This window comes from Coregonus clupeaformis, chromosome 33 (assembly GCF_020615455.1).
Source record: "Coregonus clupeaformis isolate EN_2021a chromosome 33, ASM2061545v1, whole genome shotgun sequence".
In the NCBI taxonomy this organism is placed as follows: domain Eukaryota; kingdom Metazoa; phylum Chordata; class Actinopteri; order Salmoniformes; family Salmonidae; genus Coregonus; species Coregonus clupeaformis.
Window position 1 is genome coordinate 37,361,798 of NC_059224.1, and position 72,089 is coordinate 37,433,886.

Genomic DNA, 72,089 nt, shown 5'->3' on the forward strand with positions numbered 1-72,089 from the left:
ACAAGGACATTTCTAAGTGACCCCAAACTTTTGAACGGTAGTGTATGTGTGCGTGCATGCATGTGTGTGCATGCTTGTGTGCGTGTGTGCACGTGTAAGTATTTGTGCAGGTGTGCCCTTTCATGTGTGTGTGAGGCCCCTCGTCCCTGAGATATTGTTAGGGCTGGTTGTCACGGCGGTGCCCTGCTCGTTAGCCTGGAAATAGGGGCGAGCGCTTTGGTGGGATGCCCAGCGATCTCATTACTACAGGAAGCCTGTCCGAGCGTAGAGATGGGGGGGGGGGGGGGACGGACTGTGAGTCCAGCAGGCCAATGTCAAGCAGAACCCCTGTTTCCTCCTTTGTCTGGTGGTCCTCCATTGTTCTAAACCCTCATTAGCGCCAGCTGAAAAATAAAGTCAGGAGGACCCTGTGCCCATCCTGTGTACTGTAGAGCCCCACTAGTCTACTCTCACAAGTCCCTCCACTGTTCCCCTGCACTCCGCTCCACATACTGACTGGACAGGAACACGGACAGGGATACATGGACACAGACATGGAAGTTCCAAGAACACGGACTTTGGACGATCTTGGGATCGCAGTGATGAGGAGGGGAAGCTATGACGAAGCTGGGGCTTTAGGACTACATCCTGTGAGTACTTACCAACTTTAGTAAGAGTCTTTGTAGCCTTCATGGTAAAATGTTTGAGTGGTGCAGATTGAGGGTATTGACATGGCAACGGTCAAATCACAATGGTTTCATTGATGTTGCCATGTAATGGCTATATGCATGGTTTTCAATAGCTACATTTATGTAAAAAGATATATTTGGCTTGAGATTCAATTAGAAGACATAGACATCACGGACACTTTATTATTTGACCATATTTTCAAACAACAGCCTTTTGCATCATTATCAACAGAATAATGGACTAACGGCTACACAGACAAAACTCATAAACAACTTACCTACGACTCATGTTTGTCATGGATGCATGAACATGCACAAACGCACACTGCAACACCTTAAACATAATTCCTGAAGCTTTGAATAAACCTTGCCAAAGCCTTTGGAGAGGGTGACCTCTCCACCCTAACCTGTGTGTGACAGTAGGGCCTTATGTACCTCTCCACGTACACCATGCTGTGGCTGGGCTCAGTCGAGAGGAAGAGAGCTCACACTCCTCAGCTCAGCCCCAGAGCTGAGGTGTGTGAATCAGTTCTCCTTTCTGAATCAGGATCATATGCTACACTATATGTACAAAAGTATGTGGACACCCCTTCAAATTAGGGGATTCGGCTATTTTAGCCATACCCGTTGCTGACAGGTGTATATAATTGAGCACACAGCCATGCAATCTCCATAGACAGATCACCATGCGCAATGCCAAGTGTCAGCTGGAGTGGTGTAAAGCTCGCCGCCATTGGACTCTGGAGCAGTGGAAATGCGTTCTCTGGAGTGATGAATCACTCTTCTCCATCTGGCAGTCCGACGGACGAATCTGGGTTTGGCGGATGCCAGGAGAATGCTTCCTGCCCGACTGCATAGTGCCAACTGTAAAGTTTGGTGGAGGAGGAATAATGGTTTGGGGCTGTTTTTCATGGTTCTGGCTAGGCCCCATAGTTTCAGTGAAGGGAAATCTTAACGCTACAGCATACAATTACATTCTGGAGGATTCTGTGCTTCTGACTTTGTGGCAACAGTTTGGGGAAGGCCCTTTCCTGTTTCAGCATGACAATGCCCCTGTGCACAAAGCGAGGTCCATACAGAAATGGTTTGTCGAGATCATTGTGGAAGAACTTGACTGGCCTGCACAGAGCCCTGACCTCATCCCCATCGAACACCTTTGGGATTAATTGGAACGCCAATTGTGAGCCAGGCCTAATCGCCCAACATCAGTGCCTGACATCACTAATGCTCTTGTGGCTGAATGGAAGCAAGTCCCTGCAGCAATGTTCCAACATGTAGTGAAAGCCTTCCCAGAAGAGTGGAGGCTGTTATAGCAGCAAAGGGGGGACCAACTCCATATTAATGCTCATGATTTTGGAATGAGATGTTCGACGAGCAGGTGTCCACATACTTTTGGGAAAACATTTCAAAGTTTTGTTTCTCACAAATTGAAAGTAGTCATTCCCATCTGCTATTGATGTGCTTTGAATGTTTCATGAAAAAGTATACTTGGCATTGACATTTAGTATTTAAGATGTCTCTCCACCCCGTAGCAAAATGAGTATAATTCCAGGAAATTAACTTTAAAACTTCAATTTTTCTCTTCATGGTCAAGAGGGGGGCCACTAAAATGTTTTGTCCGTGAGGTGGGGTACCCCCCACAACCAAATCTCGCTTAGGACTCCCAAAAGGGGGTATGTTTTCATGAGCTTGGGTCCCAGGAAAACACAAATTTTTCAATTGGGTCCCAGGCTGAAAAAGTTTAAATGTTCTTCTGAAATATGAACACAGAAATACTGGACATTTTGAACTGTTATTATGGTGGCAATTTGACACAATTACAATCATGGTCTTGAATTGGACTTGCATTTTCTGTCTCGGTCTTGACTCGTTCTCAGATCCCTCTCCCCCCTCCTGGTCTCGGTCTTGACTCGGTCTCGACCCCCCTCCGGTCTTGGTCTTGACTGACTCGATTTGCTCCGGTCTTGGTCTTGAATCGGTCTCACTTGAGGTGGTCTCAACCACAACACTAGCTCTAACAGCACCTTCTGAACTGTTATGATGGGCATGGCAATGTTTTGTGCATACCTGCAATACATCAGGCAAGAAAAACCTGGGTTTTGGTCACGAAAAAACAAACAAATTCAAAAAGTTCAGGTAGCACCACGCACATTTCCAAACAGAATTTACCCCAGTGTTTTACCCAAAAGGCTCAGACTTTTCTGTTTCCATCTACGTGGGTCGACACCCATGTTTGGGCCATGGCTCCGGCAGACCTGCTTTCACTTGGGGCCAAAGCCACTGGTACTTTTCAGTTGACATTTACATAACAATGGTTAACTGTGAACTTTAACACCTTCTCACAAAGCAACTGTTTTGATTATGCAGAGGTTGTTGATTCTGCTCTTCAGAAGTCCTCACTGTCAGCCATAGCTATGGAAACACAATTTCCCTAGTATAACATAAGGTTGTATACACTAGTATAAGGCATTTTCAAAACACAAGGCACAAGAACAGCCATTCAAGAGAGCAGAATCACAAGATGACCTGAGGCCTTTGACCTTTGATCCAATCAATATAGGTGCAGGGCCTGTGGACTGAACGATGCAGTAACCTAGAGCTCATCAATGGGCTGGATGAATGGGTCTTCTTGTTCAGTGTTCAGTGACCTACACTCAAGTGAGCAGGATTCACGTTTGTGATTGTGAATGTGGGTGCTGGTTCTCTGACGAAGGTGGGTCATGCGAGGTAGCTCTATATGGGCCAATGTGGGTTTGTCAGTGGGTACATTTGCCAGCTAGTCTGCTGCTCCGACGTGGCCTTGCTGGAAAAGAGGGCACCTCTCTAGGGCAGGGTGCCAGAGGGTGAGAGGGCGAGAGGGCGAGGGGTGCTTTGTTGTATATCCTTGTCTTGGGGTTCGACGTTAACTTCCAGCCCATAACTCCTCATAGGGGAGTGTCTATCCAGCGTTTTTCTTTCTTTCTCCTTGGTCGGCCCGTAACCCAGTTTCTGTGAGGTCTGTTTGTGGGGAGAGGCAATCAGAGCAGGACAGTGCGTCAAAAACAAGATGGCTGCCAGATTATCACGATGCCACACTTTTGTTTTCTTTGATTTGTTTTCTTTTTAATAGACAGAGAAAGATTTTGTTTCCCTGTGATTATGTCTAACCTGGATAAAGTTGGTCCACTAAAGCCTTTGTTGTGTTATTGAATTATAGTAGTAGTCCTGGTTATCGTTTAACTCGCTTTAATAACAACTAATAATCATACAGGTTTCACGGTTCAAAGCCATTCTAGCTCGAACGCTGTAGTCATGTCTTAATCTCGTGATATAGTCTATTCAACTATACTACAACCTTTTTGTCATTGTTCTTGTTTTCTATGGTGGGGTAGATGATAATAACGCGTGAACAGATATGTAGCTCAGTTGGTAGAGCATGGCGCTTGCAACACCAGGGTTGTGGGTTCGATTCCCACAGGGGGCCAGTATGAAAAATGTATGCACTCACTAACTGTCACGCCCTGACTCAGGGTACTCGTATATGTTGAGTCAGGGTGTGGTGTTCTATGTTTCAGTCTAGGTGTTGTAGTTCTGCGTTTGGCCGGGTGTGATTCCCAATCAGAGACAGCTGTCGCTCGTTGTCTCTGATTGGGGATCATACTTAGGCAGCCTGTTGGCATGCATTAGTTGTGGGATCTTGTTCCGTGAGTAGGTTTGTTTTGTGTTTAGCCTTAGGACTTCGCGTTTCGTTGGTTCGTTGTTTTGTTAGTGTGTTTATCGGTGAAATAAACATGTACGCATTTCACGCTGCGCCTTGGTCTGACCCGTCCTTCAACGAACGTGACAGAAGATCCCACCAAACACGGACCAAGCAGCGTGCCCAGGAGGACCGTACACCCTGGACACAGGTGGGGAAGATGTGGTCGTGGGAGGAGATATTTGCGGGGAAAGGACCATGGGCGAAGGTAGATGCCCAGGCAGGAGAGGAGAAACGGCAACACATAGGGCGCCGGTCGAGGAGGAAGCCCGAGAAGCAGCCCCAAGAAAAATGTTTGGGGGGGCACACGGGGTGGTTGGTGGAGCCTAGTTTTAGAGCAGAGCCAACTCCCCGTACTCACGCGAGGAAGCGAGTGACTGGGCAGGCTCCGTGTTATGCGGAGCTACGTACTGTGTTGCCAGTGCACCGGCACAGTCCTGTACGTCCTGTGCTAGCACAAGCCAGTGGTGCGTGTCGCCAGTCCGGCCCGGCCCGTTCCTGCTTCTCGCACCAGACTAGTGGTGCGTGTTCCCAGTCCGGCCCGGCCCGTTCCTGTTCCTCGCACCAGGCCAGTGGTGCGTGTCGCCAGTCCGGCCCGTTCCTGCTCCTCGCACCAAGCCAGTGGTGCGTGTTCCCAGTCCGGCCCGGCCTGTTCCTGCTCCTCGCCCCAAGCCAGTGGTGCGTGTTCCCAGTCCGGCCCGGCCTGTTCCTGCTCCTCGCACCAAGCCAGTGGCCAGTCCGGTCCCTCCTGCTCTTCGCACCAAGCTAGTGGTGCGTGTTCCTAGTCTGGTCCGGCCCGTGCCTGTTCCTCGCACCAGACCAGTGGTGCGTGTGTCCAGTCCGGCATGGCCCGTGCCTGTTCCACCGGTGCCCAGTCCAGCTCCGGTTAGCGGCTCCAGTCCAGACCCAGACGTCAGCCCCTCTCCAGGTTCGGGGTCTCCCACACCAGGGTCCAGACAGGGCTTGGAGTATCGTGGGAGGAAGGAGAGGGGAAGCAGCGCGCTGAGGTCCAGACCAGACCAGGGGCGCAATAGGGAGCCTTAGGACTTCACGTTTCGTTGGTTTGTTGTTTTGTTAGTGTGTTTATCGGTGAAATAAACATGTACGCATTTCACGCTGCGCCTTGGTCTGACCCGTCCTTCAACGAACGTGACTGTAAGTCGCTCTGGATAAGAGCGTCTGCTAAAATGTAAATGTATTAAATGTATGTTCACTGTCTTAAAAGATATCAGGGACGTTATTATGTTCTGTTTGTTGACAAGACTTTGGAGAGTATTCTTTTCATTTTGTCCTTATTTTTTCAATTGCTTTGTACTTATTATTTTTCACTTTGGTTTGTCCTTCACAAGATGTCATTAGAAAAGACTCTTCTTTTACAAGCATCCTTATTGCATTTATTGTAGGCCTAGAATGACTGACCTTCACGTCCAAATCCTCCTGGTTTTATAAAGGAACATTGTGCCTGTATTTTTCCAACAAATATAGCAATCACAATTTACAATTCTACATTCAGTAATGCTTTCTGAGGACTTGTGCTCGCCTTTATCTAATATGCACAGTGCATTCATAAAGTATTCATATCCCTTGACTTATTCCACATTTTTGTGTTATAGCCCGAATTCAAAATGGATTAAATAGATGTTTTCTCACCCATCTACACACAATAGCCCATAATGACAAAGTGAAAACATGTTTTTAGACATTTTTGCAAATGTATTGAAAATGAAATACAGAAATTCACACACATGAGTCAATTCATGTTAGAATCACGTTTGGCAGCAATTACAGCTGTGAGTCTTTCTGGGTAAGTTTCTAAGAGCTTTGCACAGCTGGATTGTACAAGCTCTGTCAAGTTCGTTGTTGATCATTGCTAGACAGCCATTTTCAAGTCTTGCCATAGTTTTTCAAGACGATTTAAGTCAAAACTGTAACTAGGCCTCTCATGAACATTCAATGTCATCTTGGTAAGCAACTCCAGTGTATATTTGGCCTTGTGTTTTAGGTTATTGTCCTGCTGAAATGTGTATTTTGTCACCCAGTCTCTGTTGGAAAGCAGACTGAACCAGGTTTTCCTCTAGGATTTTGCTTGTGCTTAGTTCTATGACAAACATACCCATAACATGATGCAGCCACCACCATGCTTGAAAATATGAAGAGTGGTACTCAGTGATGTGTTGTGTTGGATTTGCCCTAAACATAACATTTTGTATTCAGGACATAAAGATAATTTCTTTGTCACATTGTTTGCAGTTTTACTTGAATGCCTTATTACGAACAGGATGCAGTGATATTCTGTACAGGCTTCCTTCTTTTCACTTTGTCATTTAGTTTAGTATTGTGGAGTAACTACAATGTTGTTGATCCATCCTCAGTTTTTCTCCCATCACAGCCATTAAACTCTGTAACTGTTTTAAAGTCACTATTGGCTTAAACATTTTTTTACCCATTTAGCAATAATTGCTTTTCTTTGCGAGGCATTGAAAAACCTCCCTGCTCTTTGTGGTTAAATCTGTGTTTGAAATTCAGTGCTCGACTGAGGGACCTTACAGATAATTGGATGTGTGGGGTACACTGATTAGGTAGTAATTCAAAAATCATGTTAAACACTATTATTGCACACAGAGTCCATGCAATTTATTATGTGACTTGTTAAGCACATTTTTACTCCTGAACTTATTTAGGCTTGCCATAACAAAGGGGTTGAACACTTATTGACTCAAGATATTTCAGATTTTAATTTTTAATGAATCAGTAAACATTTCTAAAAACATAATTCCACTTTAACATTATGGGGTATTGTGTGTAGGCCAGTGACACATAATCACAATTTAATCAATTTTAAATTCAGGCTGTAACACAATAAAATGTGGAAAAAGTCAAGGGGTGTGAATACTTTCTGAAGGCATCTGCAACATTGTGACCACATTCAAAGACCGGGCCGCCACACCCTCAGCCTGGTACACTTTGTCCAGCTGATCTGCCGAGAACCGGCACTGTTTATTTGGAAGCACTGTGCTAGGATTAGCCCTGGTTAGCCTTTTTGAAATTGCTCTTACCACTGGCCATCTTACTCAAGCAAGGAAGCACTGGCTACACAAGCAGAGCAGAAAGTAGTGGGTTTTTAGCAAACACAAAAACGTATACCAAGACCAAAAACTCGCAACATCTAGGGGACGATTACTCTCTCCCCACTAACAGACACCTAAGTTGGAGCCGAATCTCTTAGTGTAAATTGCATTTCACTTTCTTCCTTCAGGCGAGCTGATGAGGGAAGACTTGAGGAAATGAATGTCAGCCAGGAAGGCAGGGCTTCCGAGGGCGGGCTCGGCCTCCATTGGCCCATTGGGCGTGATTTTAGTTTGATAGGTCGTTGACTCTCCAAAGTTATACAGAGTGACCGACTGAAAGGGAACTCGCGTCTATAGCTGCATAATGCCTGTATTCTGAGAAGAAATCTTTGACCTTTCTGATTGGAACATATCTTTCAGTCAGAGATGGCTTTGGTATGCAGATAAGGCTTTTTCTAGTGCCTGAGGAGTCAAATGTCTCCCAGAAAAAGGAGATGGGTTGTGTTCCAGGAAAAGAGACAGCCTTTTTCAAGATGGAATGAGGAAATCCATATGTGGTTGTTTGACTGGGGGGGTGAGGAGGAAGGAGTAGGACAACAGGAGAATGACTATCCAAACCAATTGGACCTTTCTTGACCATTCCTTTATTCTGTTTGTAGAGTATGATAGGCCAAAGAATACAAACCCATCATGCCTACAACACATTTACTGTATATTTATAGCATTTGTAAATTCAGATACATTTTACCTCATGTAAATTTGCACACAGCTTTCACCCTATGTGACTCCTCCAAAGCTCTGTGTGTGGTGCCTTTACAGGTTTGCTGCAAAATTGAATGGTGCACAGGGCATTCATGTTGCGAGATTGTCGTCGCACATTGTCAACATGAACACTCATTCGTTTCTAACAGAGAGTACAGAGCGGCAGATGGGGGTGGTGAATTATGGGGGCTGTGTTGTTGTTGTTTTAGTTTTCCCATGCCTGAACAAGCTGTCATTGTTTTGGCCCGAGCCAGTTTGCTCTAGAATTTTGTGGGCCAGACAATGGGACTGTAGCCCTGGTTCTGCAGTGATGGGGGTGGGGGCTGGGGAAACGGGCTGGACAGAGCCTGTGTCCCAAATGGCATCCTATTGCCTATATGGGCCCTGGTCATAAGTAGTGCACTATATAGGGAATAGGGTGGCATTTGGGACACAGACAGAATGTTCTACATGAGTGCATGAGGGAAATGGACTGACAATCTGGAAGAGAACGGTCTAAATCAGGGTTTCCCCCCACACCCCCCTAGGTGCACATTTTGGTTTTTGCCCTAGCACTACACAGCTGATTCAAATAACCATCTCATCATCAAGCTGATTATTTTAGTCAGCTGTGTAGTGCCAGGGCAAATACCAAAACATGCACCCAGGGGGGCCCCAGGACCAAGTTGGGGAAACCCTGGTCTGAATGCTGGCTGTACAAATTAGCTCCAAATTAGGTCAATTAGGAGGACCATTATAGGTGCGGCTTTGTTGAAATGAGCCTGTACAGACAAAGAAATAGCTATAACGGATTTCTGAAATCCAATTGAAAATGTCACAGCAATTCAGTTTGCCGTTACTGTATCTATGAATCCAAGCCGTTTGCCATTATTCTATCCCTATGCCGTTTACCCTGAAGTGATTTATTTGATCCACTTAATCAGAAAAAGTGTGAAATGGCAGATATATGTGTGTGTGTGCGTGCGTGTGTGAGTGCGTGCATGTGTGACAATGTATGTGTGACAATGTACAGTATATGCTAATATTATGCTCAAACCTTCTGTTCTCTCACAGCACCTTCGCAGTTTGGCCCAGAGGCGTCGTTCCGCCCCGTCCCTGGCTTTTGAGAAGGCTCTGGGCAGCATGCCATGGTCCTCCATTAGGTGAGTTTGCCATACTCCTCTCCACTCTGTTATCACAGTAGTATCTACTACCACCACCCATCCCAGGGGGCAGTAGAGAGCCCCTCCACTCACAGCCAGCTGCCACTTTATGAGATTCAATAGATATAAATTGGATAAAGGGGTTTCAATGCACAGAAATAGGATAGAAAGGTGTTTCAAACGTTCAATGTATAGACATAAAATGTTTTGGTTACAGTTCTTTATCTTTTTGTTTAAGTTTTATCTCTAGGGCGGCAGGTAGCTTAGTGGGTAAGAGCATTGTGCCAGTAACCGAAAGGTCGCTGGTTCTAATCCCCGAGCCGACTAGGTGAAAAATCTGTCGATGTGCCCTTGAGCAAGGCACTTAACCCTAATTGCTCCTGTAAGTCGCTCTGGATAAGAGCGTCTGCTAAATGACTAAAAATGTAAATATGCATTTCTGAACTAGACTTCTAAATCACCCTCATTTACATGTGGAATTACTTGTTGCTTATTTAATATTCAATACCGTCTAACTATTTCTTCAGAAGCAAAAAAGCCCAAAGCATAATTCAAAGAGACATGTAATTTACACAAGAACACATTATTTTTGTTGTTGTAATTATATTGCAATTTCTCATCTGCAACTCTTCACAACATTTCACAGCCTTTCATACATACAGTACATGACATACAAACAAATGTAAGATCAGCCTTCCCCCCCTGCTGTGACCACTAGTTGAATGGTGTCACTATGACTCACAATGACACCTCAGTCGGCGTAAAGGGGGCTGCAATGCCCACTCTCTATGGTAACTGTGGACCAGATGTCATGAAAGGGGGTTTTCTACAAGACCGGGCAACCGTTGTCTAAACCCACTCAGAACTCCCTCATCACCCCCAATGTTCAAGACTAGGGTGACTCCGAGGACACATAGACAGAGGAGTGGGGATGGAAATTGAAACCAGAAAACAAACAAACAAGTGTGGGGTTGAGGACTGGCGAAGATAAAAATGTGATATTTACTTTATTTGTTTTATGTGTTTTAATGAACCATATGAAATACCAGAAGGACAGAGAGGAAGAATCTAATAACCCCAGCAATAACTGACTGTCCATCACACTACATATTCAAGTTCAGTCTTCAAACATAAAGTGATCTTCCCAGCCTGTGTTTCAAGGGATTACTAGTAAAAGCCATCCAAATAAGGTTGATCTAATGTGGCTCACATTAATAAGGTACTAGTGACAACTGATTGCTGAGAACTCTACCCATCTATTTCTTCTCATATATAATACACTACCAAGTGGTGGAAAAAGTACCCAATTGTCATACTTGAGTAAAAGTAAAGATAACTTAACAGAAAATGACTCAAGTAAAAGTAAAAGTCACCCAGTAAACTGTTACTTGAGTAAAAGTCTAAAAGTATTTGGTTTAAAATATACTTAAGTGTTTTATTTTATTTACAGATAGCCAGAAGAAACACTCCAACAACCAGACATCTTTTACAAACGAAGCATGTGTGTTAAGTGATTCAGCCTGAACAGCGGCAGTAGGGATGATCAGGGATGTTCTCTTGATAAGTGTATGAATTGGCCTATTTTCCTGTCCTGCTAAGCATTCAAAAATTTAACAAGTACTTTTGGGTGTAAGGGAAAATGTATGGGGTAAAAAGTAAATTATTTTCTTTAGGAATGTAGTGAAGTAAAATAAAAAGTTGTTAAAAATATAAAAAGTAAAGTACAGATACCCCAAACAACGACTTAGGTAGTACTTCAAACTATTTTTACTTAAGTACTTTACACCACTGACACTACCCATCTATACCATCTCAAGTGATACTGCATCAGGAACCCATCAAAATTGCAAATCAACCAATGTACTATTACAAGTGTTTTTAAAAACTATTTATAAACTAAAAATGAACAGTTTATAAAATACTTATAAACCCTTTCATAAAGTATAGTGTTATGAAGATTTATATGTGTCACACCCTGACATTGAGATCTCTAGTTGGGTTGGTCAGGATGTGAAATCAAATGTACATATTTCTATGTTGGCCGGGTGTGGTTCCCAATCAGAGGCAGCTGTCGGTCGTTGTCTCTGATTGGGGATCATACTTAGGCAGCCATGTTGCCTACCTTAGTTGTGGGATCTTGTTTCTGTTTGGCTTGTTTGATGTTTAGCCTCTTGAACTTCACATTCTGTTAGATTTTGTTATTTTGTCGGTGTTTATTAAAATAAATGACTATGTACACATACCACGCTGCACCTTGGTCTGATCCTTTACACAACGAACATGACAGAAGATCCCACCACCAACGGACCAAGCAGCGTGGCCAGGAGGAGCAGACATGCTGGACACAGGTGGGGAAAACATTTTGGACATGGGAGGAGATATTGGCCGGTAAGGGACCCTGGGCGAAGGAAGAAGCCCAGGCAGGAGAGAAAAAAACGGAGAATCGAAAGGTCCCGATCACGAAGGAAGCCCGAGAGGCACGGGGTGGTTGGCGGAGCAGCAGGAGGCCCTGGAAGGGCTGATTGTGGAGAGGGAGATAGCGATAGAAGAAGCCGCTATGATAGATGCCCTCCAAGACCTGCAGCTCAGTACTCTGAGAGAGGAGACCACCGCCTTACGGGAGCTGTTAGTTAAGAGGGAGCAGGAGCTCTCCCTTCAGAAGGAGGCACTGCAGGAGGCCCACAAGGGGAAGGAGTCAGTGGATGCACGGAGAGAGGAGCTGGCCAGGCAACAGGATGAGCTGAGAGAGGAGTTAACCCTCCAGCAGCAGAGAGCTCGGTCCTTAGAGCAGAGGCTGGCGGAGCCAGGTTTAGCAGAGCCATCTCCCCGCACTCGCTTTGAGGAGCGTGTGACCGTGCAGGCACCAGGCTATGCGCCGGCTTTACGCACTGTGCCGCCAGTGCGCCTTCACAGACCGGTACGGCCTGTGCTTGCGCCTCGCACCAAACCAGTGGTGTGTGTCTCCAGCCCGGTGCGCCCCGTACCTGCTCCTTGCACCAAACCAGTGGTGCGTGTCTCCAGTCCGGTATGGCCCGTACCTGCTCCTCGCACCAAACCAGTGGTGCGTGTCCCCAGCCTGGTACGGCCCGTGCCTGCTCCTCGCACCAAACCAGTGGTGCGTGTCCCCAGCCTGGTACGCCCCGTACCTGCTCCTCGCACCAAACCAGTGGTGCATGTCTCCAGTCCGGTACGGCCCGTACCTGCTCCTCGCACCAAACCAGTGGTGCGTGTCCCCATCCTGGTACGGTCCGTGCCTGCTCCTCGCACCAAACCAGTGGTGCGTGTCCACAACCCAGTGCGTCCTGTGCCAGCGCCCCGCACTGGCACGAAGCAGAGGCTGGCGGAGCCAGGTTTAGCAGAGCCATCTCCCCGCACTCGCTTTGAGGAGCGTGTGACCGTGCAGGCACCAGGCTATGCGCCGGCTTTACGCACTGTGCCGCCAGTGCGCCTTCACAGACCGGTACGGCCTGTGCTTGCGCCTCGCACCAAACCAGTGGTGTGTGTCTCCAGCCCGGTGCGCCCCGTACCTGCTCCTTGCACCAAACCAGTGGTGCGTGTCTCCAGTCCGGTATGGCCCGTACCTGCTCCTCGCACCAAACCAGTGGTGCGTGTCCCCAGCCTGGTACGGCCCGTGCCTGCTCCTCGCACCAAACCAGTGGTGCGTGTCCCCAGCCTGGTACGCCCCGTACCTGCTCCTCGCACCAAACCAGTGGTGCATGTCTCCAGTCCGGTACGGCCCGTACCTGCTCCTCGCACCAAACCAGTGGTGCGTGTCCCCATCCTGGTACGGTCCGTGCCTGCTCCTCGCACCAAACCAGTGGTGCGTGTCCACAACCCAGTGCGTCCTGTGCCAGCGCCCCGCACTGGCACGAAGCCTCCTGTGATGATCCATGGCACGAAGCCTCCAGTGATGATCCATGGCACGAAGCCTCCAGTGATGAGCCATGGCACGAAGCCTCCAGTGATGATCTATGGCACGAAGCCTCCAGTGATGGTCCATGGCCCGGAGCCTCCTGCGACGGTCTACAGTCCAGAGCCTCCAGCAACGGTCTGCAGTCCAGAGTCTCCAGCTCCGGTCAGCTGCTCCACTCCTGTGCCAGAGCAGCCCGCTCCACCGGAGCCTAGTCCAGCTCCGGTCAGCTGCTCCACTCCAGTGCCAGAGTAGTCCACTCCACCGGTTTCTAGTCCAGCTCTGGTCAGCTGCTCCACTCCAGTGCCAGAGCAGTCCGCTCCACCGGTGCCTAGTCCAGCTCCGGTTATATGCTCCCTACCAGAGCCGGGGCAGTCCGCTTCACCGGTGCCCAGTCCGGGTCCGGTCGTCTACTCTTCCCCCATGCCGGAGCCATCTGCTCCACCGGGGTCCGAGCCGGAGCCAGACGTCAACCCCTCTCCAGGGTCGGGGTCTCCCACACCAGGGTCCAGACAGGACTTGGTGCATCGCGGGAGGACTGCTGGGCCGGGACCAGACGTCAGCCCCTCTCCAGGGTCGAGGGCTCCCACACCAGGGTCCAGACAGGGCTTGGTGCATTGTGGGAAGACTGAGAGGGGGAGCATCGCACCGGGGTCCAGACCGGACCGGGCGTGCAAAGGGGAGGCAGGATGGGAGAAGAGTTTACTGCCTACGTCACGTCCGAAGCCGGAGCCGCCACCGAGGCTAGATGCTCACCCGGACCCTCCCCTAATGAGTCAGGTTTTTGCGGCCGGAGTCCGCACCTTTGAGGGGGGGGGGGGTACTGTCACGCCCTGACATTGAGATCGCTAGTTGGGTTGGTCAGGGTGTGAAATCTAATTTATATATTTCTATGTTGGCCGGGTGTGGTTCCCAATCAGAGGCAGCTGTCGGTCGTTGTCTCTGATTGGGGATCATACTTAGGCAGCCATGTTGCCTACCTTAGTTGTGGGATCTTGTTTCTGTTTGGCTTGTTTGATGTTTAGCCTCTTCAACTTCATGTTCTGTTGGATTTTGTTATTTTGTCGGTGTTTATTAAAATAAACGACTATGTACGCATACCACGCTGCACCTTGGTCCGATCCTTTACACAACGAACGTGACAATATGGTTTCATCACGTGGATTCATTTATGGAATTTTCCATACGAGTGAATGATGTGTCAGATTTTTATTCCAGTCTTTGATCAGCCCCAACAGTAGTTCACACCCAGACCACCACAGTTACAAACAAACAGGTGGGGGAGTCCACTCCAACCAGACAACCTAACTTCCATCAGAGACGTCACACCCTCACACTCACACCCGTTCAACACACAACAAGCAAGTGAACCCTGAGCTGCAGTGAGGGGGCGGATGATGCTAGTTTCACTACAGTGGGTGGGCCAAGCGTCTTTGACGTAGAACATCTTAGAGATGGTCGTATGATCTTTAAGCCTATACTCTACTGATAATGTTGAAGTATGCTAAGTAGTGAAGTTGTGTAGGCACTGTGTTTAGTGGTAAGGCCAAGTAGGTCAAAGAGTGTAACGTAGGAGTCCCTCTGTGATATCGATTTGAATATCTGTCCAAAACACACACATTGAAAGAGGGACATATGTCAAATGAAGACAGATAAGTTCCACATAGAATACAATGTGAATTCTCAAAACCATTTCTCTAATGCTATTTAATTAATGTTTATAAAAGATAAATAATAGAAGTTAGGGCTTGAACAGCCCTAACTTATAGGTTTGACTCCACAAATGCACAAAGCGTGGGAATGACACTGTGACATGACGCTGAATGTTTCTGTTTATAGTGTGAAACATGATGTATTGAGTGAGACATTTTTTGGGGTCTCTTAAGAAGATTAGCAACATTGTAAAATATGTTCATTGCTGCTTGCTTTCCGTGAGATACAAACAAGCAAGCAACATCATCTGTATTGTTAATCACGATTGTGGGAGGCAAGATAAAGGCCTAAAAAAAGGTCAGAGGGAAACTGAGGAGAGTGAGGGTGTTTGAGTATGAGGGAGGTGAGAGAGAGAGAGAGCGAAAGAGAGAGAGTGGGGGGGGGAGAGAGAGAGAGAGAGAAAGAGTTCTAACCTCATCTGATGTGTAGTATGAAATAAAAGAACAAACTTTCATGTGAAAACTGTCATTCAAAGCCACACGGCATACCATTTCACCTTAAATTCACTTTATATCCTTTTTATAGATACATCATGCCCTTGTGAGAGTCATAGCAACTGGCTGGAAGCCAATTTGAAGATAATTGCATTTGCTCAATATGTATTTGCTCTACGTTTTGCATACAGGCTCCTCTCATTCTGTTTCTATAAGTTCAAGAAAAAATCTATGTCTGCAACTCTGGTATGCTCCCGTGGTGATTGAATAAGACACACAAGAAAGACAACGTTTCGATCCAAGTTGGATCTTTGTCAGGTTAGCCCGAAACATTGTATTTTTTGTGTGTCTAATTAAATCACTATAGGAGCATGCCAGATTTGCAGACATTTTATTTGATAAGTTCTTCTGTCCTGTTGGATGCGGATGTGCATATTTTTACATTTGTTCTCTCTATAAGTTACCATACATGAGAATTTCATCTGTTGCTGCCCCTAAAACAACCAAATGGACAAAATTGGGCAAATCTGGTTGAAATTGTCATAATAACCAGTTTTGTCCACTGGAAAAATATGTGATACAAGTCCGGTATACATCACAACAACCTCTCAATAATGAAAAGCTGTGCAAAGCCCATGGTCTAGAAGTGGTCACACACCCAGTGCTGTCACATTCATGCCTCCCCACCGGAGATCGGGGTTCAATCCCTGCATCCTCCTTTCCTCCCCATCTACTAGTCTAAAGAAAGCATAGAAATACTGTTAGTCTAAATAAATACAAAATAATAATAGAAAGCTTGTGTAGCATTGATCTGCTGGTAGAGTAGGCCCTGTGTGTTGAAATAACTGACCTTCTTATTCAAAATGAAGGCTTCACTGAAATAACCCCATTCTTTGATGAAAAGATTATGAAGTTCTGATGACAAACAAATGATTCGATGTGGTCATCTGGCAAAAATGAAAACCGACCCTCAGTTAAGTCCACCCACACATGCACCCAAGCAGGCACACAAACATAGTTCCTCCTTAGTTCTGACCCCCACTCTCTCTGCCCTCTCTACCCTAGGGAGGAGGCTCCATGCTGGGTGTCGGTGGAGCAGTGCCCTTTCGTCCTGGGTCTTAGCAGTGAGAATGCAGAGCTGGTCCTGGACACCTGTGTTCAGGTCACAGAAGGCATGAAGACCAGAAGGAGACAACTCTTCCTCTTCAGCGACGTGATCGTTATCGCCAAGCTCAAGTAAGATATGGAACATAATAAGCACACACACCAACACATATACATACAGCCTGCATAGCAACTCACAAAAACACACACACACACACCACATACAGTGGGGAAAAAAAGTATTTAGTCAGCCACCAATTGTGCAAGTTCTCCCACTTAAAAAGATGAGAGAGGCCTGTAATTTTCATCATAGGTACACGTCAACTATGACAGACAAATTGAGATTTTTTTTCTCCAGAAAATCACATTGTAAGATTTTTTATGAATTTATTTGCAAATTATGGTGGAAAATAAGTATTTGGTCACCTACAAACAAGCAAGATTTCTGGCTCTCACAGACCTGTAACTTCTTCTTTAAGAGGCTCCTCTGTCCTCCACTCGTTACCTGTATTAATGGCACCTGTTTGAACTTGTTATCAGTATAAAAGACACCTGTCCACAACCTCAAACAGTCACACTCCAAACTCCACTATGGCCAAGACCAAAGAGCTGTCAAAGGACACCAGAAACAAAATTGTAGACCTGCACCAGGCTGGGAAGACTGAATCTGCAATAGGTAAGCAGCTTGGTTTGAAGAAATCAACTGTGGGAGCAATTATTAGGAAATGGAAGACATACAAGACCACTGATAATCTCCCTCGATCTGGGGCTCCACGCAAGATCTCATCCCGTGGGGTCAAAATGATCACAAGAACGGTGAGCAAAAATCCCAGAACCACACGGGGGGACCTAGTGAATGACCTGCAGAGAGCTGGGACCAAAGTAACAAAGCCTACCATCAGTAACACACTACGCCGCCAGGGACTCAAATCCTGCAGTGCCAGACGTGTCCCCCTGCTTAAGCCAGTACATGTCCAGGCCCGTCTGAAGTTTGCTAGAGTGCATTTGGATGATCCAGAAGAGGATTGGGAGAATGTCATATGGTCAGATGAAACCAAAATATAACTTTTTGGTAAAACTCAACTCGTCCTGTTTGGAGGACAAAGAATGCTGAGTTGCATCCAAAGAACACCATACCTACTGTGAAGCATGGGGGTGGAAACATCATGCTTTGGGGCTGTTTTTCTGCAAAGGGACCAGGACGACTGATCCGTGTAAAGGAAAGAATGAATGGGGCCATGTATTGTGAGATTTTGAGTGAAAACCTCCTTCCATCAGCAAGGGCATTGAAGATGAAACGTGGCTGGGTCTTTCAGCATGACAACGATCCCAAACACACCGCCCGGGCAACGAAGGAGTGGCCTAGCCAGTCTCCAGATCTCGACCCCATAGAAAATCTTTGGAGGGAGTTGAAAGTCTGTGTTGCCCAACGACAGCCCCAAAACATCACTGCTCTAGAGGAGATCTGCATGGAGGAATGGGCCAAAATATCAGCAACAGTGTGTGAAAACCTTGTGAAGACTTACAGAAAACGTTTGACCTGTGTCATTGCCAACAAAGGGTATATAACAAAGTGTTGAGAAACTTTTGTTATTGACCAAATACTTATTTTCCACCATAATTTGCAAATAAATTCATAAAAAACCGTACAATGTGATTTTCTGGATTTTTTTTCTCATTTTGTCTGTCATAGTTGACGTGTACCAATGATGAAAATTACAGGCCTCTCTCATCTTTTTAAGTGGGAGAACATGCACAATTGTTGGCTGACTAAATACTTTTTTTCCCCACTGTAGATTGTCTGAGTTTCCGAGTTTTGCCTTCATAGAACGGAACTGATTAACTCCCCAATGACAACCTATCATTATAGAAATGTACACTCACATGGAAAGACACACCGATATACCTATAGATTGAAATCTTTACCACTGACGTTTTATCCCACTGCAGTTCTTTTTTAAATAGATAGTGCACATTTAAGTCAGAGAGTTTTTTGTTTTCTTATTATAAGATACTGACAGCAGGAAGCTTGTAGGTTAAACAGTACAGTATGAAAGTAGATTAGTCTGATCTAAATGTAGATTCAGCTAATGTAAAACGTGACGCTAACTAAGATAACATATTCTGAATCGTCTCTGTTTCAAAGAAGACAGTGGAAGCAATCTTCTGGTCTTAAGTGGGAGTTTAATCAATCGCTCTGGTCTATTGAGTGTAGGCAGGTTTTTTTCCTGTACTTTTGCTCACACTTTTCCAGCAGAGGCGCCACGAGTGGCTAAATACATTTGTGACTAATGCAGTTCTCTTGTTCTGAATAACACCTTAGGCCGATTGTGTAAACACTTGTTCATGGATTGCCGATTGTGTAAACACTAGTTCATGGACTGCCGTGCCTTTCCTCATTAACCTAATACCCATGATCATTCACTCACCGGTACACTTACGCAAGCTCCATTTCCTCTCCCCAAAGTCCTTCACTCTCTCTTTCCATCCCATCACTCTCTCCCTCCTTCCCACCCTCCATTGATTCTGCGTTCCAAATGGTATTCTATATAGCCCAGCTCATATGAAGGGAATAGGGTGCCAGGTGCACTGGTTTGTGTCAATAACTGCAACGCTGCCGGGTTTTTCACGCTCAACAGTTTCCCGTGTGTATCAAGAATGGTCCAACACCCAAAGAACATCCAGCCAACTTGATACAACTGTGGAAAGCATTGGAGTCAACATGGGCCAGCATCCCTGTGGAGCGCGTTCGACACCTTATAGAGTCCATGCCCGACAAATTGAGGCTGTTCTGACAGCACACTTGTGACTCAAGACAGATCCTCAATACAGTTGATTCTTTACACAATCACGTTCCCATGACAAGGCCTACAGTAAGTGCATGGGTCTGTGGATCCACGCGCGACAAGGCGACATTTTCAATGTTGTAGCAAACCAAAAGTTGTGAACTAGGCCTTGAGAGAGTGCCTTCCTCCTCACAAGCTGACAGACAGGCAGACAGACACACGAAGCTGACCATGGAACACAATGCATCATAAAGAGATAGAAATCAGATCACTTCCTGTTTCTGAGTGATAAGCAATTAATCACTGATTTAGAAATAGATGACAATAATGAGGAATACATTAGCACCTTTAGCAACCATTGGGATAGAGAAGTGGATCATGCAGTATTCTAGGCCTGATGAGCTGAGATACAGTCCTAGCCAGTCCTGATGAAAACATAAACTGACTCTCTAAATCCTCAACCTGCTAGCCCTCATATACCATCCATGACCACATAATCATCTCTCTCTCTCTCTCTCTCTCTCTCTCTCTCTCTCTCTCTCTCTCTCTCTCTCTCTCTCTCTCTCTCTCTCTCTCTCTCTCTCTCTCTCTCCCTCTCCCTCTCCCTTCTCTCTCTCTCTCTCTCTCTCTCTCATTTAGGTCCAGTGCTAGCTACCGTCTGAAGCACAGGGTGAGTCTGGAAGATCTGTGGCTTTATGGCTTTGAGGATGAGCCCGAGGAGGAAGAGGGAGGAGGGGGAGAGATTGACCTCAGGACGTCCCTCGTCTTGGCCTGGCCCCTTGCCTTCTGTGTGGTGTCCTTCCAGTGAGCAACAGCCATCCTCTGTGTGCATACATGAGTGCAAACCCATACATGTGCACACACACACAGACGCGCAGGCAGGCAGGCAGACACTCAGGCAGGCAGGTGTACACCTGGCCACACACACACGCAGGCACACACTCACACAGATGGACCTCTGTAGCTGGTCCTCTGTAGCTCAGCTGGTAGAGCACGGCGCTTGTAACGCCAAGGTAGTGGGTTCGATCCCCGGGACCACCCATACACAAAAAAAATTTATGCACGCATGACTGTAAGTCGCTTTGGATAAAAGCGTCTGCTAAATGGCATATTATATTATATTATATTATTATTATATTATGGAAACAAGTTTATTTTAACTCAATGAGAAACATCTCTCACTCATCATTCTCGACGTAGACAACAAATAACAAGTCAAGTTTCTCTTTGTTTTCTCACTACTGACATTACGAGTGGCGCAGTGGTCTAAGGCACTGCATTGCAGTGCTAGCTGTGCCACTAGAGATCCTGGTTAGAATCCAGGCTCTGCCGTAACCGGCCGCGACCGGGAGACCCATGGGGCGGCGCACAATTGGCCCAGCGTCGTCCAGGGTAGGGGAGGGAATGGCCGGCAGGGGTGTAGCTCAGTTGGTAGAGCATGGCGTTTGCAACGCCAGGGTTGTGGGTTCGTTTCCCACGGGGGGCCAGTATAAAAAAATACAAAAAATAATGTATGCACTCACTAACTGTAAGTCGCTCTGGATAAGAGCGTCTGCTAAATGACGTAAATGTAAATGTTATTCTCTGAACATCCAAAGGTTAAAGGTTAGAAAACTACACGGTTAGCCACTACTGAGCAGGAAGTCCAGCTTACTGGCATTTCAGGAGGATAATGGTGTCAACCTAACTCTAACATTCATAATTCATATGAACAGTTCCTTCAAGTAAAGTTTGACCCATTTGGTTGTCCTGAGAGATATACTGTGTGCACAAACTAAAGACAGTAGTATCCTAGGATTGACCTAAAAATATATTGAGTTTCTTAAAGGCCCAGTGTAGACAAAAACGTGATTTTCCTGTGTTTTATATATATTGACACACTATGAGGTTGGAATATTATTGTGAATTTGTGAAAATCATGATAATGCCCTTTTAGTGTAAGAGCTGTTTGAAAGGACCGCCTGAAATTTCAGCCTGTTTTGGTGGGATGGAGTTTTGGCCTTCAATGGTGACATCACCATGCGGTAAATTAGTTAATAGACCAATAAGAAAGAGAGTTCCAAACCTCTCTGCCAATAACAGCAAATCTTCATTTTTCCCCTCCCCATTCAGACCACTCCCAGACAGTCCTAGCAAAATTGCCCTTTGCCAAGAAGCTATTGTTGTTTCTTTTTGACCATTTTAAGGTACTTTACTGTTACCCAGAAATGATTTAATATTGAGATAAAATGGCTGCATTGGACCTTTAAGAGATGGTTTCCATAAGGCCATGAATGAAATAGGGAAATGAGAACAGTCTACACCATCACAAGACAATGGCTGGTGAAATAGGAAGTGTTGAAGCTGACCATCAGACCTCAGATCACATGTCAGGGCCTTTACAGCACTAGCCTTTATCAGGACGACTGGATCTTTGAAATATAGAGGGAGTGTTGAAATTGCATGGTCACAAATAGACACAACATTGAATAAAACATTTGAAAGGGGATTGTCTGTTTTGATCAGTAATAATAGCTATCCCTCATTTGGTGTGGATATGGATTATTTAGTCATGTTATTGGGGTCTGAGTCATGGACTCATGGACTTTAGAGTCATTCTTAGAGTCTGTGGCTCACCAGTTTATTGGCCTACAGTTTACCAGTAAGCACCAACAGTATATGAGCTGGTCTATTGGTATAGTGTCTATAATCAAAAAGTATCGGTCTAATGTAGGCTCAAGCAAAGATGAAAGAAAATACATGAAAACAGATGCACTTTTAAAGTCCTCACTCAGTTATTACTATCATCTATACAGGTGAGTGAGGGTTCGTTTAAGTTAGAGTCTCCCTCATGTCTCTTTCCACATGGCAACAACAGCAGCAGCCCCAACACATAGAGGAAGTGGAAGGTGTTTTGGTCGGGGCCGCCATGACGCTGCTTCCTGTCCCCATGACTGAGTTAGAGTTTCCATCGCTCCAGTTAAAAGAGCCAGAAGGCGTGCTGTGTCTCTTTAGTCAGTCTGTCTGTCCATCCGTGCGTTTGGTTCGTTCCTCTTTCACTGTGGATTAGTAACTCCCGTGCTGTTGTTTTGCCTGCAGCTCGCCTGAGGTGAAAGAACGCTGGTTGGATACTCTTCACAGGTAAGCACTACTATGAACTCATACATAATATAAATGCCACTTGATTGAGCCATAAAGGGTAAGCTGGGTTACTGGGTTATACTGTATGAAGATAGTCAGTATGTTAATAACTTGCAGTATCAAGGGGACTGTACTGTTAATGTCATTCAATTAGATATAATAATTATTGAAGGGTTATGAACAGAATTAGTTTTAAAAGGTAGTATAAGCATACCTGTGATGGAGATAGGAACTGTATTTAGTGAGTATTACAATATTCTTCATGATGTCAGAACTTATAGTTCAATATAGTATATAGTTCAAATATTTTTTTCTGTCATGCAATTGTTAATGGTTAGCATTATTTTCACTCATATTCAAATTAAGATTTGATCATATTCAGAATATCCATCTGATCCTCATTTAAAACTTGACACACCCCACAACACACACACACATACACACACACACACATACACACAAACACACCCTTTTGACACATACAGAGAGTGGTTGTGTAGAGACCACATGTACAACGACATCCATCTAACTAGGGAGTAGTCAATCTTGACTATGGCTCGCGAGAATAACTAGGGACTGACTGGAGATCAGTGAAATATTTGTATATACACATACTGTATATATTTTATGTATGTGTTTTCCTCATTCCAGGAAAATTAAAGTAGCAAAAGAGAGAGCAGGTTCTACCACACCACCCCCAAGTGTCCTGATGAAGGTGCTGAGCGGCAGTATCACAGTAAGTCTATCGCTTAGGGCCCGTCCCAAATGGTAATCTATTTCCCCATACAGTGCACTACTTTTGACTGGGGCCCATAGGGCGCTTGTTGAAAGTAGTGCACTATAGGGAACAGAATGCCATTTGGGATGCAGATTTAGCCTACTCTCCAGTGTTGTGCTAAATGTACAGAAACAGCTATCAGAAAAGCTGTGACCTTTATAACCATAGTGCATACTTTGTAGACTATAGTCATAATCCCTGATACCTCACCCAGATTCTTGTTACCAAATGCGGTGATGGCAGATACTGTAGAAAAGATGGTTATACTTTCACCTGTGTCCAGCCAGTCATTGGATATCAAGATACCATTGTATTGCACCATATACAGCCAATTTAGAGCATTGACTCGCATTCTATCTCTTGCTCTCATGTTGATGGGTCTTCTGGCTCTGAAGAGACATATTACCTCTATAAAGGGCCGTTATCAATAAGGACAGAGCATCGGACATTCATAGAAAGGCGCTCAATGCAGACACACTTTGCAGCACTTTGTCAAAACATGATCTTTGGCCATTCAGGCATAACAGGCTTTTGTTTGACACCATTCAAATTGTACTTATATAATTAGAATGAGCATACATTGCCTAATATATAATATAATTGCTTCTGGAAGGAGTCACCTTTTATCTTCAAGAACTTTCATCTGCACTATAGATAATAATCTCTCTCTCTCGCTCTCTGTTTCAGGCTAAAACTCTAACAGGAGGTGGCATGGAGCCTTCTATCGAGTTTTCGCTTGATGTGAGTACCGTACAGTACACTTCCTGCTTCTGCTTCTTTCATCCATGTGTCAGTTGTTCTGGTTCAACATGTGTTGGGGAGAAACACCTTGTGTGAGGTTATATGAGGCTTATTTTGAGGGTTGATGGGGGAATTCGGACTGCTGCAATCTGTTGCTCAAATAGAAGCACTTATGTAACACAAGTGTATACATTGTAACACTTGATTGATACTGTACAGTGATGATGCTTTTTTAAAGGAGGGTTTGTGTTGTTTCGTTCAAATGGAGGACCTTGTGTTGTTCTTGAGGGGACAGTGGTTTGAAAGTGATGGGCTTTTATGATGGGTGTTATTGAGGGGTAAATTGTTTGGGTGATTGGGGAGTTTGAGGAGGGAGAGTTGGCGGGTTAGACTATTACCACCCTGAACCCTCACATTGAAACAGGAATGAAAACAGAGGCTGTGGCTTGTCACATGTTCCTCCTACATGCTCATGACTACATCTCCTGTTTTGCGTTTCCAGAGCGACGCAAAGCTCCTCACCCTGCCCAGATGTGTAACACAGCCCATTGGTGAGTTTGAAAAACAACATCTCTGAACCACAAGGTTGGTTAAGGGCCCACAGTGTGTATGTGTGTGTGTATATGTGTGTGTGCCAACTTAGGCAGAGAAAAAAAGAGGCAGCATGAAATGATTCAAACAGGACACACCAATGATTAGTGTGAATGTCAATCTAAAACAAGAACATCAACTTATATCATATGCTAATCTCTCTCACACTCACTCTCTTTCTCATGAATGGTATTGGTATACTTTAACCCTTAATACCGCCTTTATAATACTGTATACTATACCTACACAAATTGGCTAAACGTTTGGCTTCTTTCGTTACAGAAAATGGTAGCAACAGTAAGTGGAGCATCTTGAGGAAGTTGAGGATAAGCTCCACCCTCACCAGCATATCCTCCCATCCAGACACAGACTCCAAGAGCCATCTGTTTGGACAGCCTCTCTCCAAGACCTGCCCGGAGGATGGGACTCTTCCAAAGCCTATCACAGTACGTCACTGTACCAAAACTATCTTTGTTCTGTAATATCTTTGTTCTGTAATATCTTTGTTCTGTAATATCTTTGTTCTGTAATATCTTTATTCTGTAATATCTTTGAATGTCAGATTTTCATCATTTGTACAAGGTGTGGGGCTGCGGGCATTGAGTGAGAAAGAATAGATTGGCTGTGTGACATAGCATTACTCTTATCATTTCATGAACCGAACTGCCGTAATGAATCGTAGTGACAGCTATTGATTTGATCTGCACCTCATTCTACCAAGGTGTTTAGTTCAAAGGGTTTATTGACTAGGGCACTTGATCAATCAGGCCATTTAATTGTCACTAATAAGTGTACTTAGTTACCAAAGCACTTGGTAATGGTTGCTAAGGACCTGCCTGTCTGCAACCCAACCACAGATTTAATCTATGTGATGTTCCACTTCCAGCTGACATGCACAATGCACCAACTGTCTGTCTCAATCTGGCCCTGGCCTCCCCCTCACAGAATCACTCACATTTAAGCACATACACACACACACGCATCCACGCACACACACGTGCGCGCGTGCGCACACACAGCAGGGTGTTTGACTTGTTCATGCATTTTCTCAGCCTGGTTTGACCTCTTTTCCTCCCTTGTTCCTCTCTCTCCCCACCAGGATATATTGGTGCTGCTGTGGAAGAAAGGCCCCTCCACAGAGGGTGTGTTCAGGAAGAACGGCAACAATAAGAACCTGAAGGCCATCAGGGAGCAGCTCGACAGTGGGACGGAGGTGGAGATGGAGGCCTTGCCCGTGGTTCTCCTGGTGGGACTACTCAAGGTAAAGAATCATCCATCTGTTCACTCATTTGTCCTTTCCTTTTCTCTATTCGTCCATCTGCCATCCACCCGGAGCAGGGAGAAGGAGCTCTATGACCTCCAATTAGACCTCTTATTTTTAGCGCGTTAGTACCTCTCGCTACCTATCAGCAGTCCTCCACTGTATTGTGTTCTAACCCTCGACACCTTCCCTACTAATTGCAGAGTTTTCTGACGGAGCTCCCGGGCAGCCTGTTAGTGTCGGAGATGTATGAGACCTGGATGAAGGCCCTGGAGACTAAGGTCATCCACCACAGAAGCTTAGAGCTCAAAAGGTAAGCTACCAGCCACTAGCGAGCTTACGCTAGGCTAAATGTAGCGTTAGCAACTGTACCACCTGTTGAGTCACCCGCATTTGTGAACTATTTTACTGTAGTACTTGTGGGGCATAATCTTATATAAAACTGTAGGCTACATGAGAGGCCGTAGCCGTAAACGTTATGCTAATGTGAGACTAATGTAGGCGTTTGGTTGAAAACAAAAAAAAACTCAACTTTTCTATTGATGTTTAGGTGTTGCAAAGAACAGATTCAGGGGGCTTTTCAATTGAGATTTTCAGAGAGTCAGACAATGAGGAAGTTGTGCCTCTACCCTCAATGTGTACGCTTCTTTTTTAGTTTCCTCCCCCTCTCAAAAAGAGAAGCTACAAAAAAATGTAACGAGCGGCAAACCGATCTACATTTTTTTCCTGTTCTTTCTCTCCTTCCTTCCCTTTCCTCTCTCAGGGTGGTAGTCAAGCTACCAGGACCTAACATCCTCCTGCTGAGGAACATTCTGTGTGTGCTCCACCACATCACGAAGAGCGCGGATACCAACAAGATGGATGCCAATAACTTGGCATTGTGCATTGCACCCACTCTGCTGCAGAAGGACATCATGTCCTTAGATGTGCAGACCGCGAAGAAGGTGAGAATCCGGTTCTGACTGGACTCTTTGAAGCTGCCAGTGTAGTTTTCATGTCCGGAAAACAACAGTGTGTTTGTGTGTCTGTGTGTAGGCCTATAGTTTCGCAATAACTTTATCCTACTATAGTCTGCGCTGAAACAGGACTGAGTTGTTCATCGAAAGGAAAGCCAATTCTTTACACTTTAAAACAATGTTACTTTCAATCACTCAACCATTGTTCAAAGTAACGTTAACCTTTTGTGTTCTTTGTGATGTTTCCTTTAGGTGACAGAGCTGACAAAGTTCCTGATCGAGCATTGCTGTGAGATCTTTGGAGAGGACGTCCTGAGCCTTTTGGGAGATCCCGATGAGGATAACTCAGGTAAGTGAACTGGGCTGCTTTAGGCGCCATTCTCTGCAATGCTACACGTTCTTTCACAGAAAATAAGAACATTCTGTGAACACAGATTTCTGGGAACATGTTTCAAAAAGCTTGAAATAAAATAGAACAATGGGAATAGGAATCATACATTGTAAACTGCAACTGATCAATGTTCCATCTCTTTCTCCTCAGATTCCGTGTTATCACAGCAGCACGACTCTGCGTATGACAGCACAGACGCAGACGCTGAGGGGGACAGCGTGGGGTCCACGCAAGTAGAGGGTGAGGGGGAAAGGGGCAGCTCGTCCCCATCTCTCCTCTCTGCGTGCGGGATGCAATGCGGCGCCGTCCCCTCCTGCCCCTCCAACGCCATCTTCCACACCTTCACCAACAAGAAGCTCTTCAACCGCCGCTGCTCAGAGCCAATCATCTTCCCCTCTGCTGAGAAGAGAAGCCTGATTGGCCTGGCCCGTAGTCACGACGACTTCTCTGTGGAGTGGCGGGACTTTGAGGAGCATCCACTCAAGAAGCAGATCTCTGATGACTCCTTCCTGCTCCCAGGGTGTGGTGTTGCTGACACCAGGCATGCCGCCACGCTGTCCCTCCCCAAACTCGGTGGCAGCCAGACGATGACTTGGCGGCAGCTTGAACCGTCATGCCCGTCATCCTGCTCCCTGGAGAGCGCCGCCTCCAACACATCGGAGGTCTCCCTGTTTACCAGCTCGCCGCTGACCTCCCCGGCCTGCCAACGCGGGGGCCAGTCCACACGCCATGCTCCCCTCTCCACCAAGTCTAGGGCAGAGCCCCCAAGGGCGAACACGATGGAAGTGGTCGAGCGATGCACCCAGTCCATGAATGTGGACAGGAAAGCCCTGTTGAGGACCAAGAGCCTTGGGGCCTTCGGCTTCGCTTGGGGCAGCCTCAAGAAAGGTGACCTCCAAAAGGAGAAGCCTTTCCCTTTCGGGACCCTCCAGGAAGACTCCCAGAGTGAGGTGGAGGCCCCAGTGGCCGAGGCCCCTCTCAAGCAGAAGCGCCCCCTGTCTGCGGTGGAGGTCTTCCTACAGGTGGACAGCAGACTGCCCTCCCAGCCCCCTTCGTACGAGCAGGCAGTCCAGAGTGCGGCTCAGCCCTCCCCACCGCATTATGGCTCCATGACTGTCAGTGCCGTCGCCGCCACTCTCAGCAGGAAGTCCCGCCCAGCCTCTATGAACGCAAACTTCCTGTACTCCTGTCCCGTCAATCAATACACAGACTGCTTCTCTCAGGGGACAGATGGTGATGATGTCACCACAGCCCAACGGCATTCGGTCGGGTTCCGCCAGCGAGCGATGTCTGAGTCCATGTCGAGAGCACTCCACGAGACCGTGTCACACCATGACACAGCTTCACGACATGAGAATGTGTCACGGAGGTGCAGCCAGCCTGTGTTCGAAGAGTTTTCTTACGCCAAGGAGTCTTACGTTTGAAGGCCTTTTTCAGACATTATGTTTCACTTTTTTAACTTTGAATATACTCAAATTAAAATGTGCAACTGTTAGGTTGGACTTGCTGAGTAGTACTGTTTAGAGTACAAAATTACGCTATTTTACCTGAAAAGCTATTTATAAATAGAATCCTCCTCTAGTTTATCTATAGCAAAGCTATGTAAATAATCTGAATCTGAATCTGCAGGTATAGAGGGTAACAATATGCTATTGTTGGTATTATTCCCATTGTTTTACTTTTGTAACATACTGTAGTGTACATAAATGTGTACATTTGTAAAAATGTTTTCTTCCCTGTGTCTTTTTGTATGTCTTGACTCTACAACATCTGTACTTCCACTACAATAAAGCACCTTTATGTTACATCTTGACTTTGTTCTCCAGTTCTTACAGTCTGTACACTTAGAAATACTTTTTCATTGGAGCCCTAGGAGCAGTAAAGTCCTGTGACTTTGCAGCTCTGGGTAGAATCAATTGGTAATTGCATCCTCAAGCACGCAGTGCCACTCAAAAACAACCATGTGCTCATGCAAATACAAGAGATACGCGCCCATAAATACATAAGCCATACTGCTTTCTTAGTTCAAATCAAATGAAATCAAATTTTATTTGTCACATGCGCCGAATACAACAGGTGTAGACCTCACCGTGAAATGCTTACAAGCCCTTAACCAACAATGCAGTTCAAGAAATAGAGTTAAGAAAATATTTACTAAATAAACTAAAGTAAAAAATCAAATAAAAAGTAACACAATAAAATAACAATAACGAGGCTATATGCATGGGGTACTGGTACCGAGTCAATGTGCGGGGGTACAGGTTAGTCGAGGTAATTTGTACATGTAGGTAGGGGTAATTTGTACATGTACTGTAGGTAGGAGTAGTTCTGCCATTAGTGAATGCATTAATGAGGAACTAACTGGGTTGGCCATGCAGGGTCGGGGCGGTGAGCGTTAGACCAGTTAGGTCCAGCTTTCTCCTCCTTTCTAGGCCAGTTATGCAACACCATCTAACAGCCTTCATTGAGAATACAGTATGTTCTGGCTGGTTGCTTGAGAAAGAGGAAGCCAGAAGATGATCACGTGGACGGATTTGGTTTTTCTCTGAATCGCACGTTGTCACGGATGCCTTGATGAGCTGAACCGATGCCACTGCTTCCTCCCCCATCCTCTCTCAACTTTGTAGTGAGAGAGATTTGCTCTCTTAGTGTTTGGTCTCTAATTCATTAATGTTGTTCAGTTCTAGTAGGCTTTCATTTGCCTGCAGTGCAGACACACATAATGTACTAAAGTAGTTATTTAACTGTGATTATTAAAGCCTTACTTATTCATGACTACTCTCACCAAGGAGGATACATTTTCAAGACTTCCTAGAATCTTTCCTAGATTCATTTACTACGAGCATGATTAATTTCCTGAAATCAGATACTGACTCTTAGACCAGTAGCTAGCTGTGGTGAGAAAATAGTGTAACCAACCTATTGCTCTGGACCCAAAGCTGACAAGTTTGTATCATGCCTCGGAAGAGAGTTGGAAGAAGATACAAAGTATGCCGTTTGTTTTTGGAAGTTTCTATGGACAGTGTGAATAGAATATGAATCCATGTACAGCGGGCAGTTGTCACGGTTTCGGCCGAGGCGGCCCCTCCTCCTTGTTCGGGCAGGCTTCGGCGGTCGTCGTCTCCGGAGTACTAGCTGCCACCGTTCGATGTTTCATGTTTGATTGGTTTTGTCTGTTTGTCACACCTGTTTAGTCTCATTAGACACCCTATTTAGTTCCTTGTGTTAGTTTAGGTGTTGTGTGTAATTGTTTTACTGTCGTGTGGTAGTTTTGGTCCACTGGATTTTGTGCTCTCTTTATTTTGTGTTGTATTAGAGAGTCCTGCACTTTGTGCACACTTACTTTGTTCAGTTTAGTGTGTGTTTATTTCGCCTGTGGCCTGTGGCCGTTGTTGGCGTGTTACTACGGACTTCACTAAAAGACCTTTGGATTTATATCTCTGTGTCCTGCGTGTGATTCCACATCCCACTACACTCCACTCTTGACAGCAGTATGTATATTGTGCTTCATGACGTTTATCATGCCTTCTAGAACCCTCAGATTTAAGCCCTTCTAATGTCCATTGTCTTGCGTCAGATAGCGCAACATTTATCTGCACTAATGGTTGCTGGACTAGCATCACATAGGAGTGACACCGCCCGACATAAAACAATGTCCTGTTATAGTATATGATAAAATAACATTACAGTAGATTCATGTAGCACATGACGATTAAATGTTTGGTTATGATGAACCCAACCATTATATATAAGCCATACTGACCATAGATGACACTGGAATCAAGCACTTAGCTTGATGCAGGCTGAGGCTGAAATTGAAGCTACAGAGAAAGGGGTCAGCCAGGTTACTGTACCCGGACGCATTTAGGGCTCCATTCAATCAGATCCGCTTTAGCCAACATCTGCATAGCGGTTGTTTTGGCGGTGTCAGAGGTGGAACTGTGTTAAAGCTGACATTATACCTAAAGCGGACATTGCCATTGGCTGCACTAAGTTGCATTACGAGAAATCCCATGCAGCCTTGTTTACAAGTTTGAACACTGGAATGTGAGATGTAATCTAGACCTCGATTAGGCTGATAGAAATCCTCATTATTTAGTTGAATGATTTTCAATTTGAGCGTCATTATTTCTATATAGCCCACACTTTCTCTCGTTGTGAACTTCTATCGCGAGTGGGACGGGTGTGGCTTTGTGACAATGATCAAGAGCAGCTGATCACCAATTTGACAGCTCCAACACAGTTACACCTCCGACATCGGCAAAACATCAGCTATGCGGGTTTCGGCTTTCGCCGGTTAAAGCTTGATCTGATTGAATCTAGGCCTTAGTTTCAGAACATTGTTTTACTAGAAAAGTAAAATGACTCATGGTCATTCTCATCCTCAGTCACTATGGATGTGTGTAGACAGGCAGCCCAATTCTAATATTTTTTGACCAATCACATCAGATATCTTTCAGAGCTGAGCTGATTGGTCAAAATACCAATTAGTGAAAAAAAGATCAGAATTGGGCTGCCTGGGTAAAGGCAGACATAGAGCCTTACATAATGTGGGCTAGATTGACTGATTGACAGAATGAATGGATGGATGGATGTCCTGGTTTTTACATAACCGTAAGAACATGGCGGTCCACAGAAATGACTAATGAGCAGAGAGACACTATAGTACCAGGCTGTACCCTTTTACAACCCTTAATGATGACAGACAGCAGTGAACAATGCACACCCAGAGAGTGGACAGGGTGAGGGAGGGTGACGGAGGAGGTCAACAAACATCAATACAGCTTCCCATAGCCTTTCATGAATGGGAGATCCCTTCCCTCCATCTATTCAAACAAGGATGTGAAGAGATGGTTTGAAAATAGCCCTCCTGAGAATTTTGTATAACATTTCCATGGGCTATATTGAGGTGTTGTTATTTCCACCAGTTTTGTTTTATATAAATGTTGACCATAGAGACATTGTCTATGATATTGACCCCAGACAACGGAAAAGGGCAGGAGTAGCTCAATGCACTGACTGACAATATTTCCCAAGGGAAGATTTGATTAATTTGCTCAGTGTTGTAACACTTTCGGTTACATAAAGCTTTAACTAATAATACACACAGCACACACAAGCAATTATGTTGTAATATCTTCACTGTGCCGTACCTGCTAGCTTATAAATACAAAGTCGAAGGGATAACCCAATTGAAAAGATAATTGAGAGTGCATAATTACTGTTTTTACAAAGGGATTGAAATGCGAAGCATCTTATGCAATGTTTACTTTTACCACAGTGGTTTCACCTTTGTTACTACATAGAACTAGCCTGTCTCTACTTCCTGTGGCTTAGATTCCTTTCTGTCACTTTTGGGGACAATTAGAGAACTGATAATGCTGTTTGTGGTTAACATGCACATGTTGTTTTACATGTACATTTTAGTCATTTAGCAGACACTCTTATCCAGAGTGACTTACAGGAACAATTAGGGTTAAGTGCCTTGCTCAAGGGTACATCGACAGATCTTTCACCTAGTTGGTTTGGGGATTAGAACCAGCGACCTTTCGGTTACTGGCACAACGCTCTTAACCACTAAGCTACCTGCCGCCCGTTGCAGTTTCATATAGTCTTGTGGCTAAGAAAGGTTTTGTGCTCCATATTAGCAGAGCAAAACAAAAACATTTCAAATGCTTGTTTTGTTTGAGTTCAGGGTTTTCAAGTGAGAAAGTTTGAAACAACAAGTTGCTGTGGTTCATGTCACTGATGCATCGACTAGTGTTCTCTCTGTTCACTCTGAGACCACAACTGCTTCTTTGTCAGAGTGAAAATGTTTAGAATGCTGTAAAATGTCTATAAGTACTATAAACAATGTGTCAATTCAGAGTGTCAATTCAGTATACAGTATATGCTTGTTAACAAACAAAACCAAACAAGAAAGTAGGCCTAACAACCCCAAAAGGAGAAGTAGACTTGCCTACACATCGATTTTGCACACGGTTTGGGTATGCTTTTAATGACTTTGCTGGAGCCTGGAGCAAAATAGAAAAAAATTCAATAACAAAATCTGTTGGAATCATACCACTGCAATCCCCAAGATTCTTAGAAAATTGGGAAGATTATCGGTTGAGGGACAAACAACATTTATAAATCAGAAAATGTGCACGGTGACTCCAAGGGGATTTTTTTTTCTTTCTAAATGAGAGAAGTAACAGACCAAAAACATCTTGTCTCATTGACAGAACAGGAGAACTGGAGGTTTAGTACCCTCGGCTGATCCAAATGAAAGAATATCAAACACACAGGGATCTCATTAAGATATTTGTTAGGTTGCGTTAACACAACAAGCCTAAAACGCAATTACATAAAAACAAATAAAGAGAGCCGCACACTGTATATACAAGCTACCAGTAATTTATTGGGTAAACCACCAATGTTTGGGCATCACTGTGTCATCTTCAGGGTAATATCATGAATGCTTGAACCAGGTTATGTAGACAAACAGTGCAATTAGTGTGTCATAGTTATTAGGGTGATGAGAATTTAACAACAATGAAACTGTTCAAAGACACTTTCTAAAATCCTCCTATGGCAGAGATACATAGATGATGTCTTTGTGCTCTGCGAAGGAAGTCAGCAGGAACTAAATTAATTCCAAAGTCTGATCTCAAATTCACCATGCAGACTGATGAGAGAAAAATTCCCTCTCTGGACTTCTGGATCATTAAAGAGAATGATGCATTACACACAGACTTATACGCAAAGCCCACAGACCACAATACCCTGCTACGCGTGGACAGTATGCATCCCCATCACCTCAAGAATGGTTTACCACATAGCCAGTTGTAACACGACTCAGGATAAGACCCAGATGCAGACACAGGAGGCAGGCAGTTCGAATCTCAGATGTTTATTACAAAACAGGGGCGGGCAAACGGCAGGTCAAGGGCAGGCAGAGGTCAGTAATCCAAGGCAGCATTAAACAGGGACAGAACGGCAGGCAGGCTCAGGGTCAGGGCAGGCAGAATGGTCAGAACCGGGAGGACTAGAAAACAGACACTAGAGATGCTGGAAAACGGGAAAAACACGCTGGTAAGACTTGACAAGACGAACTGGCAACAGACAAACAGAAAATGCAGGTATAAATACACAGGGGATAATGGGGAAAAATGGAAGACACCTGGTGGGGGGTGGAGACAAGCACAAGACAGGTGAAACAGATCAAGGTGTGACAAGTTGTGCAGGGTTAAACGCATCTGTGGCCAACAGTCAGATTTTGACAACAATGCTAAGAAAATGACATACAAATTCAAAATGAGAGGCTACAAGGACAAAACTCTTGATGATGCAATTCTGAAAATATCCCAAAAACCAAGAGAGGAATTGCTAAAAGCTAAACCAAAGAAGAAAAACAAACGCAACAGTCTTTTGCACTAAGTACACCAAGTGTTCGGAGAAAATGAAATAAATCCTGAAAAAGCACTGGCATATTCTGCAAACAGACAAAAAAATTGCACACCTCTTCAAGGAACCCCCACTGGTTGTCTACAAGCGTGGCCGCAATATTGGAGACAGCCTAGCGAGATCTGACCTGCCCCCTGAGCCCACTCAGACACTCTTGTCACCCATTCCAAATGGGAACTACAAATGTGGCTCATGCGCACAGTGCAACAATACTTGAATTCCACGCTGTCACAGTCACTAGCCCATTTAAGCTTAATATCCTTGTCATCTATCGCCCTCCAGGTTCCCTTGGAGAGTTCATCAATGAGCTTGACGCCTTGATAAGTTCCTTTCCTGAGGATGGCTCACCCTTCACAGTTTTGGGGGATTTCAACCTCCCTACGTCTACATTTGACTCATTTCTCTCTGCCTCCTTCTTTCCACTCCTCTCCTCTTTTGACCTCACCCTCTCACCGTCCCCCCCTACTCACAGGGCAGGCAATACGCTTGACTTCATCTTTACTAGATGTTGCTCTTCTACTAATCTCACTGCAACTCCCCTCCATGTCTCCGACCACTACTTTGTATCCTTTTCTCTCTCGCTCTCCTCCAACACCACTCACTCTGCCCCTACACAGATGGTAACGCGCCGCCGCAACCTTCGCTCTCTCTCTCCCACTACTCTCTCCTCTTCCATCCTATCATCTCTTCCCTCTGCTCAATCCTTCTCCCTCCAATCTCCTGATTCTGCCTCCTCAACCCTCCTCTCCTCCCTTTCTGCATCCTTTGACTCCCTGTGTCCCCTATCCTCCCGGCCGGCTCGGTCCTCCCCTCCAGCTCCGTGGCTTGATGACTCATTGCGAGCTCACAGAACAGAGCTCCAGGCAGCTGAGCGGAAATGGAAGAAAACTAAACTCCCTGCCGACCTGGCATCTTTTCACTCCCTCCTCTCTACATTTTCTTCATCTGTTTCTGCTGCTAAGGCCACTTTCTACCACTCTAAATTCCAAGCATCTGCCTCTAACCCTAGGAAGCTCTTTGCCACATTCTCCTCACTGCTGAATCCTCCCCCCCCTCCTCCCTCTCTGTGGATGACTTCGTCAACCACTTTGAAAAGAAGGTTGACGACATCCGATCCTCGTTTGTTAAGTCTAATGACACTGCTGGTCCTGCTCACACTGCCCTACCCTATGCTTTGACTTCTTTCTCCCCTCTCTCTCCAGATAAAATCTTGCGACTAGTGACTGCAGGCCGCCCAACAACCTGCCCGCTTGACCCCATCCCCTCCTCTCTTCTCCAGACCATCTCCGGTGACCTTCTCCCCTACCTCACCTCGCTGATCAACTCATCCTTGACCGCTGGCCATGTCCCTTCCGTCTTCAAGAGAGCGAGAGTTGCACCCCTTCTCAAAAAACAACACTCGATCCCACTGATGTCAACAACTACAGACCAGTATCCCTTCTTTCTTTTCTTTCCAAAACTATTGAGCGTGCCGTCTTTAGCCAACTCTCTTGCTATCTCTCTCAGAATGACCTTCTTGATCCAAACCAGTCAGGTTTCAGGACTGGTCATTCAACTGAGACTGCTCTTCTCTGTGTCACGGAGGCTCTCCGCACTGCTAAAGCTAACTCTCTGTCCTCTGCTCTTGTCCTTCTAGACCTGTCTGCTGCCTTTGATACTGTGAACCATCAGATCCTCCTCTCCACCCTCTCCGAGCTGGGCATCTCCGGCGCGGCTCACTCCTGGATTGCGTCCCTACCTGACCGGTCGCTCCTACCAAGTGGCGTGGCGAGAAGCTGTCTCCGCACCACGTGCTCTCACCACTGGTGTCCCCCAGGGCTCAGTTCTAGGCCCTCTCCTTTTCTCCCTATACACCAAGTCACTTGGCTCTGTCATATCCTCACATGGCCTCTCCTATCATTGCAACGCTGACGATACACAACTAATCTTCTCCTTTCCCCCTTCTGATAACCAGGTGGCGAATCGCATCTCTGCATGTCTGGCCGACATATCAGTATGGATGACGGATCACCACCTCAAGCTGAACCCTGGCAAGACGGAGCTGCTCTTCCTCCCGGGGAAGGACTGCCCGTTCCATGATCTCGCCATCACGGTTGACAACTCCGGTGTGTCCTCCTCCCAGAGTGCGAAGAGCCTTGGCGTGACCCTGGACAACACCCTGTCGTTCTCCGCTAACATCAAGGCGGTGACCCGATCCTGCAGGTTCATGCTCTACAACATTCGGAGAGTACGACCCTGCCTTACACAGGAAGCGGCACAGGTCCTAATCCAGGCACTTGTCATCTCCCGTCTGGATTACTGCAACTCGCTGTTGGCTGGGCTCCCTGCCTGTGCCATTAAACCCCTACAACTCATCCAGAATGCCGCAGCCCGTCTGGTGTTCAACCTTCCCAAGTTCTCTCACGTCACCCCCCTCCTCCGCACACTCCACTGGCTTCCAGTTGAAGCTCGCATCCGTTACAAGACCATGGTGCTTGCCTATGGAGCAGTGAGGGGAACGGCACCGCCGTACCTTCAGGCTCTGATCAATCCCTACACCCAAACGAGGGCATTGCGTTCATCCACCTCTGGCCTGCTGGCTCCCCTTCCTCTGCGGAAGCATAGTTCCCGCTCAGCCCAGTCAAAACTGTTCGCTGCTCTGGCACCCCAATGGTGGAACAAGCTCCCTCACGACGCCAGGACAGCGGAGTCACTCACCACCTTCCGGAGACATTTGAAACCCCACCTCTTTAAGGAATACCTGGGATAGGATGAAGTAATCCGTCTAGCCCCCCCAAAAAAAAATAAAAAAAAATAAATGTTTTGTTGTAAAGTGGTTAACCCACTGGCTATAGGGTGAATGCACCAATTTGTAAGTCGCTCTGGATAAGAGCGTCTGCTAAATGACTTAAATGTAAATGTAAAAATGTACTACAAAAACATATTGTTTTTGACACCCACACACAGGACGAAAAATCCCTGTTAGGGGTGTTATCGCTTTGGATAAAAGCGTCTGCTAAATGGCATATTATTATTATTATTATTATTATTATTATCTATCTCAAAGGGAGTAATCTATCTCATATCCTGTCCATGTGGGAAAGCCTACGTAGGACAAACAAAAAGACAATTAAAACAACGCATAGCTGAACACCGCAGCTCAATCAGGTGTAAGAACACTGACTATCCATTAGCAGCTCACTTTGTTGAAGCTAACCGTCCCATCTCCTCCCTCAAATACACAGGTATCGAGCACGTTACTCTACCAAGGAGAGGAGGTAACATCGAGACCCTGTTACTACAGATGGAGGCCTACTGGATATCCTATCTAAAAACACTGACCCCTAGTGGTCTAAACATTGACTATGACCTCAGACCCTTTTTTATGAACAAGTCTGCTAAATGAACATATTATTTATACAGTTGTAGTGGGCAGTAATATTTGACATGTGTATGTACAGTATATATGATATTATAAATACCTCATGTGACTTGTAATAAAACTAAGCAATTAGCCTATTAAAAATGTTATCTGACTCCATAAAGATAATTAAAATATACACATTTTTACATTAGGCAATAGGCAATGAGTTGATGTAAACTAGCAAGAATTGGTCTGATAATTATCTATCTCAAAGGCAGATATTTAATTAACATTGTACAATGAATGGATTCACATACAAGGCATAAAGCTTAAGCTACAAACATTAACAAGCATTACTCCAAGGCATTATTCCAAGCATATAGATCCTAAGGTTAACTTACAGGACAAAGCATGAACAAAGAGATGCTTACTAGGTCAGAGGCCTAGGAGCCTAAGAAATTAGAATTGATCATACAACCTTCCTCCATGGACTGGATACAGGATAAGAGAGAGAACAAAGGCATTCAACCCAAAACCAACCACCATTGACCAATCAAACGATATCAAGTTTACAGTGTAACCTGACCAGCAAGGCCCAATCTCCACAGGGTGTCACAGTATCTAAGAGCTTGTGTGGGTGATGAGACCATAGACCATAAAACCTCGAATCAAATTGTATTGGTCGATATTGATGGTTGTAACAGCAGCAAGACAATAGGGTATGTGTCAGGCCATGGTGCCCCCAGAGTCTGGGGTGGAACTGTGGTGTGGGTATGTTGATTATAAAAACATGTATCCAATTTCCACAATGTTTCATTTACTAGCCAAAGATGAAAAGTTTAATTAAAATATGGCAAACATGGCTATTGTATTTGTAACCAGAGAATTTGTGTGAAAATGACACCAAACACGGTTATACGTGAGAGACATTTGCCTTGTGATTAGATGAAATTAACCAAGTTGTGAGAGCATGTGTGTGCATGTATGTTTGGTTGTGTGTGTGTGTGTGTGTGTGTGTGTGTGTGTGTGTGTGTGTGTGTGTGTGTGTGTGTGTGTGTGTGTGTGTGTGTGTGTGTGTGTGTGTGTGTGTGTGTGTGAGTGAGTGAGTGTGTGTGTGTGTGTGTGTGTGTGGGACAAAGATGTGGGACATAGATGTGTTTTGTCCTTGATCAGTGGTAGTGTTCTAGGCTATTTGGAGAGCCAAATGTCTATTGTGACTTTTGATCGTGGGGTGGAGAGTTGTGTGTTTGGTTGGGCATGTTGAAACAGTTTTGGTGTTGAGGGTAGGGTTTTGGTTGGGGGGCCTGTTGAAACTGTTTTGAATGGGGTGTGATTTTGGGTAGCCGAACCGAATGAGTGTGCTCGCATACTCCCTTAAAAGACCTTTGCTTGAAAAATGAGAAAAAAGCAGCAATAGTACTTTGTCCAGTATCCACTTCCTCAAAATAGTCTGAATTAATCTAAGATAACTCAAGAAATCTGTCATACATTTTGACGTGTTTGCCAAGGAGATCTTTTACATTTTACATCTAACTAAAATGTTTGGTGCAGTATTTCTCAATTAAAACATGTGCATGAAAACGAGTTGTCTATCGTTGAATGACAACAAACACTTGATTGAATAAACTCTACTGTTGACCAATGACCGACGAATAGGTGTAGACTTCGGCTCCGAACTTCAGCTTGCCTCAAGGAAATGCTTTGTGTGCACGAACAGCAGAAAAAAACCTTGCCGAAGACCAAAACGAACAAAAATTACACTAAAGTTGTCATAATATATGCATGAACTGTTCCGAACTGTTTCGGATGGGAAGCATGTGGACTCCTTTAGGCCTTCCAGAGCATTCACACATGGCCCAGTGGGGGATCAACAAGCATTTGTCTGGACTTCACAGAAAATCCGAAGTTACCATTTTTTTCAATCACTTTGGTGCAATTTCTACAAGTATGTGGAACATTATTACAACTTTAAGCACAAAAATCTAATCAAATCATCAAAATGGCTCATGTTTCAAAACTCTAAGCACATTTTCAATTAACTGAGTACAACAAACAAATTCACAGTCAAATCCCTCTTTCAATTTGGATACAAATTCAATCTAAGTACAGTGCTTTCAGAAAGTATTTCAAATTAATTACAAATGAAAAGCAGAAATGTCTTGAGTAAATAAGTATTCAAACCCTTTCTTATGGCAAGCCTAAATATGTTCAGGAGTAAAAATGTGCTTAGCAAGTCACATAATAAGTTGCATGGACTCTGTGTGCAATAATAGCATTTAACATGATTTTTGAATGACTACCTCATCTCTGTACCCCAGAAATACAATTATCTGTAAGGTCCCTCAGTCGAGTAGGGAATTTCAAACACATATTCAACCACAAAGACCAGGGAGGTTTTCCAATGCCTCGCAAAGAAGGGCACCTACCCAGCTCTGCAGATTTTGCTGTGAAGAGACAGAATAATTAGATAATGTGTTTTGGTACTGTCCATTTGTAGCTTGTTTTTGGACACAGGTCCAGGAATGGCTAAAGGATTGCAATATTTACCTGGAGCTAACCTTGCAGATTACTGGGTGATCTGAAAAGTCATAGTCAATCGATCAATAATATAATAATACTTTTAGCAAAAATGTTTATTTTCAATTCACAATCTGTAGAAACAATGAGGATAGAAAGGTTCAGAACTTTTGTAAGACATCACAGTACAGTTGAAATATATATGGCAAATATAAATCCTATATGGATGGTGTTAAGAGATAGATGGGAGGTGTTGAATGGAATTGAAGGATGGGACTAATAACAACTAACAACAAATAATAACAAGATAACTAATAATGTAAGCATACTGTGTCCATAATAAGTATATAGGTTGTAGGTTGGGAGCTTTTGTGAAAGACCACAGTTAGAAAGATATGGCATATAGAAGCAAACCGGATGGACATCATGAAAATGATCGGAGAGGTTGAGAGTAGAAGAAGTTCAGGAGAAAACATTTACAAAATATAACTATTGTAAAATTGACTGTGTCCATAAAATGTAGATAGTAAGTATAAGCTGGAAGTAGAGGCCTAAGCATTGTTGTTCACTAGTTTACTCCAATTAGGGAAGGGGTGGTGGGGTTGGAAAGTAATAAAGGGAAATATATTTGTTTTATAGGATATGTATGTATGTATGTATGTGTGTATGTATGTGTGTATATATATATATATATTTATATATATTTATATATATATACAGTGGGGGAAAAAAGTATTTAGTCAGCCACCAATTGTGCAAGTTCTCCCACTTAAAAAGATGAGAGAGGCCTGTAATTTTCATCATAGGTACACGTCAACTATGACAGACAAAATGAGAAAAAAAAATCCAGAAAATCACATTGTAGGATTTTTTATGAATTTATTTGCAAATTATGGTGGAAAATAAGTATTTGGTCAATAACAAAAGTTTCTCAATACTTTGTTATATACCCTTTGTTGGCAATGACACAGGTCAAACGTTTTCTGTAAGTCTTCACAAGGTTTTCACACACTGTTGCTGGTATTTTGGCCCATTCCTCCATGCAGATCTCCTCTAGAGCAGTGATGTTTTGGGGCTGTTGCTGACAAACACAGACTTTCAACTCCCTCTAAAGATTTTCTATGGGGTTGAGATCTGGAGACTGGCTAGGCCACTCCAGGACCTTGAAATGCTTCTTACGAAGCCACTCCTTCGTTGCCCGGGCGGTGTGTTTGGGATCATTGTCATGCTGAAAGACCCAGCCACGTTTCATCTTCAATGCCCTTGCTGATGGAAGGAGGTTTTCACTCAAAATCTCACGATACATGGCCCCATTCATTCTTTCCTTTACACGGATCAGTCGTCCTGGTCCCTTTGCAGAAAAACACCCCCCAAAGCATGATGTTTCCACCCCCATGCTTCACAGTAGGTATGGTGTTCTTTGGATGCAACTCAGCATTCTTTGTCCTCCAAACACGACGAGTTGAGTTTTTACCAAAAAGTTCTATTTTGGTTTCATCTGACCATATCACATTCTCCCAATCCTCTTCTGGATCATCCAAATGCACTCTAGCAAACTTCAGACGGGCCTGGACATGTACTGGCTTAAGCAGGGGGACACGTCTGGCACTGCAGGATTTGAGTCCCTGGCGGCGTAGTGTGTTACTGATGGTAGGCTTTGTTACTTTGGTCCCAGCTCTCTGCAGGTCATTCACTAGGTCCCCCCGTGTGGTTCTGGGATTTTTGCTCACCGTTCTTGTGATCATTTTGACCCCACAGGGTGAGATCTTGCGTGGAGCCCCAGATCGAGGGAGATTATCAGTGGTCTTGTATGTCTTCCATTTCCTAATAATTGCTCCCACAGTTGATTTCTTCAAACCAAGCTGCTTACCTATTGCAGATTCAGTCTTCCCAGCCTGGTGCAGGTCTACAATTTTGTTTCTGGTGTCCTTTGACAGCTCTTTGGTCTTGGCCATAGTGGAGTTTGGAGTGTGACTGTTTGAGGTTGTGGACAGGTGTCTTTTATACTGATAACAAGTTCAAACAGGTGCCATTAATACAGGTAACGGGTGGAGGACAGAGGAGCCTCTTAAAGAAGAAGTTACAGGTCTGTGAGAGCCAGAAATCTTGCTTGTTTGTAGGTGACCAAATACATATTTTCCACCATAATTTGCAAATAAATTCATTAAAAATCCTAAAATGTGATTTTCTGGAAAAAAAATTCTCATTTTGTTTGTCATAGTTGACGTGTACCTATGATGAAAATTACAGGCCTCTCTCATCTTTTTAAGTGGGAGAACTTGCACAATTGGTGGCTGACTAAATACATTTTTTCCCCACTGTATAGTGCAATTAGTTATATTATTGATTTGAATATTTTGAGCCAGATCCTAATTGGTATGTCTAATTTGAGAGATATTTTAATGGCATAGAAAGCCCTACTTGCTTTGTCTTTCAGTTCATTCACGGCCAGGTTGAAGTTCCCTGTGGAGCAGATGTATTTATTTATTTTTTGTCCCAAATACTGTGTACCAGTAAAAATGGCTATCGGTTTCCCTGACATCTAGATCTTTTCTGGGATGTACTAATTTGTCTTTTTGAGATTGACTGTCAGGGCCCTGGTCTGACAACTGTTGCAGATGATCTAATTGTTGCTCTAACCCCTCTTTTGTGGGGACAGCAGCACCAGCTGTTGACTGTTATATTGCAGCAGTTCCCAAACTCGGGGTTGCGACCCCAAATTTCACAAATCCTGAAAAACAACAAAACAAATATGAATAAATAAATATACACTACCGGTCAAAAGTTTGGGCACACCTACTCGTTCAAGAGTTTTTCTTAATGTTTTACTATTTTCTACATTGTAGAATAATAGTGAAGACATCAAAACTATGAAATAACACATATGAAATCATGTAGTAACCAATAAAGTGTTAAGCAAAAAAACTCTAGACACGTTAAATAGGTCCTAAACCAATTTAGAACTGGACCGGAGAGGCCAACCCTCCTCTCCAGTCTGTCCAGAAGAACATAATGGTCAACAGTGTCGAATGCAGCACACAAATCTAAAGGACAGAGAGCTGTTTGGCATCTGTGTTGGCTGTAATATAATTTACCACTCTAACTAAGGCTGTCTCTGTGCTGTGGTGGGCATGGAAACCAGATTGGAATTTTAAAGAAAAAACATTTGGCACTTAAAAAATAATTGAGCTATTTGAACACCAGGGATAATAAATCCATAGTGCCTTTAAGTGGTAGGCTAGGGCACATATCATCAAACTTCTCATCAGGTCTTACTTGACTGATACCCAGCCTAATGTTGGTTATCTTATCTCTGAAATATGCCTCAAACTCAAACTCAAAATAGTGATCAAGCTCGAAAAAGTTGCCCGTCTGGCATTTTTAATTGCCTTGTTATATTTGCCAAGTTTCTCTCTCACAATATCATAATGGACCTGCAACTTTGACTTTCTCCAAGTGAAATCGCACAGTTCATTGAGCTGTCATGTGACCGAATGATGCAGACATCACATTCACGGGTGACTACGGAGGAGTTTTGGTTCCTGACTCAAATTGAAAACCCTGCCGTCTCCCTCTGAGCATTAATGTCGCGGTCAAAACAACTGGGAACTCGGAAATCTCTGACTTCCGACTTCAGTGCGTTCAAGGCAACTGGGAACTCGGAAAGAAACAAGTTCCGACTGTGAAAAATCATTTTGAACGGTCATCCAATTTGGAATTCCAACTCGGGAACTCGGGCCTCTTTCTAGAGCTCCGTCTTTCCAACCTAAAGATCACAGACGTCATGATTTGACCTCTTATTTTTCAGAGATCCCAGTTGTCTTGAAAGCACCATAAAACACATGGTAGACTACCCTTTGTCATATCTGTGTGAAGCTAGATTCAGTGCTCTCATCTGCATTAAAACCAAATATCGATCCAGGTTGGATGTGACAGCTGAGATGAGGTGCTCACTGTCGACCACGCGACATGCATCAAGCACACCCATCTCAATAGTGGTGATGAGATAAATCAAATCACATTTTATTTGTAACATGCGCCGAATACAACAGGTGTACACCTTAAAGTGAAATGGTTACTTACAAGCCCTTAACCAACAATGCAGTTTTAAGAAAAATTTGTATTAAGTAAAAAACGAGATAAGTAAAACATTTTAATAACTAAAAATTAAAGAGCAGCAGTAAAATAACAATAGCGAGGCTATATATAGGAGGTACCAGTACAGAGTCAATGTGCGGGGGCAACGGTTAGTCTAGGTAATTGAGGTAATATGTAGGTAGAGTTAAAGTGACTATGCATAGATAATAAACAGAGGGTAGCAGCAGCATAAAAGAGGGGGTGGGGGGGTCAATGTAAATAGTACAGGTGGCCATTTTATTAATTGTTCAGCAGTCTTATAATAATAATAATAATAATAATATGCCATTTAGCAGACGCTTTTATCCAAAGCGACTTACAGTCATGTGTGCATAAATTTTTACGTATGGGTGATCCCAGGGATCGAACCCACTACCCTGACGTTACAAGCGCCATGCTCTACCAATTGAGCTGGGTTAGAATCTGTTAAGGAACCTTTTGGACCTAGACTAGGCGCTCCGGTACCGCTTGCCGTGCGGTAGCAGAGAGAACAGTCTATGACTTGGGTGACCGGAGTCTTTGACAATTTTTTGGGACTTCCTCTGAAACCGCCTAATATGTACAGTACCAGTCAAAAGTTTGGACACACCTACTCATTCAAGGGTTTTTCTTTATTTTTACTATTTTCTACATTGTAGAATAATAGTGAAGACATCAAAACTATGAAATAACACATATGGAATCATGTAGTAACCAAAAAAGTGTTAAACAAATCAAAATATATGTTATATTTTAGATTCTTCAAAGTAGCCACCCTTTGCCTTGATGACAGCTTTGCACACTCTTGGCATTCTCTAAACCAGCTTCATGAGGAATGCTTTTCCAACAGTCTTGAAGGAGTTCCCACATATGCTGAGCACTTGTTGGCTGCTTTTCCTTCACTCTGCGATCCAACTCATCCCAAACCATCGCAATTGAGTTGAGGTCAGGTGATTGTGGAGGACAGGTCTTCTGATGCAGCACTCCATCACTCTCCTTCTTGGTCAAATAGCCCTTACACAGCCAAGAGGTGTGTTTTGGATCATTGTCCTGTTGAAAAACAAATGATAGTCCCACTAAGCGCAAACCAGATGGGATGGCGTATCGCTGCAGAATGCTGTGGTAGCCATGCTGGTTAAGTGTGCCTTGAATTCTAAATAAATCACTGATAGTGTCACCAGCAAAGCAGCCTCACTCCATCACACCTCCTCCTCCATGCTTCACGGTAGGAACCATACATGCGGAGATCATCCGTTCACCTACTCTGAGTCTCACAAAGACACAGTGATTGGAACCAAAAATCTCAAATTTGGACTCATCAGACCAATGGACAGATTTCCACCGGTCTAATGTCCATTACTCGTGTTTCTTGGCCCAAGCAAGTCTTATTGGTGTCGTTTAGTAGTGGTTTCTTTGCAGCAATTCGACCATGAAGGCTTGATTCACACATTATCCTCTGAACAGTTGATGTTGAGATGTGTCTGTTACTTGAAATCTGTGAAGCGTTTATTTGGGCTGCAATCTGAGGTGCAGTTAACTCTAATGAACTTATCCTCTGCAACAGAGGTAACTCTGGGTCTTCCTTTCCTGTGGCGGTCCTCATCAGAGCCAGTTTCATCATAGCACTTGATGGTTTTTGCGACTGCACTTGAAGAAACTTTCAAAGTTCTTGGAATTTTCAGTATTGAATGACTCTTTGCTTATTTGAGTTGTTCTTGCCATAATATGGACTTTCTCTTTGACCAAATAGGTCTATCTTCTGTATACCCCCCCTACCTTGTCACAACACAACTAATTGGCTCAAACACATTAAGAAGGAAAGAAATTCCACAAATTAACTTTTAGCAAGGCACCCCTGTTAATTGAAATGCATTCCTCATGAAGATGGTTGAGAGAATGCCAAGAGTGTGCAAAGCTGTCATCAAGGCTGCTTTGAGGAAAATGTGTTTTGATTTGTTTAACACTTTTTTGGTTACTACATGATTCCATATGTGTGATTTCATAGTTTTGATGTCTTCACTATTATTCTACAACGTAGAAATTGTTTTTAAAAAATAAAGAAAAACCCTTGATTGAGTAGGTGTGTCCAAACTTTTGACTGGTACTGTAAGTCCTGGATGGCAGGAAACTTGGCCCCAGTGATGTACTGGGCCGTACGCACTACACTCTGTAGCGCCTTACCGTAGGAATGCCGAGCAGTTGCCATACCAGGCAGTGATGCAGGATACTCTCTATTGTGCAGCTGTATAACTTTTTGAGGATCTGGGGACCATTGCCAAATCTTTTTGGTCTCCTGAGTGGGAAAAGGTGTTGTCGTGCCCTCTTCACGACTGACTTGGTGTGTTTGGACCATGATAGTTTGTTGGTGATGTGGACACCAAGGAACTTGAAACTCTCGACCCGCTCCACCCATGTGAATGGGGGCATGTTCGGCCCTTCTTTGCCTGTAGTCCACGATCAGCTCCTTTGCCTTGCTCACGTTGATGGAGAGGTTGTTGTCCTGGCACCTCCTTCCTATAGGCTGCCTCATCGTTGTCGGTGATCAGGTCTACCACTGTTGTGTAGTCAGCAAACTTAATGATGGTGTTGGAGTCATGCTTGGCCACGCAGTCGTGGGTGAACAGGGAGTACAGGAGGGGACTAAGCACACACCCCTGAGGGGCACCCGTGTTGAGGATCACCGTGGAAGATGTGTTGTTGCCTACCCTTACCACCTGGGGTGTCCAGGATCCAGTTGCAGAGGGAGGTATTTAGTCCCAGGGTCCTTAGCTTAGTGATGAGCTTTGTGGGCACTATGGTGTGGAACGCTGAGCTGTAGTCAATTAACAGCATTCTCACATAGGTGTTCCTTTTGTCCAGGTGGAAAAGGGCAGTGTGGAGTGCAATTGAGATTGCGTCATCTGTGGATCTGTTGGGGCGGTATGCGAATCTGATTTTGTAGGTTTGCCCACTGACAAAGAAATGATCAGTCTATCATTTTAATGGTACGTTTATTTGAACAGTGAGAGACAGAATAACAACAAAAAAATCCAGAAAGACGCATGTCAAAAATGTTATAAATTGATTTGCATTTTAATGGGGGAAATAAGTATTTGACCCCCTCTCAATCAGAAAGATTTCTGGCTCCCATGTGTCTTTTATACAGGTAACGAGCTGAAATTAGGAGCACACTCTTAAAGGGAGTGCTCCCAATCTCAGCTTGTTACCTGTGTAAAAGACACCTGTCCACAGAAGCAATCAATCAATCAGATTCCAAACTCTCCACCATGCCCAAGACCAAAGAGCTCTCCAAGGATGTCAGGGACAAGATTGTAGACCTACACAAGGCTGGAATGGGCTACAAGACCATCGCCAAGCAGCTTGGTGAGAAGGTGACAACAGTTGGTGCGATTATTCGCAAATGGAAGAAACACAAAATAACTGTCAATCTCCCTCGGCCTGGGGCTCCATGCAAGATCTCACCTCGTGGAGTTGCAATGATCATGAGAACGGTGAGGAATCATCCCAGAACTACACGGGAGGATCTTGTCAATGATCTCAAGGCAGCTGGGACCATAGTCACCAAGAAAACAATTGGTAACACACTACGCCGTGAAGGACTGAAATCCTGCAGCACCCTCAAGGTCCCCCAGCTCAAGAAAGCACATGTACAGGCCCGTCTGAAGTTTGCCAATGAACATCTGAATGATTCAGAGGAGAACTGGGTGAAAGTGTTGTGGTCAGATGAGACCAAAATCGAGCTCTTTGGCATCAACTCAACTCGCCGTGTTTGGAGGAGGAGGAATGCTGCCTATGACCCCAAGAACACCATCCCCACCGTCAACAATGGAGGTGGAAACATTATGCTTTGGGGGTGTTTTTCTGCTAAGGGGACAGGACAACATCACCGCATCAAAGGGACGATGGACGAGGCCATGTACCGTCAAATCTTGGGTGAGAACCTCCTTCCCTCAGCCAGGGCATTGAAAATGGGTCGTGGATGGGTATTCCAGCATGACAATGACCCAAAACACACGGCCAAGGCAACAAAGGAGTGGCTCAAGAAGAAGCACATTAATGTCCTGGAGTGGCCTAGCCAGTCTCCAGACCTTAATCCCATAGAAAATATGTGGAGGGAGCTGAAGGTTCGAGTTGCCAAACGTCAGGCTCGAAACCTTAATGACTTGGAGAAGATCTGCAAAGAGGAGTGGGACAAAATCCCTCCTGAGATGTGTGCAAACCTGGTGGCCAACTACAAGAAACGTCTGACCTCTGTGATTGCCAACAAGGGTTTTGCCACCAAGTACTAAGTCATGTTTTGCAGAGGGGTCAAATACTTATTTCCCTCATTAAAATGCAAATAAATGTATAACATTTTTGACATGCGTTTTTCTGGATTTTTTTGTTGTTATTCTGTCTCTCACTGTTCAAATTAACCTACCATTAAAATTATAGACTGATCATGTCTTTGTCAGTGGGCAAACATACAAAATCAGCAGGGGATCAAATACTTTTTTCCCTCACTGTAGGTATTACAGACTCGGTCAGGGAGAGGTTGAAAATGTGAGTGAAGACACTTGCGAGTTGGAGTACACGTCCTGATAATCCGTCTGGCCTTGCGGCCTTGTGAATGTTGAGCTGTTTAAAGGTCTTGCTCACATCGGCTACTGAGATTGTGATCACACAGTCGTCCAGAACAGCTGGTGCTCTCATGCATGCTTCAGTGTTGCCTGCCTCGAAGTGAGCATAAAAGGCATTTAGCTCGTCTGGTAGGCTCGCGTCACTAAGCAGCTCACGGCTGGGTTTCCCTTTGTGGTCCGTAATAGTTTGCAAGCCCTGCCACATCAGACGAGCGTCAGAGCCGGTGTAGTAGGATTCAATCTTAGTCCTGTATTGAATATTTGCCTGTTTGATCGTTCATCTGAGGGCATAGCTGGATTTCTTTTAAGCGTCCGGATTAGTATCCCGCTCCTTGAAAGCATCAGCTCTAGCCTTTAGCTCGGTGCGGATGTTGCCTGTAATCCATGACTTCTGGTTGAAGATAAGATCTTTTGACAATAATTGGGCAAAAGATCAGAATTGGACTAGCTGTGTAAACGCAGCCTAATACAGGAGGGCAATTCCACAGTAATAGAATTATGCTTAATTTTTTCATTTTTAAATGTATGTCAAACAAAAACCAATGATTTCAAAGTTTTACCAACCATACAACTCTATGCACAAGGACTACTTAGAAGAACTAACACAAAAAAAAGAACAAAAAAAGAACATTTACTGGAAAAACTGTGCAGATGCAAAGTTTGGTAACAGAAATACATATGGGGGATTGGAAGCGATGCAGACAATTACATTGATGGAAGTTACAATATATCTACAATATTAAAGCTGAACTACCCCCCCAAAAAAAGACAAGGAAAAAAAACAGATTCACGGTAAAATCTCCCTCCGTTTTTTATGTGACTACGTTTTCCAAAAACTTAAATATCTGCTCTAAATTAAGATTCAAAGATGTCTGCAGCAGAAAGAATGGGGTGTCAGCTATGACATGACACCTTGAGTTAGAAAAACAATATTTTTGTTATTAAACTACAGTACATCATGGGTCCCTGATCTGTACCATACAGAAATGCATAATTATGGATATAAATATCATTCTCTTCATGGTGATGTATCCTGAATAGGTACATAAAGGTAGAAATATGCAAAATCCCTCCTTTGCATATTTGGGTATTATTCTACACACTGGCTATTATTCTAATGCACTCCGCCCCCAAACGAAATATACAGTGCCTTCAGAAAGTATTCATACCCCTTGAATTATTACACATCTTGTTCTGTTACAGATTTTCTCAAGCTCTGTTAAATTAGATGGGAAGGGGCAGTGAACAACAATCTTCAAGTCTTTCCACAGATTTTCAATGAGATTCTAGTCTGGGCTTTGGCTGGGCCACTCAAGGACTTTCACATTCTTGTTCTGAAGCCATTCCAGCATTGCTTTGGCTGTATGGTTGAGGTCATTGTCCTGTTGAAACGTAAATCTTCACCCCAGTCTTAGGTCGTTTGCACTCTGAAGCATGTTCTCATCAAGGATTTGCCTGTATTTGGCTCCATTCATGGTTCCTTTCATCCTTATCAGTCTCCCAGTCCCTGCCGCTGAAAACCATCCCCATAGCATGATGCTGCCACCACCATGCTTCATGGTAGGGATGGTGTTAGAAGGGTGATTAGCTGTGCCTGGTTTTCTCCAGACATAGTGCTTTGCATTCAGGCCAAATAGTAATATTTTTGTCTCATCAGACCACGATATTTTGCCTTATGCTCTCAGAGTCTTTCACATACCTTTTTGCAAACTCCAGGCGTCCTGTTATGTGCCTTTTTCTAAGGAGTGTCTTCCGTCTGGCCACTCTCCCATAAGGCCTAGACTGGTGAAGTGCTGTAGAGACTGTTGTCCTTCTGGCAGGTTCTCCCATCTCAGCCAAATAACTCTGTAGTTCTGTCAGAGTAGTCATTGGGTTTTTGGTCACCTCCCTGACCAAAGCCCTTCTGGCCTGGTTGCTCAGTTTGGTCGGATGGCCAGATCTAGGCAGAGTCTGGGTAGTTCCATATTTGTTCTATTTCCCAATGATGGAGACCTCTGTGCTCTTAGAAACTTTAAACACTCTTGAAATTGTTTTATACCCTTCCCCAGATATATGCCTCATCACAATTCTATCTCAGAGATCTAAGGACAGTTCCTTGGACTTCATGGTACCGTTTCTGCTCTGACATGCACTGTCAACTGTGGGACCTTATATAGACAGGTGTGTTTCTTTCTAAATCTTCTTATTCTTCTGAGTTTAACGGCGGTTGGCATCCAATATGTTGCATTACCGCCCCCAACTGGGCTATAATATAAATCCATTATACTTTCAAACCCACTACCCCATTCCACTACTTCGACCATATCTGCTCCTGCACCGTGCCAACGGCCTGGGAGGACGGGACACCATCATTCGACACACCCTGTAACTCTTCTGATGTCAAATCTCGTATGCCCAAATACTTCTCTGCAGCTGCCACCACAACATCAATTTTCTGTGATTTACGTTCCATTTCTGAGGTACAGATAATAACCCTTGCTATGAACGCTATGAAGCCAACCTTACTGAAGCATATATCACTCGTTGGCCTATCCCTCTGTGCTGGCACAGATCTACTACTCACAGGGATCCTCTCGGGATCCCTCACCCTTGACCCATCATTCTCTACTTTCTTCACTGCCTCAGCATACGACACATTCTGCACTACTCTGACTCTAACCACCTCAACCTGCCTCTCTCGCACCGGACACTTCCGATCCCCAGCAACATGGGCACCCCTACAATTGACACACACAGCTTTATCCACCGAAACTACACAATCCTCAATCCTATACCCTCCTGCACACTTCCCACATTTTGGAATCTCCCTCCTACAAACTGCTGCGAAATTACCATGAACGTTGCACCTGAAACAGTGCAGTGGATTCGGCACAAAAGCTCTAACAGGATAACTGATATATCCTAACATGACTTTGTCGGGTAAAGGCTCTGACTCAAAACTCAAAAGGACTGACAGTTACTCCTCTGTTTCACCACGCTCACCATCGGGTCTGCGTTGCACCAAACGGCGGGCATCACAAACACCAGGTATCTTCAACTTCAATTGCTCCACCTCCACACTTAACGCTACCCCAGAAATGACTCCTTTCAAAGTCCACTACAGGTTACCTTCACTGATTCAACTGCACCCAACTCCTTTCCCACCCACCCTGAAACCACAAATGGATCTGCCAAAAGGCAAGGATCCACATCTCCAAGAATGTAACTCCTACTGGACCAGATTCTTCTTTATCATGTCCATTGATGCCAGGCTCGGATTCCAAGCTCTTCACCACACCTTCCACCTCACTTAACTCGCCCTCATTCACTTCCATTTCACCTCCAGAACTCGGTCTGGTGCACGGCTCACTCTGTTTGCACTTGACACCAATCCGCAATCTTCCTCAAGTTCTAATCCATCCTCTGCTTTCCTCACTCTCTTCGACCTCTTCTTCCTCTTTTTTCCCCCTCCATTCCTACTCAGAAATCCACCTTTCTGTGTCCCTGTCCCAATATTCCTCTTCTCCCAACTTTGCTTGTGGCCCGGTGGCATCCCGATGTAACTCCATCTCTTAATCGTCCTGCTCACCTCGGAAACGTGTCTTCTCCGGGTGACAACATTTTAAGAGCATGAGCAGTGGCCACACACAGAAAAACAACCCCCAAACTCAACTCAGTTCTACTCTTGTCATGGCGGAAAACCTACAACTCTCCGCTTCTTTCGTCTCTCTGAATGCTGGACCTCGTTCGACGCACTCCCTTACTTGCAGCTGTCAAACTCGTTTCCCCAAAAAATGTATTCTGTTGCTCGCTGTTGGTCTTCTAGCTCTAAAGTTTACTTCAACTCTTTTCTTTTCTCTCTCCCTCCTGAGAAGGACTACTTCATTCTAAATCATGTCCAAACAATTTAATTGACCACAGGAGAACTCCAATCCAGTTGTAGCGACATCTCAAGGATGATGAAAGGAAATTGAATGCACCTGAGCTCAATTTGCAGTGTTATAGCAACGGGGTGTGAATACTTATGTAAATTAGATATTTATGTATTTCATTTTCAATAAATTAGCAACGATTTATATAAATCTGTTTTCACTCTGACATTATAAGGTATTGTGTGTAGATGGGGAAAAAATATATTTAATCCATTTTGAATTCAGGCTGTAACACAACAAAATGTGGAATAAGTCAAAGAGTATGAATACTTTCTGAAGGCACTGTATATCAGTGCATTCGTAACAACCTAACCATTACAAAACTTCTATTCGATCAAATAAGTCTGACGTAGCAAATTAGCAATTCCATTTCTTGTTGACCAAATTCAACACAACACATTGACCTCCAAACTAAAAATCCTCACTTCGTGGGCTTATTTTTGTGGACAGGTTTTGGCAGAGTAAAACCTCTCGCTTCGCCTCTTCCTCTCTGACATTAGCCAGCTTGAGCTAGCTAACGCAGAGTAGATTCTCCATATGACGTTGCAAAATAGTGCACTGTGGGTTGTTTAGAAGATATCCGGAAATACATTTACATCATTTAGCAGACGCTCTTATCCAGAGCGACTTACAGTTAGTGAATACATATATATATATTTTTTTATACTGGCCCCCCGTGGGAGTCAAACCCACAACCCTGGCGTTGCAAACACCATGCTCTATCAACTGAGCTACATCCCTGCCGGCCATTCCCTCCCCTACCCTGGACCAATTGTGCGCCGCCCATGAGTCTCCCGGTCGCGGCCGGCTGCGACAGAGCCTGGATTCGAACCAGGATCTCTAGTGGCACAGTTAGCACTGCGATGCAGTGCCTTAGACCACTGCGCCACTAAGTGTCACATTGTATACTGATAGAAGACAGGCACAGGAATAAGTAATAGGGTTTTTTATTACTCAACCCAACATAAGGTACGTCATGGAAAACGACGTGAACGAAGCCCAAAACAAACACGTATATATATATCACACAGGGCTGTAACCCAAACAAAAGAGCTAGGTGTAAACCTCTAAATAATACACGGGACGAGACCCGTAATAACAAGTGCACAATTACTCGGCATGTAAACTGTAATACAATGTATTCACGAGACCAACGGACATGGGACAATGGGGAACAGAGGACACATATATACACATACTAATCAGGGTGAATGGGAACCAGGTGTGTGTAATGAGACAAGACAGTCCGGGGTTGGTGGTAATGAACCAGGTCAGTGACGCCTAGAAGGCCGGTGACGTAGACCTCCAGAGCTGGTGAACGGAATGAGTAGCAGTACCCCACCTGACGCGCTGCACCAGCCTCGGGGACGACCACAGGAACGCGGTGCGGGTCAGTCAGGGCGCCGACTGTGAAAATCCCTGGTCAGCGAAGCATCCAGGATGTCCACCACAGGAACCCAGCACCTCTCAGTCGATGAGGTACTGGAGACACCTCCAATCCAGGACTTCAAAACCGAGTACGCCAGACCTCCCGTACCCATCCCTCCGTGGAGATGATGTAGCCCAAAAAGGACACGGACCATTGGAAAAACAAACATTTCTCTTGTTTAACATAGAGATTATACTCCAACAGTCTTCCCAGCACAGACCTGACTAACGAAACATGCTGGGTTCGGTCAGCAGAATAGACCAAAATGTTGTCTATATAAACCACTACACCCTGTTCCAGCATGTCCCGAAACACTTACAGTGAGGGAAAAAAGTATTTGATCCCCTGCTGATTTTGTAGGTTTGCCCACTGACAAAGAAATGATCAGTCAATAATTTTAATGGTAGGTTTATTTGAACAGTGAAAGACAGAATAACAACAAAAAAATCCAGAAAAACGCATGTCAAAAATGATATAAATTGATTTGCATTTTAATGAGGGAAATAAGTATTAATGAGGGAAATAAGTACTTTAAGCACACCCTTAAAGGGAGTGCTCCTAATCTCAGCTTGTTACCTGTATAAAAGACTCCTGTCCACAGAAGCAATCAATCAGTTTCCAAACTCTCCACCATGGCCAAGACCAAAGAGCTCTCCAAGGATGTCAGGGACAAGACAAGGATGGAATGGGCTACAAGACCATCGCCAAGCAGCTTGGTGAGAAGGTGACAACAGTTGGTGCGATTATTCGCAAATGGAAGAAACACAAAATAACTGTCAATCTCCCTCGGCCTGGGGCTCCAATATCTCACCTCGTGGAGTTGCAATGATCATGAGAACGGTGAGGAATCAGCCCAGAACTACACAGGAGGATCTTGTCAATGATCTCAAGGCAGCTGGGACCATAGTCACCAAGAAAACAATTGGTAACACACTACGCCGTGAAGGACTGAAATCCTGCAGCGCCCGCAAGGTCCCCCTGCTCAAGAAAGCACATATACAGGCCCGTCTGAAGTTTGCCAATGAACATCTGAATGATTCAGAGGATAACTGGGTGAAAGTGTTGTGGTCAGATGAGTCCAATATCGAGATCTTTGGCATCAACTCAACTCGCCGTGTTTGGAGGAGGAGGAATGCTGCCTATGACCCCAAGAACACCATCCCCACCGTCAAACATAGAGGTGGAAACATTATGCTTTGGGGGTGTTTTTCTGCTAAGGGGACAGGACTACTTCACTGCATCAAAGGGACGATGGACGGCGCCATGTACCGTCAAATCTTGGGTGAGAACCTCCTTCCCTCAGCCAGGGCATTGAAAATGGGTCATGGATAGGTATTCCAGCATGACAATGACCCAAAACACATGGCCAAGGCAAAAAAGGAGTGGCTCAAGAAGAAGCACATTAAGGTCCTGGAGTGGCCTAGCCAGTCTCCAGACCTTAATCCCATAGAAAATCTGTGGAGGGAGCTGAAGGTTCGAGTTGCCAAACGTCAGGCTCGAAACCTTAATGACTTGGAGAAGATCTGCAAAGAGGAGTGGGACAAAATCCCTCCTGAGATGTGTGCAAACCTGGTGGCCAACTACAAGAAACGTCTGACCTCTGTGATTGCCAACAAGGGTATTGCCACCAAGTACTAAGTCATGTTTTGCAGAGGGGTCAAATACTTATTTCCCTCAATAAAATGCAAATCAATTTATAACATTTTTGACATGCGTTTTTCTGGATTTTTTTGTTGTTATTCTGTCTCTCACTGTTCAAATAAACCTACCGTTAAAATTATAGACTGATCATGTCTTTGTCAGTGGGCAAACGTACAAAATCAGCAGGGGATCAAATACTTTTTTTCCCTCACTGTAGTTAATAAAGGCCTGGAAGACTGAAGGAGCATTAGATAGGCCAAAGGGCATTACGAGATACTCGTAATGCCCCGTGGTCGTGGAAAAGGCCGTTTTCCATTCATCGCCTGCACGAATGCGCACCAGATTGTAGGCGCTCCTCAAGTCCAGTTCCGTGAAGAAATGTGCCCTGTGCATTTGTTCGATTATGGTTGGGATGAGGGGTAAAGGACAGCTGAACTTAATGGTGGCTTTGTTCAGTGTTCGATAATCAATGCAGGTGCACAGTCCCCCATCTTTCCTCTTAAAAGAAGCTCGAGAAGGCTGGTGACGTAGAGGGGCGGTTAAACCCTGCTGGAGGCTCTCCTGTACGTAGGTCTCTGCGTAGGAGAGGGGATAGATGTGTCCCCTCGGGAGGACTGCGTTAGACAGCAGGTCAATGGCAATAGGTCTTAGAGAAAACCAGTTTCAGATCCTGGTATTCCTCCGGTAAATCCACTTGAGTGGCTTGGTCCGGACTTTCCACCGTAGTGGTGTTGACAGACACAGCGAGACACCACCCCTGACACTCCTGCAACCAAGCAGTCTCCTCTCAGACCAGGAAATAACAGGGTTATGCCAACTCAACCAGGGGAGACCTAAAACAATGGGGTGCATGGGGGTGTCTATAATCAAAAAGGTGATCTGTTCTAAATGAGTGTCATGGGTCAGCAGAGAAACGGGAACAGTGATGTGGTGTACGGGCCCTGTCCCTATTGGACGATTATCCAGAGCTCCAGAGAATTGGTGACTGTAGGGGAACCAAAGGAATGTGTAATGCAGAGGCCAGTGCGCTAACTAAAAGATTCCCGGCAGCTCCGGAATCAATCAGAGCTAACGGGAGTGAGGGGCTAGGGTATTCAGGGAATTTAATGGAAAACACACTGGTTGAGTTGACAGAAAAGGAGAGGAGATCTTGCATCCTCCATGGGTTGGAGCAGGGGAATTCCCTGGCTTGTCACCTCCTCACATATTAGTGGATAGAGGGCAGGTCAGGGAGAAATGACCCCTTTCTCCACAGTAGGAGCAGAAGCCCAGATTCCTCCTTCTCCTACGCTCTGCCTCAAGCAAACGTGCAGAGTCCACCTCCATCGGCTCTGACCACGGATTCCGTGCAGGTCTTCGTCGGGACCGCAGGAGGTTGTCCAACCAGATCACCATGCTGATGAGCTGGTCGAGTGACAGCTTGTCATCACGGCAGGCTAACTCCATCTGTACCTCCTCCTGCAGTCCGCTGCGGAAAACGGTGACAAGAGCCGACTCGTTCCATCCGGTGGAGGGCGCGATGGTCTGGAACTCCAGGGTGAACTCCGAGGCGGTCCTAGATCGCTGGCGTAGTCGAATTAGACGCTCACCCTCCTCTCGACCCTCCACAGGATGATCAAACACCCAGCGGAAGAGGAGGGTGAAGCGCTCGTAGGACTCGACCTCGGGTCCGCCAGGTTTCCCAGACCACGGCACCCCAGTCCAGGGCCCTTCCGGTCAGTGCCGAGATGACTGTGGCAACCCTGTCTCTCCCGGAGACAGCCTCGGTGTAGCGAGCGAGGTACAGGTCGAATTGCAGAAGGAATCCCTTGCATCTCACTGGCGCGCCGTCAAAGCGCTCTGGGAGGGACAGTGGTATTCCACGGACCAGCTCAGATGGGATGGAGGCAGGTAGTGGTCGTGTTGGGGCTGGTGCCGGAACCAGTATTGGAGATGGAGGAGCAACGCGTCAATGCAGTCAGGTCGATTATTCTGTCACATTGTATACTGATAGAAGACAGGCGCAGGAATACGTAATAGGGCTTTTTATTACTCAACCCAAAATAAGGTACGTCATGGAAAACGACGTGGACAAAGCCCAAAACCAACACGTACAGTACCAGTCAAGTTTGGACAAGGGATTTTCATTGACCCAACACCTCCAGGCTGTGTAAGGGCTGTGTAAGGGCTATTTGACCAAGAAGGAGATTGATGGAGTGCTGCATCAGATGACCTGGCCTCCACAATCCCCGACCTCAACCAAATTGAGATGGTTTGGGATGAGTCAGACCGCAGAGTGAAGGAAAACCAGCCAACAAGTGCTCAGCATATGTGGGAACTCCTTCAAAACTGTTGGAAAAGCATTCCAGGTGAAGCTGGTTGAGAGAATGCCAAGAGCGTGCAAAGCTGTCATCAAGGCAAAGGGTGGCTATTTGAAGAATCTCAAATATAAAATATATTTTGATTTGTTTAACACTTTTGTGGTTACTACATGATTCCATATGTGTTATTTCATAGTTTTGATGTCTTCACTATTATTCTACAATGTAGAAAATAGTAAAAATAAAGAAAAACCCTTGAATGAGTGGAAGTGTTAGAACTTTTGACCGGTAGCGTAACTGTGTTTGTAGTTCTAGGTAACCAGATCATGACAACTAAGTTAGTAGGTTTTTGACCACACTGTTGTTGCTTTCTACCCTTTAACGCGCTGCATTGCCTTGCCCCCTCTTATCTGACAGACATGCTCATTCCATACAACACAGTGAGGGCGCTCCGCCTCCAAGGACTGTTTACTGTACCTAGATGCAGAACCAAGGCGGGATGCGGAGTGTTCTCTATTAAAGCCCCTGAGTTATGGAACAGCTTGCCCTGTCAGGTAAGAGGTACAGACATCATTGAGGTTTTTAAATCATTTTTAAAACACCTTTTTAGCCGGGCCTTTAATAAGTGATTGTTTTCCACATCTTACATTTTTGTCATTTAGCAGACGCTCTTATCCAGAGCGACTTACAGTTAGTGAGTGCATACATTTTCATACTGGCCCCCCGTGGGAAACGAACCCACAACCCTGGCGTTGCAAGCGCCATGCTCTACCAACTGAGCTACAGGGGACCATGTGTTCTTATGTTATTTTATTTATCCTCTTTACTGCTTCCTGTTTGCGTCCTGTTTTTGAAAATGTAATAGTGTGTTGCGATTTTAAATGCACTTTAAATAAAGTTTGATTTGTTTAGGAAATGCTCCTATGAACTTCACATGTTAGTGCTCATGGGTCCTTTCAGACGGAATTTCCCTGGAGTCATCATTCTCTGTGACCATCTCTGCATTATTTACATTAGTGTATTAATAAAATGTTTAGTGCAGTAACAATAATCAAAGTCATTCTCATTGCATTCTCAAATGTATTAGGGAATTACATGTAGCAACAATGACCCATTTATTAGTGTTGGGGAAGCCACTCTGAAAATATAGTTTACCAAGCTACCAATTACTTTACATTGGAAGAAGTTAAGCTACACTAAAGTTACCCTTCAGAAACATATAGTTTACTTAACTAAAGTTACTTTGAAAAAGTAGTTCACTACATCCAAACTACTTTGTGAAAAATGATCATATGTACAGTGCATTCGGAAAGTATTCAGACCCCTTGACTTTATCCACATTTTGTTACGCTACAGCCTTATTCTAAATAATATTATTATATAAAATAGATTACATCTACACACAATACCCCATAATGGCGAAGCGAAAACAGGTTTAGACATTTTTCCAAATTAAAAATAAATAAAAAACAGAAATACCTTATTAACGTAAGTATTCAGACCCTTTGGTATGAGACTCGAAATTGAGCTCAGGTGCATCCTGTTTCCATTGATCATCCTTGAGATGTTTCTACAACTTGATTGGAGTCCACCTGTGGGAAATTCAATTGATTGGACATGATTTGGAAAGGCACACACCTGTCTATATATGGTCCCACAGTTGACAGTGCATGTCAGAGCAAAAACCAAACCATGAGGTTGAAGGAATTGTCCGTAGAGCTCAGTGACAGGATTGTGTCGAGGCACAGATCTGGGGAAGGGAACAAAATATTTATTCACCATTGAAGGTCCCCAAGAACACAGTTACCTTCATCATTCTTAAATGGAAGAAGTTTGGAACCACCAAGACTCTTCCTAGAGCTGGCCACCCGACCAAACTGAGCAATCTGGGGAGAAGGGCTTTGGTCAGGAAGGTGACCAAGAACCCGATGGTTACTCTGACAGAGCTCCAGAGTTCCTCTGTGGAAATGGGAGAACCTTCTAGAAGGACAACCATCTCTGCTGCACCCCACCAATCAGGCCTTTATGGTAGAGTGGCCAGACAGATGCCACTCCTCAGTAAAAGGGACATCACAGCCCACTTGGAGTTAGCCAAAAGGCACCTAAAGGACTCTCAGACCATAAGAAACAAGATTTTCTGGTCTGATGAAACTAAGATTGAACTCTTTGGCCTGAATACCAAGTGTCACGTCTGGAGGAAACCTGGCACCATCCCTACGGTGAAGCATGGTGGTGGCAGCGTCATGCTGTGGGGATGTTTTTCAGCGTCAGGGACAGGGAGACTAGTCAGGATCGAGGAAAGATTAACGGAGCAAAGTACAGAGAGATCCTTGATGAAAACCTGCTCCAGAGTGCTCAGGACCTCAGACTGGGGTGAAGGTTCACCTTCCAACAGGACAATGACCCTAAGCACACAGCCAAGACAACGCAAGAGTGGCTTCCCGACAAGTCTCTGAATGTCCTTTAATGGCCCAGCCAGAGCCCGGACTTGAACCCGATCGAACATCTCTGGAGAGACCTGAAAATAGCTGTGCAGCGACGCTCCCCATCCAACCTGACAGAGTTTGAGAGGATCTGCAGAGAAGAATGGGAGAAACTCCCCAAATACAGGTGTGCCAAGCACGTAGTGTCATACCCAAGAAGACCCAAGGCTGTAATCGCTGCCAAAGGTACTTCAACAAAGTACTGAGTAAAGGGTCTGAATACTTACAGTTGAAGTCGGAAGTTTACATTCACCTTAGCCAAATACATTTAAACTCTGTTTTTCACAAAATCTGACATTTAATCCTAGTAAAAATTCCCTGTCTTAGGTCAGTTAGGATCACCACTTTATTTTAAGAATGTGAAATGTCAGAATAATAGTAGAGAGTGCTTTATTTCAGCTTTTATTTCTTTCATCACATTCCCAGTGGGTCAGAAGTTTACATACACTCAATTACTATTTGGTAGCATTGCCTTTAAATTGTTTAACTTGGGTCAAACGTTTCCTAGCCTTCCTTTCCGTAGCCTTCCACAAGCTTCCCACAATAAGTTGGGTGAATTTTGGCCCATTCCTCCTGACAGAGCTGGTGTAACTGAGTCAGGTTTGTAGGCCTCCTTGCTCGCACACGCTTTTTCAGTTCTGCCCACACATTTTCTATAGGATTGAGGTCAGGGATTTGTGATGGCCACTCCAATCCCTTGACTTTGTTGTCCCTAAGCCATTTTGCCACAACTTTGGAAGTATGCTTGGGGGTCATTGTCCATTTGGAAGACCAATTTGCGACCAAGCTTTAACTTCCTGACTGATGTCTTGAGTTGTTGCTTCAATATATCCTCATAACTTTACTTCCTCATGATGCCATCTATTTTGTGAAGTGCACCAGTCCCTCCTGCAGCAAAGCACCCCCACAGCATGATGCTGCCACCCCTGTGCTACACGGTTGGGATGGTGTTCTTCGGCTTGCAAGCCCTCCCTTTTTCCTCCAAACATAACGATGGTCATTATGGCCAAATAGTTATATTTTTGTTTCATCAGACCAGAGGACATTTCTCCAAAAAGTACAATCTTTGTCCCCGTGTGCAGTTGCAAACTGTAGTCTGGTTTTTTTATGGCGGTTTTGGAGCAGTGGCTTCTTCCTTGCTGAGCGGCCTTTCAGGTTGTGTCGATATAGGACTTGTTTTACTGAGGATGTAGATACTTTTGTACCTGTTTCCTCCAGCATCTTCACAAGGTCCTTTGCTGTTGTTCTGGGATTGAGTTGCACTTTTCGCACCAAAGTACGTTCATCTCTAGGAGACAGAACGCGTCTCCTTCCTGAGCGGTATGATGGATGCGTGGTCCCATGGTGTTTATACAGTGAGGGAAAAAAGTATTTGATCCCCTGCTGATTTTGTACGTTTGCCCACTGACAAAGACATGATCAGTCTATAATTTTAATGGTAGGTTTATTTGAACAGTGAGAGACAGAATAACAACAAATAAATCCAGAAAAACGCATGTCAAAAATGTTATAAATTTATTCGCATTTTAATGAGGGAAATACGTATTTGACCCCTCTGCAAAACATGACTTAGTACTTGGTGGTAAAACTCTTGATGGCAATCACAGCGGTCAGACATTTCTTGCAGTTGGCCATCAGGTTTCCACACATCTCAGGAGGGATTTTGTCCCACTCCTCTTTGCAGATCTTCTCCAAGTCATTAAGGTTTCGAGCCTGACGTTTGGCAACACGAACCTTCAGCTCCCTCCACATATTTTCTATGGGATTAAGGTCTGGAGACTGGCTAGGCCACTCCAGGACCTTAATGTGCCTCTTCTTAAGCCACTCCTTTGTTGCCTTGTCCGTGTGTTTTGGGTCATTGTCATGCTGGAATACCCATCCATGACCCATTTACAATGCCCTGGCTGAGGGAAGGAGGTTCTCACCCAAGATTTGACGGTACATGGCCCCGTCCATCGTCTCTTTGATGCAGTGAAGTTTCCTGTCCCCTTAGCAGAAAAACACCCCCAAAGCATAATGTTTCCACCTCCATGTTTGATGGTGGGGATGGTGTTCTTGGGGTCATAGGAAGCATTCCTCCTCCTCCAAACATGGCGTGTTGAGTTGATAAAAAGAGCTCGATTTTGGTCACATCTGACCACAACACTTTCACCCAGTTCTCCTCTGAATCATTCAGATGTTCATTGGCAAACTTCAGACGGGCCTGTATATGTGCTTTCTTGAGCAGCGGGACCTTGCGGGCGCTGCAGGATTACAGTCCTTCATGACGTAGTGTGTTACCAATTGTTTTCTTGGTGACTATGGTCCCAGCTGCCTTGAGATCATTGACAAGATCGTCCCGTGTAGTTCTGGGCTGATTCCTCACCGTTCTCATGATCTTTGCAACTTGCATGGAGCCCCAGGCAGAGGGAGATTGACAGTTCTTTTGTGTTTCTTCCATTTGCGAATAATCACACCAACTGTTGTCACCTTCTCACCAAGCTGCTTGGCGATGGTCTTGTAGTGTCGTAGAAATATTTGACTAATAATTAATCAACTCAAAAATATCTCTCAAGACACCAGAGCTTGTGAATCCAAGAATTAGACTTCATTGCATAACAAAGCCGAGCTTGCTCCATGGAACAACTATCTCTCTCTGGCTTAGACATCCCTTTTATACATACACACAAATTAACAAACATGCGTACATTCCTAACTTATTTTAGTTCTGCACCACCCTTCTTTTTCAACGTCCAGCTGTCACACAATGTCCACTCCAAAAGGTCATGAATGCTTTTTTTCTATATGAAGCCTCTCATTCTATCATTCTATTGGCTGCGTGGCTTAGGCCCCTTCTTAAAAAAGAACTATTGTAATGCATACCATGTGTCCATAACAAGCCCATGGGCCACAGTTTGAGAGCCCCTGCGACAGAGCACATACATTCATTTAAACATAGTCATGTTTATTACTAATATTATTATTTTACCTTTGACCTCTCCCTACATTTGCCTTACTGATACATAAAATAATACCATAGTAGCCCATTCCAGCCTTGTGTAGGTCTACAATCTTGTCCCTGACATCCTTGGAGAGCTCTTTGGTCTTGGCCATGGTGGAGAGTTTGGAATCTGATTGATTGATTGCTTCTGTGGACAGGTGTCTTTTATACAGGTAACAAACTGAGATTAGGAGCACTCCCTTTAAGAGTGTGCTCCTAATCTCAGCTCGTTACCTGTATAAAAGACACCTGGGAGCCAGAAATCTTTCAAAAAACCTGTCTAAAATGTTATCCATTTTAGAATAAGGCTGTAACGTAACAACATTTGGAAAAAGTCAGGGGGTCTGAATACTTTCAGAATGCACTGTAAATCTGAAATGTCAGATTACAAATTGCAATTGTATTTATTTATTTTATTTCACCTTTATTTAACCAGGTAAGCCAGTTGAGAACAAGTTCTCATTTACAACTGCGACCTGGCCAAGATAAAGCATAGCAGTGCGATAAAAACAACAACACAGAGTTACATATGGGGTAAAACAAAACGTAAAGTCAAAAATACAACAGAAAATATATATACAGTGTGTGCAAATGTAGCAAGTTATGAAGGTAAGGTAATAAATAGGCTATAGTGCAAAATAACTACAATTAGTATTAACACTGGAATGATAGATGTGCAAGAGATGATGTGCAAATTGAGATACTGGGGTGCAAATGAGCAAAATAAATAACAATATAGGGATGAGGTAGTTGGGTGGGCTAATTTCAGATGGGCTGTGTACAGGTGCAGTGATTGGTAAGGTGCTCTGACAACTGATGATTAAAGTTAGTGAGGGAGATAAGAGTCTCCAGCTTCAGAGATTTTTGCAATTTGTTCCAGTCATTGGCAGCAGAGAACTGGAAGGAATGGCGGCCAAAGGAGGTGTTGGCTTTGGGGATGACCAGTGAGATATACCTGCTGGAGCGCATACTACGGGTGGGTGTTGCTATGGTGACCAATGAGCTAAGATAAGGCAGGGATTTGCCTAGCAGTGATTTATAGATGGCCTGGAGCCAGTGGGTTTGGCGACGAATATGTAGTGAGGACCAGCCAACAAGAGCGTACAGGTCACAGTGGTGGGTAGTATATGGGGCTTTGGAGACAAAACGGATGGCACTGTGATAGACTACATCCAATTTGCTGAGTAGAGTGTTGGAGGCTATTTTGTAAATGACATCGCGAAGTCAAGGATCGGTAGGATAGTCAGTTTTACGAGGGCATGTTTGGCAGCATGAGTGAAGGAGGCTTTGTTGCGAAATAGGGAAGCCGATTCTAGATTTAACTTTGGATTGGAGATTCTTAATGTGAGTCTGGAAGGAGAGTTTACAGTCTAACCAGACACCTAGGTATTTGTAGTTGTCCACATACTCTAGGTCAGACCCGTCGAGTAGTGATTCTAGTCGGGTGGGCGGGTGCCAGCAGCGTTCGATTGAAGAGCATGCATTTAGTTTTACTAGTGTTTAAGAGCAGTTGGAGGCTACTGAAGGAGTGTTGTATGGCATTGAAGCTCATTTGGAGGTTTGTTAACACAGTGTCCAATGAAGGGCCAGATGTATACAAAATGGTGTTGTCTGCGTAGAGGTGGATCTGAGAGTCACCAGCAGCAAGAGCGACATCATTGATATACATGGAGAAAAGAGTCGGCCCAATAATTGAGCCCTGTGGCACCCCCATAGAGTCTGCCATAGGATCACTGTTTTTTTAAATGACCAAATCACATTTTGGTAACATCAAACCAAATATGGAGTTGATTTGAATTGATTTCAGGTGATTTGGACATTATGTTTTAAACATGCATACATGCCTCCATCACTTCCATTGAATTTTAGCTAGCAGTGACTAAAGTTAACTGAAGTTTGTAATGGCTGTTTAAAGAAAACTGAACAATGGATTACAGTTTCCCCTGTCCCATACTACTTTCAGGGTGAGGAACTATCTAACATCAAGTTGTAAAATACTCATCTATTTCTTTAACTACTAAAAAGACTGTGTAGTTTTGAATTTAGTTCAACTACCAACAAGCTAATGTAGTTAAATTACTAATTGAACTACTTGTAGTTCACTACTCCCCAACACTGCCATTTATCCACTGTCACGTTGTATAATGATTAGAAGACAGGCGCAGGAATACGTATTAGCTTTTTTTATTACTCCACCCAACACAATGTACGTCATGAAAAACGACGGGGACGAAGCCCAAAACAAACACGTATATATAAAACAGGGATGGTTCCCAAACAAAAGAGCGAGGTGTAAACCTCTAAACAGTACACGGGGGAGATAATTGCTGTATAAACACAAACTCACTTCCTTGACAACTTCCTTCACAATAGCTCTGCTCTGCTCCACTAAGCGCAAGAAATATGAAAGCCCTAAATGCTGTACGGCCCCTTCAGAGGTTGGCTTGACCATGCAGAGCCTTTAAGTCATCCTAATAACAAGCTACCTTGGTAAGGGCCTCTGGTCATTTCCATGTAAAAGGACCCATGAGCACCAACATGTGAAGTTCATAGGAGCATGTCAAATTGGGTGTCAAATGAAAGTCCAAATTTTTGAGAAATCTGTAATGAAATTTCCGCAATTTAGTTGGCTACAATGGGAAATCATAGTAGTCACAAACCACAGTTGGGTTCACAAGTTTAGACAGGACAGGACAGGACAGTACAGGACAGTACAGTACATTACAGTAGAGTTCAGTACACAGTAGAGCACACTAGAGTTGAGTACGCCACTCTTTAACCCATCCCTGCCCATGTCCCCTGCCTGGCCCAGCAGCTGTTTGACTTTCACATGGAGGGGCGCCCGGTGCTGGTAGGAAAGACTGTGGAGAGCAGGCCCTGCTGGAGGTCATGGAGGAGCTCGCCAGCCTGCTGGCGCAACAGTGAGCCTTTAAAGAGCTCGCAAAGCAGAGCTGGTGGAGGTGCAGCGGCTGGGGGAGCAGGAGAGACGCCACCGTGATGAGAAGGTACGGGAACGGGACCATCAGACATGGCTGATGCCACAGGGATACATGTAACCAATTCTTGGGCCAATAGATGAATGAAGGGATAGATCAGTTGAAAAAAGTAAATAACCATTAGCATGTGTAACGGAGGTGGTTTATTAGGGTGCTGAGTGGTGGTTTGCTTGTGTGATGAGTAACCTTGCCTGAGACCTGAAAACATACAGTATATTAGCTCCCAGAGTGAATGCCTAGGCTTACGTTCAGAGGGATAACACAGTCTCTCTTATGTATTCGGTCACCATAGCATGGAGTTCAAGACAAACTGTTTGGTGGGAAACAGAAGTGAACTATGACTTTCTTTATCTCTGTTTTCTGAACAGGATCGTTGGATCGTCCAGCAGCGGGAGGTGCTGGAGAGGGAGACGGTGGAGAAGATTCCGGCACTACCTGACCAACCTGCTCCCCTCGGTCTACACCACGCTGAGGGATCATGGCTACTTCTATGACCCTGTGGAGAGAGGTCAGTCTACCTCCAGGGCCTTGTGGAGTGTCCCTTGACCCTTTCCTCCAACACTTTCTCTTAGACATACAGAATCCAGTAACATAAGAGGTCATGGTACATGAGATGGTTAATGCACAAGAGAGTAGAGCAGGGACAATAAACCCGACAATTACTGACACCAACATTGCCTTCCTCTTACCGAAGTATTTTGCTTACCTCAATTTTCTGTGATTTTTCTACATGTGATCTTTCTATACGCACAAGCATATACACACATATATATATATATATATATATATATATATATATATATATATATATAAATACACACACACACACACATATATATATACACACATATATATATATACACACACACATATATATATATATATATATACACATACAGTTGAAGTCGGAAGTTTACATGCACTTAGGTTGGAGTCATTAAAACTCGTTTTTCAACAACTCCACAAATTTCTTGTTAACAAACTATAGTTTTGACAAGTCGGTTAGTGCATGACACAAGTAATTTTTCCAACAGTTGTTTACAGACAGATTATTTCACTTATAATGTGGGTCAGTGGGTCAGAAGTTTACATACACTAAGTTAACTGTGCCTTTAAACAGCTTGGAAAATTCCAGAAAATGATGTCATGGCTTTAGAAGCTTCTGATAGGCTAATTGACATCATTTGAGTCAATTGGAGGTGTACCTGTGGATGTATTTCAAGGCCTACCTTCAAACTCAGTGCCTCTTTGCTTGACATCATGGGAAAATCAAAAGAAATCAGCCAAGACCTCAGAATAAAAATTGTAGACCTCCACAAGTCTGGTTCATCCTTGGGAGCAATTTCCAAACGCCTGAAGGTACTACGTTCATCTGTACAAACAATAGTATGCAAGTATAAACACCATGGGAACACGCAGCCGTCATACCGCTCAGGAAGGAGACGCGTTCTATCTCCCAGAACAACAGCAAAGGACTTTGTGAAGATGCTGGAGGAAACAGGTACAAAAGTATCTGTATCCACAGTAAAACGAGTCCTATATCGACATGACCTGAAAGGCCGCTCAGCAAGGAAGAAGCCACTGCTCCAAAACCGCCATAAAAAAGCCAGACTACGGTTTGCAACTGCACACAGGGACAAAGATCGTACTTTTTGGAGAAATATCCTTTGGTCTGATGAAACAAAAATAGAACTGTTTGGCCATAATGACCATCGTTATGTCTGGAGGAAAAAGGGGGTCGCTTACAAGCCGAAGAACACCATCCCAACCGTGAAGCACGGGGGTGGCAGCATCATGCTGTGGGGGTGCTTTGCTGCAGGAGGGACTGGTGCACTTCACAGCATAGATGGCATCATGAGGAAGTAAAATTATGTGGATATATTGAAGCAACATCTCAAGACATCAGTCAGGAAGTTAAAGCTTGGTCGCAAATTGGTCTTCCAAATGGACAATGACCCCAAGCATACTTCCAAAGTTGTGGCAAAATGGCTTAAGGACAACAAAGTCAAGGTATTGGAGTGGCCATCAGAAAGCCCTGACCTCAATCCTATAGAACATTTGTGGGTAGAACTGAAAAAGCATGTGTGATCAAGGAGGCCTACAAACCTGACTCAGTTACACCGGCTCTGTCAGGAGGAATGGGCCAAAATTCACCCAATTTATTGTGGGAAGCTTGTGGAAGGCTACCCGAAACATTTGACCCAAGTTAAACAATTTAAAGGCAATGCTACCAAATACTAATTGAGTGAATGTAAACTTCTGACCCACTGGGAATGTGATGAAAGAAAGAAAAGCTGAAATTAATAATTCTCTCTACTATTACTCTGACATTCACAATCTTAAAATAAAGTGGTGATCCTAACTGACTTAAGACAGGGAATTTTTCCTAGGATTAAATGTTAGGAATTGTGAAAAACTTTAAATGTATTTGGCTAAGGTGTATATAAACTTCTGACTTCAACTGTATATATATACACACACACATATATATATATATATATATATATATATATATATATATATATATATGACCGTTGCTCAAAATGCAATTGTGGGAAAAATACAGTTCTCAAAGCAACCACTATTGTTCTAAATACAGAGAGGCGAGACACAGCTTTCTGTGAGTAAATAATGTATTTCTTACCTTTATTTAATATTGAGCTCATGGCACCATTTTACTGGCACCACTATACTACCGGAGCAGGCTATGTAGTATGGTTCTGCTCGGAGCCGAGCAGAGCGGCCATTTGCGGTGAATAGGCCTACGTCAAGTAGCCTAGGCCTGGCGCTGGAAAGTTTTTGTAGGACATTACATTTACTGATTAATCAATCAGCCTATTCATGGCTATCTAGCAACAAGATCATATTTAGAGTTAGCAATGTTTTGAGTTCCCACTTCCTCAGGTGGTGAATGATAGGCTATAGCCTAGGCCAATATGCACAAAGATGTCGACAAATTAATCTCTGATAAACCAAAAATAAATCTGATAGCCTAATTCTGGATCCTATTTTGACAGGTTGCGCATCACAATATCAATCATGCATTCCCTGGATATGTTATATGAAAAGCTTCCTTTTGAAATCATAGGCCAGGGTTTCCCAAACTCGGTCCTTGGGCCCCGCCTGGGTGCTCGTTTTGGTTTTCGCCTTAGGACTACACAGCTGATTCAAATAACCAACTCATCACAAAGCTTTGATTATTTCAATCAGCTGTGTAGTGCTAGGGCAAAAAACAAAACGTGTACCCAGGGGGGGCCCCAGGACTGAGTTTGGGAAATCCTGTATAGGCTACCATCTCAGTTGTCTTACTTGACACTGGAAAAAATTGTCTATAGAGCCCTGCTGCTAATGTAAAGTCACTGTCCGTTAAAACATTTTATTGTTGCATTTATCGTTATCGAGCAAAATAGTTACATTTATTGCAATATTACTTTTTGTCCATATCGGCCAGCCCTACAAGAGGTTGTTCAGTTTTAGCGAATCAATGCAGTGCTGATCTTTGACCCCCCAGCCCAGACTGAGCTTGAAGATCCATGTATAGTTCAATATTGTCCAAGTACCAAAATACTAAATATTTTGTTCTAAAGATACATGGATATTTACAGTGTTTAACATTCAATGTGCTTTTTGTGTGTGTCCCCTTATTATCTCCAGATATTGAGACTGGCTTCCTCCTGTGGCTGATGGCTCATGCCGGTAACATTTTGGAGAATAATTATGTGGCCAGAGCACTGCTGGTGTAACTGTGTTGCTTCCGTCCCTCTCCTCGCCCCGACCTGGGCTTGAACCAGGGACCCTCTGCACACATCAACAACAGTCACCTTCGAAGCACCGTTACCCGTCGCTCCACAAAAGCCGCAGCCTCAAACAACCACTTCAAGGTCTCAGAGCAAGTGACGTCACCGATTGAAACGCTACTAGCACGCACCACTAACTAGCTAGCCATTTCACACCGGTTACACTGGACAGTAAGTCGATGAATGCACTTCTGAGATTTTTCAAAGATCAATACTTGACTTGTCCAAATCTGTGCAGTTATCACATTCCCATAGGCCTACCATGAAAGTGTATTTGCTGTGAGGCCTCTGAGATTTAACTGGCCATAAACATTTTTAGTGCCATCTAGTGGCTATTAATTAATATTACAGAGGCCATTAAGTAAGTTAGTAAGTTAGTAAGTTAGAGAACCAGCCACCCTGGCATTGACACTGCTACAGTTCTGAACTCAAAAATCCTACAAAGACCATGATGCAACAGCAACATATAACATGCCATTTAAAAGACGTGTTATACCTATGTAATATCTGTGTTAAACCCACAAGGGTACTAGACCCACAAGTGTTAAACCCACCAAGGTACTCATATGCAGACCAACAGAGTTATAACATACAACAGAATCTAACCTCTCAGTCTTTTGTTACAGTGCTCATCCATGATGTCACCCAGAAGAGGCTAGAGTTGTTCCAGCAGGTGGAGCCCCAGGACCCCTCGTTCCAATGAGGGCCTGTACCACTATGGGGGACATACAGGTCACATCAGCAAATCCAAAATAACCAGCAATTGTTGATGGTATAAAAGCATGAATAAATCCACTGTCTGTATACTTATTTATGTTAGTTATTTGCTTTAGTTTAGTTATTTGATATTGGAGCCAGAACCATTGATGCTGTGAGGGTGTTTATTTTTATTTTTATGAAAGAGACCTCCCCATTCTGTCAGGCCTAAATCCTAGCTTGAAATCTATGCCTGCATAAGTCAAGTTTTCATACATGATGCATGCAAAAGTCAGACTTAAGAGCGCTCATCTCAAGTTAGGATTCAGCCGAACTATGTACTACATGTTTCTCATGCTGACCTACACCACTCAACAGCACCTCCCTCAAGAGTTGCAATCAAAGTGATGATGGTAGAGCGACATATACAGCTGTCTGAAATCACAGCCATGTATTTAGAGTTGGGTCATTGAGGTTTCTGCATAATGATGCATTTACATGATACTGTATAAAGAATTCCATATGGAAGCCATTCCACTGGGCACAGACTGGTTAAATCAACCTTGTTTCAAGGTACATTTGTCAACGTATTGTGACGTGGACTCTACGTGGAAAATACATTGGATTTGAAAAAAGTAATCAATGTAAACTGTT

General features: G+C 44.3%; 1 protein-coding gene across 1 annotated transcript; it reads left to right on the forward strand.

Annotated features, from left to right (window-relative positions):
- Positions 1-456: 456 nt before the first annotated feature.
- On the forward strand, positions 457-28,966 carry LOC121549095 (T-cell activation Rho GTPase-activating protein). The gene is made up of 14 exons (XM_041860929.1): positions 457-629; positions 9,288-9,376; positions 16,499-16,669; positions 19,963-20,127; positions 22,402-22,443; positions 23,095-23,179; positions 23,909-23,962; positions 24,465-24,513; positions 24,836-24,999; positions 25,653-25,814; positions 26,018-26,127; positions 26,578-26,758; positions 27,023-27,119; positions 27,312-28,966. Exons 1-14 carry the CDS (start codon positions 522-524, stop codon positions 28,583-28,585), a joined length of 2,751 nt encoding a protein of 916 aa, XP_041716863.1. The 5' UTR covers positions 457-521; the 3' UTR covers positions 28,586-28,966.
- Positions 28,967-72,089: the final 43,123 nt, after the last annotated feature.

Excerpts from the sequence above, each read along its gene's own strand:
- LOC121549095 (XM_041860929.1), top strand. The coding sequence starts at position 522 with ATGGACACAGACATGGAAGTTCCAAGAACACGGACTTTGGACGATCTT. Across the intron at positions 16,670-19,962 it reads ATCGTTATCGCCAAGCTCAA|GTCCAGTGCTAGCTACCGTC; the intron begins GTAAGATATGGA and ends TCTCTCATTTAG. Across the intron at positions 24,514-24,835 it reads ATGTGTAACACAGCCCATTG|AAAATGGTAGCAACAGTAAG; the intron begins GTGAGTTTGAAA and ends CTTTCGTTACAG.